The 72,089-nt window shown below is 45.7% G+C and overlaps 2 protein-coding genes across 4 annotated transcripts in view; one reads left to right on the top strand and one right to left on the bottom strand.

Moving 5' to 3' along the window:
- Positions 1 to 19,336: 19,336 nt before the first annotated feature.
- MAP2K1 (mitogen-activated protein kinase kinase 1) lies at positions 19,337 to 51,362 on the top strand. 2 transcript variants are annotated; one of them, XM_085896104.1, is made up of 11 exons: positions 19,337 to 19,648; positions 23,494 to 23,740; positions 23,861 to 24,007; positions 24,303 to 24,380; positions 29,508 to 29,559; positions 30,422 to 30,546; positions 48,266 to 48,476; positions 48,665 to 48,729; positions 48,829 to 48,890; positions 49,043 to 49,088; positions 49,965 to 51,362. In XM_085896104.1, exons 1-11 carry the CDS (start codon positions 19,563 to 19,565, stop codon positions 50,073 to 50,075), a joined length of 1,230 nt encoding a protein of 409 aa, XP_085752230.1. In that variant the 5' UTR covers positions 19,337 to 19,562; the 3' UTR covers positions 50,076 to 51,362. The 2 variants fall into 2 exon arrangements, with proteins under 2 accessions (XP_085752230.1, XP_085752232.1); XM_085896106.1 differs by having other exon boundaries at positions 19,356 to 19,648; positions 23,530 to 23,740.
- An 8,960-nt stretch (positions 51,363 to 60,322) lies between these two features.
- CTIF (cap binding complex dependent translation initiation factor) overlaps positions 60,323 to 72,089 on the bottom strand; it is a 76,544-nt gene continuing 64,777 nt past the window's right edge. For both annotated transcript variants that reach the window (XM_085896102.1, XM_085896103.1), the window contains 2 exons: positions 65,788 to 65,841; positions 60,323 to 62,236 (listed from right to left, as the gene is read on the bottom strand). In XM_085896102.1, the coding sequence (XP_085752228.1) occupies positions 62,021 to 62,236; positions 65,788 to 65,841 (270 nt within the window). In that variant the 3' untranslated portion in view covers positions 60,323 to 62,020. The remainder of the gene's footprint in view (positions 62,237 to 65,787; positions 65,842 to 72,089) is intronic.

Consider the following 72,089-nt stretch of genomic DNA (forward strand, 5'->3'; position numbering starts at 1 on the left):
GACTAGACACCAATAAGGACAACTAGTATAACAACCAGAGATAAAAAAAATTTACTTTTCTTTAACGTACTCTTGAGCCGATACTGGAACCAAAATGAAGAAGAAGAAACTCTAACCCACCGTGTTTCATTCGTTTCTCAGCTTTGCCTATTTCATATTAAAAATAACTTGATGTGCATACATGAAGCAAAAACGTGTGTTCAGCTTATGTGCATATATAATACACCGTGGTTATATACCTGGGATCATTCCAATTGCACTGGTCCATGGACAAACACCCATGCCTGAGGTCTGAGGCCTGCCGATCTGTGCTGCTTCATGTAGTAGTGGCACGTGAGTGGATTTATTGGGGTGGATTCAGGCCAGCTGTCCAGCCAATGGGTGTAAAGCAGTGGGGTGGAGTCATGGCAGCTGAACACTGACTCATGTATCATATGTGATATTTTTGTAAGTCTAAAAAGGGTATAACTCTGTGAAAAATTGACAAAACACCATGAAACGATAACTTTTTCTGTAACTTATCGTAATAAAGCCAATTACCAAGCTTCAGTTGAATATGTTAGAGTATGGTGGAAAAAAGTCGGAAACGCCAAAGGTGGGATGGACAGACGGACGGACAGATGGAGAGCAAATTTACAATCCTCTTTGGTAAAACCGGGAGGGGACTAATAAGAGGAGGAAGAGGCATGTGTTAGTGTTGCTTAGCAACCAGTTTGAGTGTAAGGTCCTTTGTCTTGGGTTATGTGACGCCGTGGGCTTATTGTGGGGACGTGGGGACTCTGCACCGGCCGACTTATTCATGAATATTTTCATTTACGGACATTTTCCGACTTTTATGATTTTTCTTGGGATATTGGCTTTAAGTTTCCAAATTTCAGATCAGTATGCAAAATTTCTGCTTTCTAGCCCACCGAGAAGGTACGAACCATTTATAAAAGATGTTGGAGATCGCTCACTTTCCCTCTTGGTCACTCTCACTCTAGTCCTGCCTTTTGTGTGTACTATTCAGCTTTGTGGTCCCGCACAAAGCTGTTATTATGTTATATATTATTATTATATCATCCACTTATCGTGGTGGCATGATGACATCTTTCCAGGATTCTCGGAGACATAGCATTGACTAAATCAATGCCCCTCAAGCTGGTGTCCTCAATGATGTCTCGCAGGGTGGTGAGGGGGCAACCCCTTCTCTGTGGTTCTTCTAGCCTCCAGGGTAGAACTTTCTTTACAAGTTCTTCATGTCATGTCACATGACCAGCAAGGCAAAGGCAGCGTTCGTTTCCTCACAATAGCAGAGATAGGGGGCAAAGAAACATATAGATCCCTATTGGTGACATGGTCTTGCCAAGAAACGTTCAGAACTTTTTGAAGCATTTGGGTGTCAGTACCATCCAGTGCTTTCTCCAATGTTTGGGTAAAGGTCCAGGATTCACACCCATCGAGAAGGATCGACTCATCTGTAGGTTTGCAGACCCTTAGCTTTCTCCGTCTGCGAATGGGAGATCTCGAAACTTTATGGAGGGTGTGCACTGCTGCTCAAGCCTGAACTTTTCTGCATTCTAAGTCGCGCTGCGTGTTGGTAAAGGAGCCGAGGTATTTAAAGTCATTCACTCTCTCTATCGGACTTCCGACGACAGCAAGTAGAGCACACTCAGCAGAAGGATTGATGTGCATATGCTTCGTCTTTTCAGCATTGAGTATGAGCCCAATAGACTGAGCAGCAGTTTCAACCTTGTGAAGTAGGAGTTCAGCTTCGCTTAACATGTCTGAATGGAACACTATGTCGTCGGCAAAGTCAAGGTCAGAAATGTGCGAGGCTGGACGTCTGCTACCTTGATGCCGGGAGAGAGTTAAACCATCCCAGTCTTCAATCACAGTTCTTAGGGCATAGTCCAAGGCAATAGTAAACAGGTAAGGAGTGAGCAGGTCACCCTGAAGAACTCCATTGTCAATTTGAAAAGTTGCAGTCTCTCCTTCAGGAGTTAATATCACTGCAGAGGTATCTTCACACACAACTTGTATGACCTTCACAATCGACTCAGGGATACCATGTGCATGTAAAATTTGGAAAAAAATGTATTCCTTTCAATGGAGTCGAAGGCTTTCCTGAAGTCTATAAAGATGATAACATCCTCTTTTCGGTGATTGCGGCTGAGAGCAAGAATCTGAGATGTTGATCGAAGGGGGCCTAAAACCATTTTGATTTGGGCGTGTGATCTTTTCTAATTCAGGGTGAATTCTGTTAAGAAGGAAGCGATTGTAAATTTTTTGCTGCTGCTTCAGTTAAACTTATTCCACAGTTTTCAGGAAGCGTTAAATTTCCTTTCTTGGGTATTGGTACAATACCTGCCTTCCCCCATTCTGGAGGGCGCTTTCCTCGGTATGTTTCGTAGCGTAATTTCAACAAGATTTTTTATTAATTTCAGAAGTTGCCAGACTTTTTATTGGAATGCCATCAAGACCAGGAGCTTTTCCAAGTTTCACTTGTTTAATTGCCATGTCAAGTTCTCGTGATGAAAAGATGCTCGCAGTAATGTTGGAGTTGACCTCAAAAATGGGATCCATTGGATTGTTGGGTATGCTGGTATTATCAGAAGAGAGCAGTTTTTGGAAATTCGTTTTCCAGGAATCTAAGCGATTCTCACCTTGGATAAAAGCAGTTTTAGATTTCTTTCCAGAAAGACGTTTCACTCGGTTCCAGGTGTTATGGAGTGTGCTGATTGATTTCCCCCATGTCAAAGCCCCCCCCCCCCAGAATATTGTGAAGCTACTTTTCCTGGGTTTCATCGTACATATCACATAATGCAGCATTTCTGACCTTGTGCTGTGGATACAATCTTTGGTTGTGCGTTGAGTACAGCATCATTCCTTGAACACTAATTTTACAGGTTTTCATGGTGGCAGTATAGTCAAACTAACTTTATTACATTCATCAACAAAATCTTTATATGCGTTGACTGATTTCTTTCTCATATATCCCATTCAGTCACAATTTTGATTTTCAATTTGGGAGGCTATGCAAGGATCGGTAGAGACAATATCCCAATGAAGTCTGGACCTGTATGTGTCGTTGTTTTTTTTGATCGAGTGCGAAGCCTTATCTTTGTACAAACGATTCTGTGATCGGAGCCAATAGGGTCTGGTGAAGAGTGAGCTTCACATACTCATGACCAAGTTTCAATTGAAAATATATACAACACATCTCGGGTGTCGGTAGGATGCTGCATCATAAAGTCTAAAATCCATTCCCTCCATCCATCCTTTGGGACCATACTCTGTGCAGAGCGTTGGTGCTGCCTCAGTAGTCTCCTTGGCTATTTGGCACAATCCTGGACGGGTCGCCACTCCGACACAGGATACCAGCAAGCTGGCACTCATTTTGCCGACCTCGGAAGGATGACAGGCTGAGTCAACCCCACCTGGTATTAATTCAACAGCTAAGGGGGATTTGAACTCAGGATCCTAGGATCCCAAGTCCACCACCTTAACCATTAAGCCAACACCAGGCATACAATCCATTGATTGGGTGTTAAACTTGGTGCCTCGTCTGCTAACATTATTAGTTGGTGGACGTTAAAGATGTCTTTTGCGAAGAGCACGCGAGTTATCTCGAGCACCCTCGACAAATTCCAAACTCCTGCGACCTTCACTCAAACGAGGCCTGCTCAGCCGGTTCATGAAAACTTGGGCCAGAAGTTTTTCCGCAGCTGACCTTGAAGTTAAATAATTTGGGACATTAAATAAACAGTAGTAGATTTATTATGCATGCTCTTGGTTAAAAAAGGGACTGTTTGATAGCAGTAAATCACAAAAAAAAAGTTAAGAAGCTGAAGGTAAAACTATGGTGAAGTGGAAGTGTGGGTTGAAGCAGGTAGAGAACATTGGGGAGTAAGGAAATGGGAGGAAAGGAGGATGAATCTAGGTATATAGAGGTTGGGGGATCTGGAGTGGGGCAGGGTCCAAGAATTCCATCATTTTTTTTTGCACGTCATTAATAAATACAATAACTCAATTTACGAATAATCACATTGTGCAGACTGTCCATGTTTTTCTTCTTTTATTTGTGTTTTTTTTTTTTTGGGAATGCCTCAAGCAGTCATCCTCCTAACATTCCATGCTTTGCATTCTTTACCTCTGGCACAAGTTGGGATTTGTCTGTCAGCAGGGAATTTTCAAATTGTGCTGTTTTGGAACTTTCAAACCTTTTCCACTCCTGAAAATGGAATTTGTGTAGTGTGTTTTGTTTTTGTTTGTAAAAAGTGATTATATCAATGTTTCATGACTGTGTGGATTTTATAAACACACCGAACCTCTTTTGTACATTGACGACACGTGAGCATGAGGAAGGTATGTGATATGAAAACCTGATGGAAAAGTCATCATAATCTGAATTTAGTGTGATATGCGAGGAGATTGCATTGAGATCATAAAACGAAAAAAATGTTCCGAGTACAGATTGTCCACAATGGACGAGATAACATTTTTGGAATGACAAAGTATCCAGATTGCATGACACAATAAATGACTCATCAACGTCGCAAATCTCGGAGTAGTCAGTTGAAACCTTGTGGAAAATTCTGGGAAATAAGCAGAAAGATGAGCAGTGAAATCAAATTATATATTTTATGAAACACACACACACACACACACACACACACACACACACACACACACACACACACACACACACACACACACACACACACACACACACACACACACACACACACACACACACACACACACACACACACTAAAAACGATCGATTCTTCATCATAATTATGTAAAAACAATAAGTCATGGAACTTAAAGATCGAGCTTCACGTATTTGGGTTCCCCTATTCCCAGGGAGACTGGTGGAGCTTGGACTGTGTCTGCACACATGTTGGATGCTCTGTTGGGAATCATTTCAGGACATGTATTTATGATGCACGGTGGGGAGAGGGGCGAAGTTTGGCTTGCACCTCCACGTTTCCTCGTTCGAAGGATAATGCTCGTCAGGAATCCATTCCATCCATTGGGACCAGACTCTGTGCAGAGCATTGGTGCTGCCAAAACAGTCTCCTTGCCTATTGGGCACAATCCTGGACAGGTCGTCACTCCGACACAGGATACCAGCAAGGTGGCACTCGTTTTGCCGACCTCGGAAGGATGACAGGCAGAGTCAACCCCACCTGGTATTAATTCAACAGCCGAGTGGGGTTTGAACTCAGGATCATCGGATCCCAAGCCCACCATCCTAACCATGAAGCCAACACCAGACATATAGGAATCAAATGAATTGCATTTAAATACTGTATCTATTTTCTGTGTGCAGAATTGAAGTTAATTAATATACAAAGGCTTTGCGGGATGACACTGAGTGTACGGAGGGGTCGCACGCTCATGTATGACATTAAACAAGAAAATAAGGATGCTATTTGGCCCATTATTACCGTGTAGGGCAAAGAAGAATTTTGTCTCTCAAGGGACACTGGATACCATTGACCAGAGTCGCAGGGCCAGGCTGAATGGCAGAGCTGAGCTGTTCAGGGAGCTGAGGCGTAAAACTGTACGTGCACTGAGGGTGGACAAGGAGGCCTATGTGCGAGGAATCTGTGAGGGGTAGAGCATCACCTGTGGACAGGTGATTCTCGTCCCACTTACAGGGGAATTCGCGCATTACGTTCATCCAAGCCCATCCCTCGGAGCACTGCAGTGAGAGCATAGAGTGGTAGGCTCTTGACAGAGGAGTCTGAAGTGAAGGCCCGCTGGGCCGGTTACTTTGAGCGGTTGTACCAGGCTGATCCACCAGCTGTCGAGTTGGATGTCAGGGGGTTACCATCCTGATTGCTGACCCTCCAATCAACTGTGGTCCACCTTCGTTTGTGGAAACACGGGCTGCGGTGAACCGGTTGAAACGGGGTAAAGCTCCTGGGATCTGTGGCATCCATGCTGAACTTCTCAAGGCTGGTGGAAATGCTGCACTCGTGTCGTTGCATGCAGTTTTGTGCTCTGCCTGGAACACAGGCATCATCCCAAGTACAGTACAGGTACATGGGATTATTAACCCAGTGCAGGTACAATGGGATTATTAACCTGGTACAGGTACATGGGATTATTAACCTGGTACAGGTACATGGGATTATGAACCCAGTGCAGGTACAATGGGATTATTAACCTGGTATAGGTACATGGGATTATTGACCCAGTGCAGGTACAATGGGATTATTAACCAAGTACAGGTACATGGGATTATCAACCTAGTTCAGGTACATGGGATTATTAACCTAGTACAGGTACATGAGATGATTAACCTAGTACAGGTACAATGGGATAATTAACCTTGTACAGGTACAATGGGATTATTAACTGAGTACAGGTATATGGGATTATTAAACGAGTACAGGTATGTGGGATTATTAACGTAGTACAGGTATGTGGGATTATTAACGTAGTACAGGTACATGGGATTATGAACCAAGTACAGGTATTTGGAATTATTAAACTAGTATAGGTATGTGGGATTATTAACCGAGTACAGGTACAATGGGATTATCAACTGAGTACAGGTACATGGGATTATTAACCTGGTATAGGTACATGGGATTGTTAACCCAGTGCAGGTACAATGGGATTATTAACCAAGTACAGGTGGTATATGGGATTATTCACCGAGTACAGGTATGTGGGATTATTAACCAAGTACAGGTCAGGTATGGGAGCATGTGCCAGAACAGCGCGTTGCTGCATCCACTTTCCACCGGTACTCCAGTGGCCTCCGTCTGGCCATCCCCCAGGCAGATGCCAGGCCCATCCCCATCTCTTTGAGATGATGGTCAACCTGCTGCAACCACGAGGCACGTGGTCGGCCCATTGGCCTCCTCCACTCACGAGACTCCCTCGCTGAGAGAATCTGGTGAGCATGATCAGCGTCAGGAAAACGAGCCACATCTCCATACAGCCGCAGCTGACGCTCACGGACTATGTAGGTAACAAATCTCATCCGAGTCTCTCAGTAACCGCTCGTTGGACACAAAATCTGACCAGCGATAGCCAAGGATTCTCCGAAGAGACATGGTACCAAAGGAATTAATTCTCCATCTCAGATCCTTGGTCAGAATCCAAGTCTCGCATCCATAGAGCAAGACTGGAAGCACCAAGGACCTGAAGACTCGGACTTTCGTCCTCCCGCACAGGTACCGGCAGCGCCACACCCCATGAACCAGTGAATCCGTGACTCCCCAGGCCCGACCCAGACGTCCATTGACCTCTGACTCGCAGCCAGCAGAGACATGAATATCACTGCCAAGGTAAGTTAATCTCTCCACGACCTCAACATCCTCACCACAAACAGACACAGACAGGACAGCAGCATCCAAGATGTCATTGAAAGCCTGGATCGTAGTTTTAACCCAAGAAACCCGTAATCCCAGCGGCTCCGACTCCTCGTTCAGCACCTCAAGGGACCCCAAAAGGATATCTAAAGTCTCCGCAAAGATGACTGTGTCATCTGCGAAATCAAGGTCCGAGATCTTGACATTCCCAAACGATGCACCGCAACTTGATCTCTCCGACATCCTCCCGAGAATCCAGTCCATACAAGTGCTGAAAAGTGTGGGGGCAAGTACACACCCCTGACGAACTCCAGTAACAACGAGAAATAAGTCAGAGATGGGAGCACCACATCTCACAGCACTCTCAGTACCAGAGTAGAGTTCAGACATCAGATCGATCAGTTTTGGTGGCACCCCACGAAGACCAAGAATCCTCCAGAGGACATCCCGATTCACTGAAACGAACGCTTTATAGAGATCAACATAAGCTGCAAGCAGCCCCTGCCGAAACTCTCATCTACGTTCGGTGAGGACACGAAGAGCAAGGATACGGTCAATCGTTGACCTCTTTGGTGTAAAGCCTGACTGCTCTGGACGCTGGTGCTCAAGCAGATGGTGGCGAACTCTGTCAATAATTATTCGAGCAAAGACCTTGCCCGACACTGAGAGCAACGTCACCCCTCGGTAGTTGTTGCAGTCTTGGCGATCACCCTTCCCTTTCCAGAGAGGGACAACAAGACCCCACTTCCAATCAGTTGGGATGATGCATGTGTTCCAGGCAGAGCACAAAACTGCATGCAACGACACGAGTGCAGCATTTCCACCAGCCTTGAGAAGTTCAGCATGGATGCCACAGATCCCTGGAGCTTTACCCTGTTTCAACCGGTTCACCGCAGCCCGTGTTTCCACAAGCGAAGGTGGACCGCAGTTGATTCGAGGGTCAGCAACATGGATTGTAACACCCCTGACGTCCAACTCGACAGCTGGTGGATCAGCCTGGTACAACCGCTCAAATTAACCGGCCCAAAGGACCTTCACTTCAGACTCCTCTGTCAAGAGCCTACCACTCTCTGCTCTAACTGCAGTACACCGAGGGATGGGCTTGGATGAACACAATGCACGAATTCCCCTGCAAGCGGGACGAGAGTCACCTTTCCACAGGTGATGCTCTACCCCCTCACAGATTCCGCGCACATAGGCCTCCTTGTCCACCCTCAGTGCACGTACAGTTTTACGCCTCAGCTCCCTGAACAGCTCAGCTCTGCCATTCAGCCTGGCTCTGCGAAGGGAAGCTGCACAGGAGGTACTCCCACGGAGTGGGTTTTCAGATTTCTTTTGCGTTTTTGTGTTTTGCGGAATGAAGGGTTTTACGGTGGCCGGAGTACAAATCCTGCCACCAACCTCCTAATAAGAAGTAACCCAACTGCAGAAGGACGTCCACAGACAGTTGGGCACTAGATATGGATGGCCGTTGGCTCACAAGGAGCTCCTCCGCCCTTTGACAGGTTTTGTTTTTAATCCTGCTGGGTGTCCATATCCACCCCGGTGTGTACCCCGGTCAGAATGGGTACACCGTATCCCTGCGTGTCGTAAAAGGCGACTAAAAGGGTTGGCGTCAGGAAGGGCATCCGGCCATAAAAACATCGCCTCAAAAGGAAACCATGATGAGTACAACTGATGGGCAGGGTACAGCCCGAAGTACCCCGTGGGGGTCCTCACCCCCTCTCGTTAAAACTCAAGGTGGGGAACCCGATCGAAGCAAGGGAGGAAATTTTTCCATTTATGATGACCAATCGTCTGATGCCCCACGTGGAGATCGGTTTCTGAGGTTTGCTACATGGAATGTAGGGACAATGACAGGGAGATCTGGAGAAGTGGTTGAAACATTGGTCAGAAGAAGAGTGGACATATGTTGTGTGCAGGAGACACGGTGGAAGGGAAGTGTTGTGAGAATGGTGAAGGGAAGGCGGGGACAGAAGTACAAGTTTATGTGGCAAGGGTGCCCGGAAGGCGTGCATGGTGTTGGTGTCATGTTTTCTGAGGAGTTTGTAGACAGTGTAGTGAGTGTGACTAGAGTGAGTGAAAGGTTGATGGTGAGAATTGTGATCGGAAATCTCTTGGTGAACGTCATCTCGGGATATGCCCCAGCAGGTCGGTCGAAGCGATGAAGAGAAGAACATGTTCTGGTGTGCGATGGAGAAGTTGATGGAAAATGTGAAAGATGAGGAAGTTGTTGTGGTTGGAGGAGACTTGAATGGACATGTGGGAAGGAGTCCAGACGGTTTTGAGGGAGTCCATGGGGGTTATGGATATGGTGTGAGAAATGGAGAAGGTAAAAGGATCTTGGAGTTTGCTGATGGAGCCTATTTGTTGTTCTGTAATACTCAATTCCAGAAAGCGAATAATAAGCTTATTACATACACGTCAGGTGGGTTAACGACAACCATTGACTACCTGATGGTGCGTCAGCGAGATAGGGGAAACCTCCGGGACACAAAGGTGATCCCAGGGGAGGAGACTGTTTCACAGCACCACCTGGTTGTCTGCGATATAAGGGTGAAAGGTGCGCGGAGAATTCGGCGGGTGAAGTACCAACCGAGGATGAAGGTGTGGAGGTTGAAAGAGGCGACAGTGAAGGAAGCATTAAGAGAGAGGCTGAGTATGGTTGAAGATGATGTGGTTGAGCTTGAAATTGGTTGGATGTCAATGAAAGATAGTCTATTGGGAGCCGTTGGTGAGGTATGTGGATGGACAAAAGGACCACCGAGGCACTCGGAAACATGGTGGTGGGATGATGAAGTTGGAAAGACGATTGAAGAGAAGAGGAAGAAGTTCAAGGAATGGCAAAAGGCAAAGGATATGGTGGAAGAAGAGGCTGCACATGAAAGTTATAAGGAAGCCAAGAAGGCTGCAAAGAAAGAGGTTGCAAAGGCGCAGGAGCCCCATAGGAAAATGTTTGGAGAACGGTTGGATTCGGAGGAGGGTAAGAGAGCGGTATTCAGGATTGCAAAGCAGATAGCGAGAGAGAGATTTGATGTGACGGGGGTGAGTTGCTTGAAGGATGAAGTGGGACAAATTGTTGTGGATTCAGATGGAATTAAAGGAAGATGGAAGAGATATATGGAAAGGCTGTTGAATGTAGAAAATGAATGGGATAGAAACATCGAGAGTAACCCAGTTTTAGGACCAGCAGAGAAGATAACTGAGAAGGAAGTTGAGGAAGCTATAAGAGCAATGAAGAGTAGACAAGCAGGAGGACCGACGGGAGTTGTGGGAGATATGTTGAAGGCAGCGGGAAGTTGGGGTGTGAAGAGAATGACAGATCTGTAATCTGGTGGTGAGAGAAGGCCGCATTCCAGTGGATTGGGAACTGAGTACCCTCGTCCCTCTGTACAAGGGGAAAGGTGACCCTCTGGACTGTGGCTCCTATAGAGCAATAAAGTTATTGGAGCATGGAATGAAGGTATTGGAAAGGGTGTTGGAGAAGAGGATAAGGAAGAAAGTAAAGATTGACGAAATGCAGTTTGGATTTATGCCAGGAAGAGGAACGACAGATGCAATTTTTATTGTAAGGCAGTTGCAGGAGAAGTACATGGAGAAGAGGAAGAAGTTGTTTTTTGGGTTTGTTGATCTGGAGGAAGCATTTGATAGGGTTCCACGCGAAGTAATGGCATGGGCATTGAGGAAGTTCGGAGTGGAGGAATGGTTGATCAGAGTAGTGATGGCCATGTACGAGAGAGCACGCACAGCTGTAAGGACGAAGGATGGGAACAGTGGTGAGTTTGAGGTGAGGGTAGGAGTGCACCAGGGGTCGGAACTAAGTCCACTTCTATTTGTAGTTGTGATGGAGGTGCTGGCTCGGAGGGTAAAGGAGGGTTTACCGTGGGAGCTGCTGTATGCAGATGATCTGGTGTTGATTGCAGAGAGTCTGGATGGACTGAAGGAGAAGATGAATAAGTGGAAGGAATGTATGGCGGCAAAAGGTTTGAAGGTGAATATCAGAAAGACGAAGGTGATGGCAGGTGGTAAAGCATGTGGTGAGGTGGAAAGGACTGGGAAGTGGCCGTGTGCTGTGTGCAGGAAGGGTGTCGGAGTGAACTCCATTCAGTGTACAATGTGTGCTGAATGGGTTCATCGAAAATGTAGTGGGGTGAGAGGGTCATTAACCAGTGTGGCAGCTACATTCAAGTGTAAGGTGTGCATCGAGGGAGCAGCAGATGAAGGAATTGTTGAGTTGGATCTTGGAGATGGTGTGAAGCTGGAAGGTGTGAAAACATTTTGCTATCTCGGAGACATGCTGAATGGAGAAGGTGGATCAGACTCTTCGACGGTTGCTCGAGTGAGATGTGCATGAAAGAAGTTTCGGGAACTGAGTGGCGTGCTGACGAAGAGGGGAGTGTCGTTGAAGCTGAAGGGAAAGGTGTATGCTACATGTGTGAGGAGTACGATGATTTATGGGAGTGAGACATGGGTACTGAACATGGAGCAGCAACAAAGGCTGGAAAGGGTGGAAATGCGAATGGTTCGGTGGATTTGTGGAGTATCGTTGAGAGAGAGGAAGACAAATGATGACTTGCGGAAGATGATGGGAATAGAGTCTGTGATGGAGGTTGTGAAGAGAAACAGGTTGAGATGGTTGGGTCATGTGTTGAGGAAGGATGAAAGTGACTGGGTGAGAGGAGTGTTGGAAATGAGTGTAGTCAGAAGTAGAGGACGGGGAAGACCGAGAAAAACTTGGCTAAATGTGGTGGAAGAGGAAATGTGGGCAAGGGGATTAAGAAGGGGAGATGCAGAAAACAGGGTAAAGTGGAGAAGATTGTCATGGGGCCCGCAAGGCTAACCCACGCTTTAGCGGGGAAAATGGCCTTTAAATGTGTGTGTGTGTGTGTGTGTGTGTGTGTGTGTGTGTGTGTGTGTGTGTGTGTGTGTGTGTGTGTGTGTGTGTGTGTGTGTGTGTGTGTGTGTGTGTGTGTGTGTGTGTGTGTGTGTGTGTGTGTGTGTGTGTGTGTGTGTGTGTGTGTGTGTGTGTGTTTGTGTGGTGTCCATATCCAAACACCCTCCTCTCCAAAAAACCTGGTGGGGGAGACGGTTTAGTCGCCGACAACCCGGCCATGGAACAAGTTAGTACAGGTACATGGGATTATTAACCTCGTACAGGTTCAGGGGATTATTAAACTAGCATAGGTGCATGTGATTATTAACCTTGTACAGGTTCATGGGATTATGAACCTCGTACAGGTATATGGAATTATTAACCTAGTACAGGTATGTGGGATTATTAACCTAGTACAGGTATGTGGGATTATTAACGTAGTACAGGTATATGGGATTTATTAACCTCGTACAGGTATGTCGGATGATTAACCTCGTACAGGTATGTGGGATTATTAACCTAGTACAGGTACATGGGATTATTAACCTAGTACATGGGATTATTAACCTAGTACAGGTATGTGGGATTATTAACCTAGTACAGGTGCATGGGACCGAGACCGAGACGCACGACACAGAGAGAGCCTGCAGGGAACAAACCGTTCCCACGTTCTCCGTTGATAATAATTATTATCGGCCAAGGTATTGATCGATACTCGTCTCATTGATGAGGGCTGGTTGGCCTGTTCGTGTTCCCACGTCCCTGCAGGCTGCATACAGCAGGTTAATAATCCCATATACCTGGACTAGGTTAATAATCCCATATACCTGTACTAGGTTAATAATCCCACATACCTGTACTAGGTTAATAATCCAACATACCTGTACTTGGTTAATAATCCCACATGCCTGTACTAGGTTAATAATCCCATATACCTGTACTAGGTTAATAATCCCACATACCTGTACTAGGTTAATAATCCCACATACCTGTACTCGGTTAATAATCCCACATACCTGTACTAGGTTAATAATCCCACATAGCTGTACTAGGTTAATAATCCCACGTACCTGTACTAGGTTAATTATCCCACGTACCTGTACTAGGTTAATTATCCCATGTACCTGTACTAGGTTAATAATCCCATATACCTGTACTCAGTTAATAATCCCATGTACTAGGTTAAGAATCCCACGTACCTGTACTCGGTTAATAATCCCACATACCTGTACCCGGTTAATAATCCCACATACCTGTACTAGGTTAATAATCCCACATAGCTGTACTAGGTTAATAATCCCACGTACCTGTACTAGTTTAATTATCCCACGCACCTGTACTAGGATAATAATCCCACATACCTGTACTAGGTTAATAATCCCATATACCTGTACTCTGTTAATAATCCCATGTACTAGGTTAAGAATCCCATGTACCTGTACTCGGTTAATAATCCCACATACCTGTACTAGGTCAATAATCCAACATACCTGTACTTGGTTAATAATCCCACATGCCTGTACTAGGTTAATAATCCCATATACCTGTACTAGGTTAATAATCCAACATACCTGTACTTGGTTAATAATCCCACATGCCTGTACTAGGTTAATAATCCCATATACCTGTACTAGGTTAATAATCCCATATACCTGTACTAGATTAATAATCCCACATACCTGTACTAGGTTAATAATCCCACATACCTGTACTAGGTTAATAATCCCACATAGCTGTACTAGGTTAATAATCCCACGTACCTGTACTAGGTTAATAATCCAACATACCTGTACTTGGTTAATAATCCCACATGCCTGTACTAGGTTAATAATCCCATATACCTGTACTAGGTTAATAATCCCACATACCTGTACTAGGTTAATAATCCCACATACCTGTACTCGGTTAATAATCCAACATACCTGTACTAGGTTAATAATCCCACATAGCTGTACTAGGTTAATAATCCCACGTACCTGTACTAGGTTAATAATCCCACGTACCTGTACTAGGTTAATTATCCCACGTACCTGTACTAGGTTAATAATCCCACATACCTGTACTAGGTTAATAATCCCATATACCTGTACTCAGTTAATAATCCCATGTACTAGGTTAAGAATCCCACGTACCTGTACTCGGTTAATAATCCCACATACCTGTACCCGGTTAATAATCCCACATACCTGTACTAGGTTAATAATCCCACATACCTGTACTAGGTTAATAATCCCACATAGCTGTACTAGGTTAATAATCCAACATACCTGTACTTGGTTAATAATCCCACATGCCTGTACTAGGTTAATAATCCCATATACCTGTACTAGGTTAATAATCCAACATACCTGTACTTGGTTAATAATCCCACATGCCTGTACTAGGTTAATAATCCCATATACCTGTACTAGGTTAATAATCCCACATACCTGTACTAAGTTAATAATCCCACATACCTGTACTCGGTTAATAATCCCACATACCTGTACTAGGTTAATAATCCCACATACCTGTACTAGGTTAATAATCCCACATACCTGTACTAGGTCAATAATCCCACATGCCTGTACTAGGTTAATAATCCCATATACCTGTACTAGGTTAATAATCCCACATACCTGTACTAGGTTAATCATCCCACATAGCTGTACTAGGTTAATAATCCCACGTACCTGTACTAGGTTAATAATCCAACATACCTGTACTTGGTTAATAATCCCACATGCCTGTACTCGGTTAATAATCCCATATACCTGTACTAGGTTAATAATCCCACATACCTGTACAAGGTTAATAATCCCACATACCTGTACTAGGTTAATAATCCCACATACCTGTACTCAGTTAATAATCCAACATACCTGTACTAGGTTAATAATCCCACATAGCTGTACTAGGTTAATAATCCCACGTACCTGTACTAGGTTAATTATCCCACGTACCTGTACTAGGTTAATAATCCCACATACCTGTACTAGGTTAATAATCCCATATACCTGTACTCAGTTAATAATCCCATGTACTAGGTTAAGAATCCCACGTACCTGTACTCGGTTAATAATCCCACATACCTGTACCCGGTTAATAATCCCACATACCTGTACTAGGTTAATAATCCCACATACCTGTACTAGGTTAATAATCCCACATACCTGTACTAGGTCAATAATCCCACATGCCTGTACTAGGTTAATAATCCCATATACCTGTACTAGGTTAATAATCCCACATACCTGTACTAGGTTAATAATCCCACATACCTGTACTAGGTTAATAATCCCACATGCCTGTACTTGGTTAATAATCCCATATACCTGAACTAGGTTAATAATCCCACATACCTGTACTAGGTTAATAATCCAACATACCTGTACTAGGTTAATAATCCCACATACCTGTACTAGGTTAATAATCCCACATACCTGTACTCGGTTAATAATCCCACATACCTGTACTAGGTCAATAATCCCACGTACCTGTACTTATAATAATCAATGATTATAATCAATGTGGAGAAAAAAAATTCTGTGAGCCGCATCACGTGCACAGCGCGCACGTCATCCGTGCATTGATTAAGTTGTCGTATACATATTAGCGTACGAAGTGAGCTTCATACTTAACGCGTGCACGTCAGAGAATAGAAAACAACAAAAACAACACAATACCACTGGCTATTTGGAATCCGTGTCGTTAGCTATGACCTTTTGCTTCCGGTTGTTGTTAAACGCTGTGCGGTGTATAAACACGATTGGGTTTTATTTCTATCTTGTGAATATTACTTAACGCGTGCACATGAGAGAATAGGAAACAACGAAAACAACACAATACCCTGGCAATTGTGAATCCGAGTCGTTGCCTATGACCTTTTTGCTTCGTTTTTTTTTTTTTGCTTCTGGTTTTTTTTTTGTTTCCGGTTTTTGTCATGGGGAATGATGCATGCCGGGAGATAAAGGCATCGTCGGAGACATGAAGACCCAAATAATATCAGACATGGTGTATATTTCCTCCACTGATTTTAATAAAGATATCTCCCGCATCATCAACAAAATTTTTAATCCTGATTTACGTTATTTGATCGCTAATTCCGAAGTAAGCGGAAATTGCGTATACAGTTGTGAACAAGTTGTCGGTAAAGTTGTGGTGTATTGGCATATGTGCGCAAGGCACAATGCGGGGAGCGTTGTGGGGGCGTGGAGGAGTGGTTTTGGTAGTCACGTGTCCGCAAGGCTTATAGGTGTCGGCGAGACGTCTGCCCGCAGGACTCGACACGCACTGAAGACTGTGCGTGCGGCCGCGGGCGCGCGACACTCGCGATGCGCTTCCCTGGGCTCCTCGCCAGGTGGTCGAACTCGAACCGCGCGAGCTGCGCTGATTTCCCCGGCGCTCCGCGCGCCTGACAATCCAATTGCCCCGGCCAAAGACTCCAAGTCAATACCGATGAAACCAGGCACTCTGTACGCGTCGATCCGAAACAGACTCGTCGCCAGTGTAATGTCCGGAGGGCAGTGAGGCACGGAGAGTCGTGAGGGTTGTCGAACTCTGTTCATTGCCCGTCCGAATGCACACTACTGTAGACTACACACACGCCTCAAGCGGCGCAAACACCTATAAGCCTTGCGGACACGTGACTCATCAGAACAGGATCTCATCTGCAAAAATAAATACTACCTCCACATTATCTTCACAACAACAACAACTACACCGCCAAGAACAGGATCTCATCTGCAAAAATAAATATTACCTCAACATTACCTTCACAACAACAACTACACCGCCAAGAACAGGATCTCATCTGCAAAAATAAATATTACCTCCACATTACCTTCACAACAACAACTACACCGCCAAGAACAGGATCTCATCTGCAAAAATAAATATTACCTCAACATTACCTTCACAACAACTACACCGCCTACAACAGGATCTCATCTAAAAAAATCAATATTACCTCAACATTATCTTCACAACAACAACTACACCGCCTAGAACAGGATCTCATATAAAAAAAAATAAACATTACCTCAACATTACCTTCACAACAACAACTTCACCGCCTCAAACAGAATCTCATCTAAAAAAAATTAATATTACCTCAACATTACCTTCACAACAACAACTACACCGCCTCGAACAGAATCTCCTCTAAAAAAATAAATATTACCTCAACATTACCTTCACAACGACTGCACCGCCTTGAACAGGATCTCATCTAAAAAAAAAATATTACCTCCACATTACCTTCACAACAACAACTACACCGCCAAGAACAGGATCTCATCTAAAAAAAAAATATTACCTCCACATTACCTTCACAACAACAACTACACCGCCAAGAACAGGATCTCATCTGCAAAAATAAATATTACCTCAACATTACCTTCACAACAACAACTACACTGCCAAGAACAGGATCTCATCTGAAAAAATAAATATTACCTCAACATTACCTTCACAACAACAACTACACCGCCTAGAACAGGATCTCATCTAAAAAAAAAAATATTACCTCAACATTACCTTCACAACAACAACTACACCGCCTGGAACAGGATCTCATCTGCAAAAATAAATATTACCTCAACATTACCTTCACAACAACAACTACACTGCCAAGAACAGGATCTCATCTGCAAAAATAAATATTACCTCAACATTACCTTCACAACAACTACACCGCCAAGAACAGGATCTCATCTGCAAAAATAAATATTACCTCAACATTACCTTCACAACAACTACACCGCCTAGAACAGGATCTCATCCTGAAAAATATATATTACCTCAACATTATACCTCAACATTACCTTCACAACGACAACAACACCGCCTAGAACAGGATCTCATCTAAAAAAATTAATATTACCTCAACATTACCTTCACAACAACAACTACACCGCCGAGAACAGGATCTCATGTAAGGTAATGGTAATGTTAAGGTAATATTTTTTTTTTAGATGAGATCCTGTTCTAGGCGGTGTAGTTGTAGTTGTGAAGGTAATGTTGAGGTAATATTTATTTTTTTTAGATGAGATCCTGTTCTTGGTGGTGTAGTTGTTGTTGTGAAGGTAATGTTGAGGTAATATTTATTTTTGCAGATGAGATCCTGTTCTTGGCAGTGTAGTTGTTGTTGTGAAGGTAATGTTGAGGTAATATTTATTTTTGCAGATGAAATCCTGTTCTAGGCGGTGTAGTTGTTGTTGTGAAGGTAATGTTGAGGTAATATATTTTTTTTAGATGAGATCCTGTTCAAGGCGGTGTAGTCGTTGTGAAGGTAATGTTGAGGTAATATTAATTTTTTTAGATGAGATTCTGTTCGAGGCGGTGAAGTTGTTGTTGTGAAGGTAATGTTGAGGTAATATTAATTTTTTATATGAGATCCTGTTCTAGGCGGTGTAGTTGTTGTTGTGAATGTAATGTTGAGGTAATATATTTTTTTTTAGATGAGATCCTGTTCTTGGCGGTGTAGTTGTTGTTGTGAAGGTAATGTTGAGGTAATATTTATTTTTGCAGATGAGATCCTGTTCTAGGCGGTGTAGTTGTTGTTGTGAAGGTAATGTTGAGGTAATATATATTTTTTTAGATGAGATCCTGTTCTAGGCGGTGTAGTTGTTGTTGTGAAGGTAATGTTGAGGTAATATATATTTTTCAGGATGAGATCCTGTTCTAGGCGGTGTAGTTGTTGTTGTGAAGATAATGTTTAATATTTACTCTTTCAGATGAGACCCTCTTCTAGGTGGTGTAGTTGTTGTGAAGGTAATGTTAAAGCAATATTTATTTTTTCATTGCAAAAAGACGGTTTAATTTGATATATTTTAGAAGCGAATGTAAGAATTCTCCGTTCGCGTCGAGGCTTTGCCTAGTCCATATTACATACGCACGAAGGGGGCAGGATAAATTGGAAGAAGTAAATTGCAGAAAAGAAGAAGACAGGATTGTTGACAAAAAGGAAGAGTGGAGGAGTGGGAATAGAAAGAGATGGAACGAGATGCGATAGGGAGAAAAAAAAAACTACCGAAATTTGCGCAACCGTTGCGGCGAGAGCTGAAAACAATATTTCATCGGAGGAAGTGAGAATTGAAAATTAAGTGTACGGAATTTATGAAGAAGAAGAACATTGGCCGGTATTTCGGGGTGTTGGCGGAAGTGACGTCTTGAGGCGGGTCAGCCCGTGGTGGAGCGCTCGAGCCCGATATTTCTGGTGTTGGCGGAAGTGACGTTTTGAGGCGGGTCAGCCTGCGCTGGATCGCTCGAGCCCGGTATTTTGTGGGTGTTGGCGGAAGTGACGTTTTGAGGCGGTTCAGCCTGCGGTGGTGCGATCGAGCTTCGTTTATTTTTTCGTCGTTTCCGAAACTTGTCGTCCAAGCTTTCTGCCATGCCAAAACCGAGACCGCAGCCGCTACAAATCAGCAACAACATCGGCGAGTGGGCGCCAGCGGGTTCGGCCGTTCCCTCTAACGAGTGAGTATGAGCGGTTTGCATTGGGACGTGTTTAGATTGGACGTGGGTTTTTATCGACTGAGTCCATGTGATGAGGTACTGACTGGGTGAGTGAGGGGAATGGTTTAACGGGGAAGTGACGTGAGGCTCGACGGCAAACTGGATGATGGGTTGCGGTTCAGGCAAGTGAAGTTTGCTTTATGAGGGAAGGGGAAAGTGAAGTGAGCTGATTGAAGCGGTGTGATTCTCGTGACCTGCATGGGAGGAAAGGGGGGGTGTATTGTCGGAGGGGGATGTATTGTCGGGGGGGGGGTGGACTGCAGGTGGATTGTCGGGGGTGGACTGCAGGTGGATTGTCGGGGGGGGGGTCGACTGCAGGTGGATTGTCGGGGGGGGGGGTCGACTGCAGGTGGATTGTCGGGGGGGGGGTCGACTGCAGGTGGATTGTCGGGGGGTGGACTGCAGGTGGATTGTCGGGGGGGGGTTGGACTGCAGGTGGATTGTCGGGGTGTGGGGTGGACTGCGGGTGGAGCTGATGGAGCCTGCAGGTGTCGCCGGTGGAGCCTGCAGGTGTCGCCGGTGGAGCCTGCAGGTGTCGCCGGTGGAGCCTGCAGGTGTCGCCGGTGGAGCCTGCAGGTGTCGCCGGTGGAGCCTGCAGGTGTCGCCGGTGGAGCTGATGGAGCCTGCAGGTGTCGCCGGTGGAGCTGATGGAGCCTGCAGGTGTCGCCGGTGGAGCTGATGGAGCCTGCAGGTGTCGCCGGTGGAGCTGATGGAGCCTGCAGGTGTCGCCGGTGGAGCTGATGGAGCCTGCAGGTGTCGCCGGTGGAGCTGATGGAGCCCGCAGGTGTCGCCGGTGGAGCTGATGGAGCCCGCAGGTGTCGCCGGTGGAGCTGATGGAGCCTGCAGGTGTCGCCGGTGGAGCTGATGGAGCCTGCAGGTGTCGCCGGTGGAGCTGATGGAGCCTGCAGGTGTCGTGGTCGGAGGTGGGGGGGGGGAGACGGCAGGTGTCGAGGTGGGGGGGGGGGGGAGACGGCAGGTGTCGAGGTGGGGGGGGGAGACGGCAGGTGTCGAGGTGGGGGGGAGACGGCAGGTGTCGTGGTCGGAGGTGGGGGGGGAGACGGCAGGTGTCGTGGTCGGAGGTGGGGGGGAGACGGCAGGTGTCGTGGTCGGAGGTGGGGGGGAGACGGCAGGTGTCGTGGTCGGAGGTGGGGGGGAGACGGCAGGTGTCGTGGTCGGAGGTGGGGGGGAGACGGCAGGTGTCGTGGTCGGAGGTGGGGGGGAGACGGCAGGTGTCGTGGTCGGAGGTGGGGGGGGAGACTGCAGGTGTCGTGGTCGGAGGTGGGGGGGGAGACGGCAGGTGTCGTGGTCGGAGGTGGGGGGGAGACGGCAGGTGTCGTGGTCGGAGGTGGGGGGGGGAGACGGCAGGTGTCGTGGTCGGAGGTGGGGGGGGGGAGACGGCAGGTGTCGTGGTCGGAGGTGGGGGGGGGAGACGGCAGGTGTCGTGGTCGGAGGTGGGGGGGAGACGGCAGGTGTCGTGGTCGGAGGTGGGGGGGGAGACGGCAGGTGTCGTGGTCGGAGGTGGGGGGGGGGAGACGGCAGGTGTCGTGGTCGGAGGTGGGGGGGGGAGACGGCAGGTGTCGTGGTCGGAGGTGGGGGGGGAGACGGCAGGTGTCGTGGTCGGAGGTGGGCGGGGGAGACGGCAGGTGTCGTGGTCGGAGGTGGGGGGGGGAGACGGCAGGTGTCGTGGTCGGAGGTGGGCGGGGGGGGAGACGGCAGGTGTCGTGGTCGGAGGTGGGCGGGGGGAGACGGCAGGTGTCGTGGTCGGAGGTGGGCGGGGGGAGACGGCAGGTGTCGTGGGCGGGCGGGGGAGACGGCAGGTGTCGTGGTCGGAGGTGGGCGGGGGGAGACGGCAGGTGTCGTGGTCGGAGGTGGGCGGGGGGAGACGGCAGGTGTCGTGGGCGGGGGGGGGGGAGACGGCGGGTGTCGTGGGCGGGGGGGAGACGGCGGGTGTCGTGGGCGGGGGGAGACGGCGGGTGTCGTGGGCGGGGGGGGGGAGACGGCGGGTGTCGTGGGCGGGTGGGGAGACGGCGGGTCGGCGGGTGTCGTGGGCGGGGGAGACGGCGGGTGTCGTGGGCGGGGGGAGACGGCGGGTGTCGTGGGCGGGGGGGAGACGGCGGGTGTCGTGGGCGGGGGGGAGACGGCGGGTGTCGTGGTCGGAGGTGGGGGGGAGACGGCGGGTGTCGTGGTCGGAGGTGGGGGGGGGAGACGGCGGGTGTCGTGGTCGGAGGTGGGGGGGAGACGGCGGGTGTCGTGGTCGGAGGTGGGGGGAGACCGCGGGTGTCGTGGTCGGAGGTGGGGGGGAGACCGCGGGTGTCGTGGTCGGAGGTGGGGGGGAGACCGCGGGTGTCGTGGTCGGAGGTGGGGGGTGGAGACCGCGGGTGTCGTGGTCGGAGGTGGGGGGTGGAGACCGCGGGTGTCGTGGTCGGAGGTGGGGGAGACGGCGGGTGTCGTGGTCGGAGGTGGGGGAGACGGCGGGTGTCGTGGTCGGAGGTGGGGGGAGACGGCGGGTGTCGTGGTCGGAGGTGGGGGAGACGGCGGGTGTCGTGGTCGGAGGTGGGGGGAGACGGCGGGTGTCGTGGTCGGAGGTGGGGGAGACGGCGGGTGTCGTGGTCGGAGGTGGGGGGAGACGGCGGGTGTCGTGGTCGGAGGTGGGGGAGACGGCGGGTGTCGTGGTCGGAGGTGGGGGGAGACGGCGGGTGTCGTGGTCGGAGGTGGGGGGAGACGGCGGGTGTCGTGGTCGGAGGTGGGGGAGACGGCGGGTGTCGTGGTCGGAGGTGGGGGGAGACCGCGGGTGTCGTGGTCGGAGGTGGGGGAGACCGCGGGTGTCGTGGTCGGAGGTGGGGGGAGACCGCGGGTGTCGTGGTCGGAGGTGGGGGAGACCGCGGGTGTCGTGGTCGGAGGTGGGGGAGACCGCGGGTGTCGTGGTCGGAGGTGGGGGGAGACCGCGGGTGTCGTGGTCGGAGGTGGGGGGAGACCGCGGGTGTCGTGGTCGGAGGTGGGGGAGACCGCGGGTGTCGTGGTCGGAGGTGGGGGAGACCGCGGGTGTCGTGGTCGGAGGTGGGGGAGACCGCGGGTGTCGTGGTCGGAGGTGGGGGAGACCGCGGGTGTCGTGGTCGGAGGTGGGGGGAGACCGCGGGTGTCGTGGTCGGAGGTGGGGGAGACCGCGGGTGTCGTGGTCGGCGGTGGGGGGAGACCGCGGGTGTCGTGGTCGGCGGTGGGGGGAGACCGCGGGTGTCGTGGTCGGAGGTGGGGGGAGACCGCGGGTGTCGTGGTCGGAGGTGGGGGGAGACCGCGGGTGTCGTGGTCGGAGGTGGGGGGAGACCGCGGGTGTCACCGTGTTCGGATTGGGCAGTGGTGGTGTAGGTGCAAGCATGGCATGGCATCTTGCTTGAGATGACATGAGATAGGAGTGGTGCAGGTGACGTGTGTGGATGGGAGTATGGTGCGAGTTGGGGGTGGGTGATGCAGGCCATGTGTGCTTAGAAAAGGGCTGCAGGTGTCGCATTCGAAAGTGAGGACGACGGACGGAGCTGTGTTTGTGTGTGAATGGTTGTATTTTATTTCGTCATTTTATGTTTTGGGGATGTGTGCTTGCATGCCAGTGAGTGGGATGTGGGGATGGGGGTTATCGTGTGGTGGTGGTATGGGTAATTGAGGTGCACATGATGGTGTCTGGCCAAGTGATACGTTGTCGGTGGTCGAAAGGATTGTTTGTATACAGAGGGAATGAATTTATTTTTGTTGTTCAATCCTTAGAGGATAATATGCTGGTTGGAGAATGTGACCATTGTTGTTTTGGGATGGAGGATTCCTACACCAAAGGGTTTGATACCTGGCTGTAGAGCACGCCTGGAGGCACTTCAGAAAAAGTTGGGAGAGTTGGATTTGGATGAACAGCAACGCAAGCGTCTTGAGGCCTTCCTCACACAGAAGCAGAAGGTTGGCGAGTTGAGAGATGAGGACTTTGTTCGATTGTGTGAGCTCGGAGCTGGTAATGGTGGTGTTGTCACCAAGGTGCTTCATAAGCCATCCAACCTTGTCATGGCTCGCAAGGTAAATGGATAAGCTCTTCAAATCGTGTTTGCCTGTGTATCTTGTTGCCCATAGTTATTACTTTTGTATCTTCCTGCTTTGACCTTTTTTTTTTTTTTCTTCTTTTTTTTCATTGTGCAGCTCATCCATCTGGAGATAAAGCCAGCGATTCGAAACCAAATAATTAGGGAGCTGCAAGTTCTCCACGAGTGTAACTCTCCGTACATCGTTGGTTTCTACGGGGCATTTTACAGTGATGGAGAGATCAGTATCTGCATGGAGCACATGGTAGGGGAGAGAAATTGGGAAGTCAGACTGGATGGGCTGTGGTCAATTTGGGATGTGTATTGGAGGGAGTGAAGTTACATTTATTCAAATTGTTATTATTGTTATTATTGTTATTATTGTTATTCAAATTGTCCAGGACTGAATGGAGATAAACCGTTGCAAGAGTTTATATGATACCTGAGCCTGTTGCAAATACAACAGAGATCAGGTTTTGACTGGGAGGCCATCAAGACTACTGGCTGATGTGTGCAGGCCGAGGTGCCTGGCAACCGAGCTTGCGTGTGCTTGTGTTCAGGATGGTGGTTCTCTGGACCTGGTGCTGAAGAAGGCCAGACGCATTCCGGAAGAGATCCTCGGAAAAGTGAGCATCGCGGTAAGAAAGCCATCCTGTCAACCTTCTTTAATTGTAACTAGTAAGTTGCCCGTACCTGCACGGCGTCAAAAACGGGATAGCGACGGAGGCGGCTAAAAATGCAAATGGCGTCTTCTGTCGCCGAGCCGGCAAACTGGGAGCAACAATTGGCATATATTGCCGCATCTGATACAATTTAAATGCTCGAATGGTGACGAGGTGCTCCATTTTGAAACTGTTTGTTCGATACATGTCGGTCCGTAATAATTTGTATTTATGTCAAGGTCAGTGACCAATTGCAAATGAATAGTAGGATGCTGATGATGCTTGGCGTGAAAATGGGAGCGTTTTGTTGGTTGAAACAGTTTTAAAACTTCTCGCAGATCTAACTAACCAAGTAGCATATAATAGGGCTTCTGCTTCTATGATGTTATTGAGCAAGCACAAGCATGACAGGAGGTATCTTTGACTTCCCTTTTTTTCCATTGTTTGCTTGCTAATATATTTATGTCCCCCCCCACCCCCCACCGACCAGGTTACGGTGGACCAGGTTACGTTTTCATCCCTGTCTGTTTGTCTGTCTGTCTCTTTGAGCCAAATATTTCAAAACGTTGTGGACAGAGTATGACGAAACTTAGTGGACAGGTCAGGTCAGGTATGGGAGCATGTGCCAGAACAGCACGTCGCTGCGTTCACTTTCCGCCGGTACTCCAGGGGCCTCCGTCTGGCCATCCCCCAGGCAGATGCCAGGCCCATCCCCATCTCCTTGAGATGATGGTCAACCTGTTGCAACCATGAGGCACGTGGTCGACCCACTGGCCTCCTCCACTCATGAGACTCCCTCGCTGAGAGAATCTGGTGAGCAGGATCAGAGTCAGGAAAACGAGCCACATGTCCATACAGCCGCAACTGACGCTCACGGACTATGCAGGTAACAAATCTCATCCGAGTCTCTCTCAGCAACCGCTCGTTGGACACAAAATCCGACCAGCGATAGCCAAGGATTCTCCGAAGAGACCTGGTACCAAAGGAATTAAGTCTCCGTCTCAGATCCTTGGTCAGAGTCCAAGTCTCGCACCCATAGAGCAAGACTGGAAGTACCAAGGACCTGAAGACTCGAACTTTCGTCCTCCCGCACAGGTACCGGCAGCGCCACACCCCATGATCCAGTGAATCCATGACTCCCCAGGCCCGACCCAGACGTCTATTGACCTCTGACTCGCAGCCAGCAGAGACATGAATATCACTGCCAAGGTAAGTGAATCTCTCCACGACCTCAACATCCTCACCACAAACAGACACAGACAGGACAGCAGCATCCAAGATGTCACCGAAAGCCTGGATCTTAGTTTTGACCCAAGAAACCCGTAATCCCAACGGCTCCGACTCCTCATTCAGCACCTCGAGGGCCCCCAAAAGGATGTCTAAAGTCTCCGCAAAGATGACTGCATCATCTGCAAAGTCAAGGTCCGAGATCTTGACATTCCCAAATGATGCACCGCAACTTGATCTCTCCGACATCCTCCCTAGAATCCAATCCATACAAGTGCTGAAAAGTGTGGGGGCAAGTACACATCCCTGACGAACTCCAGTAACAACTGGAAATAAGTCAGAGATGGTACCACCACACTTCACAGCACTCTCAGTACCAGAGTAGAGTTCAGACATCAGATCGATCAGTTTTGGTGGCACCCCACGAAGACCAAGAATCCTCCAGAGGACATCCCGATTCACTGAATCGAACGCTTTACAGAGATCAACATAGGCTGCAAGCAACCCCTGCCGAAACTCTCGTCTGCGTTCGGTGAGGACACGAAGTGCAAGGATACGGTCAATCGTTGACCTCTTTGGTGTAAAGCCTGACTGCTCTGGACGCTGGTGCTCAAGCAGATGGTGGCGAACCCTATCGAGAATTATCCGAGCAAAGACCTTGCCCGGCACTGAGAGCAGCGTCACCCCTCGGTAGTTGTTGCAGTCTTGGCGATCACCCTTCCCTTTCCAGAGAGGGACAACAAGGCCCCTCTTCCAGTCAGTTGGGATGATGCCTGTGTTCCAGGCAGAGCACAAAACTGCATGCAACGACACGAGTGCAGCATTTCCACCAGCCTTGAGAAGTTCAGCATGGATGCCACAGATCCCTGGAGCTTTGCCCCGTTTCAACTGGTTCACCGCAGCCCGTGTTTCCACAAGCGTAGGTGGACCACAGTTGATTCGAGGGTCAGCAACAGGGATTGTAACACCCTTGACGTCCAACTCGACAGTTGGGGGATCAGCCTGGTACAACCGCTCAAAGTAACCGGCCCAGCGGGCCTTCACTTCAGACTCCTCTGTCAAGAGCCTACCACTCTCTGCTCGAACTGTAGTGCTCCGAGGGATGGGCTTGGATGAACGTAATGCGCGAATTCCCCTGTAAGCGGGACGATAATCACCTGTCCACAGGTGATGCTCTACCCCCTCACAGATTCCTCGCACATAGGCCTCCTTGTCCACCCTCAGTGCACGTACAGTTTTACGCCTCAGCTCCCTGAACAGCTCAGCTCTGCCATTCAGCCTAGCCCTGCGACTCTGGTCAATGGTATCCAGTGTCCCATGAGAGACAAAATTCTTCTTTGCCCTGCGGTGAGCTCCAAGACATCCACCGGCAACATCAAGGACGGTGGTCTTGAAGGCGCTCCACAACTCTTCAGGACCCCCCAAAGCACCCAGACCCCCCAAGTGTCCACTCAACCTGTTCGCAAACTCCTCAGCTACTCTCTCATCCCTGAGCTTGGCAACATCCAGCCTCGGCTGGGATGGTACCATTCTCCAGGATTTAAGGTGCAGCTTTAGAGTTGCTACAACAAGCCTGTGGTCAGTATTGAGGAACTGAGCACTCCGGTAGACTCTGCAGTTCTGGATCATCCTCCAACGACCGTCAATGAGGACATGGTCAATCTCCTTTGCCACACAGCCAGCGTTGGAATACCAAGTCCAGCGATGAGCTTGTGGGCGCTGAAACCATGAACCAGCCACCCTAAGTCCATGACTTCTTGCAAAGTCAAGGAACTTAGTGCTATTCTCGTTCATAGTTCCTGACCCATGGGGACCAACACATACCTCATAACCATCCCTATCAGTTCCAGTCGATGCATTGAAATCCCCCAAGACTAGAAGAGTATCTCGTCTGGGGCACTGATCAACCATAGACTAGAGCGTGGCGTAGAATGCATCCTTCACGGTGAGATTACTCGCCTCAGTCGGAGCATAAACAGAGACCAGGGAAATGACACCTAAGGAGTGACGAATCCTTAATCTCATAATACGCTCGTTGACCGGTGTTACCTCAATTATCATTGGGGTCAGCTTATTGGACACAGCTACAGCAACTCCTTGGGTATGGTCACCATCAGAGCGACCAGACCAATAGTAGGTGTAACCACCCACCATTATCTCGCCGCAATCCGGTCTCCGAACCTCAGAGAGAGCTGCAATCCCGATGTCCAAACGCTTGAGCTCAGATGATAACAGAGACAGGTGATCATCCTCTCTTAGGGATAGGACATTCCAGGCACCCACCCGAAGGGACCGCCTCAGGTTAACCCAAGGAGACCGCCGTCTGGTGGACAACACCTCAGCACCACTCCGACACACTCTCCCGCAATCTGACCCAGGGATGTTACCCCGTGGTTTCCCTCCGATCAAAGATTGGGGGTCCCGAAGGCTTTGCCCCAATCCCATCATCCGGTGAGCTGCCCTGCGAAGGGAAGCTGCACAGGAGGTACTCCCACGGAGTGGGTTTTCAGATTTTTTTTGCGTTTTTGCGTTTTGCGGAATGAAGGGTTTTACGGTGGCCGGAGTGCAAATCCTGCCACCAACCTCCTAATAAGAAGTGACCCAACTGCAGGAGGACGTCCGCAGACACAGTTGGGCACTAGATATGGATGGCCGTTGGCTCACAAGGAGCTCCTCCGCCCTTTGACGCATCTGATATATTGCCGCATCTGATACAATTTAAATGCTCGAATGGTGACTAGGTGCTCCATTTGAAACTGTTTGTTCGATACATGTCGGTCCGTAATAATTTGTATTTATGTCAAGGTCAGTGACCAATTGCAAATGAATAGTAGGATGCTGATGATGCTTGGCATGAAAATGGGAGCGTTTTGTTATTTGAAACAGTTTTAAAACTTCTCGCAGATCTAACTAACCAAGTAGCATAGGGCTTCTGCTTCTGCTTCTATGATGTTATTGAGCAAGCACAAGCATGACAGGAGGTATCTTTGACTTCCCTTTTTTTCCATTGTTTGCTTGCTAATATATTTGTCCCCCCCCCCCCCCCCACCGACCAGGTTACGGTGGACCATGTTACGTTTTCATCCCTGTCTGTTTGTCTGTCTGTCTCTTTGAGCCCAATATTTCAAAACGTTGTGGACAGAGTATGACGAAACTTAGTGGACAGGTTGGGTGTATTACGAGGACGAATCCATTTGATTTTGATGTAGATCCAAATCCGGATCAAGATACGAGAATTTTTTCAGTGATTCTTTGCACGGAGAGAGGGCGGGCGGCACGGAGAGAGGGCGGGCGGCACGGAGAGAGGGCGGGCGGCACGGAGAGAGGGCGGGCGGCACGGAGAGAGGGCGGGCGACAGGGCGAGGGAGAGGGCGAGAGACAGCGAGACAGATACACACACACACACACACACACACACACACACACACACACACACACACACACACACACACACACACACACACACACACACACACACACACACACACACACACACACACACACACACACACACAGTGAGCGAGACAGACACAGAGACAGAGAGACACAGAAACGATATGTAGCATGATGTCTCAAAAAGTTGTGGATGGATTCAGACGAAACGTGGTGGGATGAGTTGAGTAGGTGACGAGAACAAGCCGATTCGATATTGAAGGTTCGAATCCAGAGTCAGCTTCTCAGTGGCATACAAAATGTAAACGTTTCAGCTTGGCAGAGGTTTGTGCTCTACCAAGTGCTGTTCTCGTTTGTCTTAAATTTGTTTGTTTATGGAATGGAATACTTGATATTATTCCACGTGGCTATCAAATGAATGTGCATGCGTGGCTTTCCTGAGAAATATCTTTTTATTTGACGCCTTTTCATTGTCTCTAATAGATTATCAAGGGGTTGACGTACTTGCGAGAGAAGCATCAAATCATGCACAGGGGTAAGAACTCTATTTGCTGCGGATACCGTGAAAACGTGTGTGCTCTCATGACCTGAGATTCTTGTTGATAAATGCCTAACACTTGCTGATTTGTTTCTTTGACTGGAAGCAAGCCATTCTGTTGACATTCATTTGTCACCAGATATCGAATGCAGTTTTTGGCTGCCACCTAGATTTGCCAAAAATGCATTTCCAAAATTTAAATTGCAAATCTTCCTTGCTTGCAGAAATTATCCTCGAGTTTAGAAGCTTGCATAGCAATGATTTGAGATGTAATGCATTCGAACTGTTGCCCCCAAATTGGCAAGTCTTCTGAAAACAAATCCTTTTGGCTTTGGAGGTTGGGAATGATAAATGTGAACGTTTGTGGGATCCATTGAAAAAAAGGTAGCTGAATTTCCATGGCAACAGCAGCATTTGCACGATAATAGATAGTGTAGGTGGTGCTTTGAGATGCATCTTGCAGTAAACGGGGAAGTACTCAGAGCATCACATCATCGCCATCCAGTTGGAGTGTCGTTAATTATTATTCATTTTCCTTGTTCCAAGTGCCATTGTCTTCACCAATGGGACTTGAGTTGTTGTTCGCATTGTTTGTGTTTTGTTTTTTTTTAAACATCAGTGACAATTAAAGTCACCCTATTACAAGTTAAGTTTGCATGTCAATGCCAAATAATGAGCTTTATAATGGAAGCCAAGAGTCTGCTTTCAATAAAATTCATAGCTTTGTTTTTTTGAGCATTCTTAGAGTAATGCTTTCTAATTGTTAGAACCTGTAAATGTGATGCCAATGATGTCCTTTTTAATTGCTGCACAAACACTCTGCTGGTTGATTTATTAAAATGATTCCGATTGCTTGTAGATGTGAAGCCGTCTAATATCCTGGTGAATTCTCGTGGAGAGATCAAGCTTTGTGATTTTGGAGTCAGTGGGCAGCTCATTGACTCGATGGCCAACTCCTTCGTCGGCACTCGCTCCTACATGTCGGTGGGTTAGCTGTGTTTCAGTTTGCTACCAATAGCCTTTCCTAGTTTTCAAAATTCTCAAACCTTGGTGATCTTTCTCTTGGTGTGTACGCGCACGCACACATACATGCATAGGGTGTCCCATAGATCGACAACCCCCTTTTGCCAAGCTGTAGATAGTGAAACATTAGATGAAAACACATGTTTCTGGCATCGATATTTATTTAGCTTATGGATCAGAATAGGTAGCACTGCTTACCCCATGCATTTGGCCTTTAAAAAAAAGTTATAAATACAATTGTTGAAGATGTGCATCAGCTGATTTTCTGAGCAGAAGAGAAGCATGCCTGGAAATTTGTTCACCCCGCTGGCTCAGTCTTCAATTATTTTACTTTATTGATTTACTTTCTTTAAGTCATAAACGCATGGGGTTGGCAAGTCCATCTCCATTCTGATCCTAAATCTAAATGTTTATCCTAGAAATGTGTGTTTTATGGGGGTTTATCAACTTGTGGGATACCCTGTGTATATCTGACGGCATCTTTAATGTAATTGTACAACTTTCAGCTTCATCACACATCGAATGCTAAGTCTCATACTAACAATAATTACATCATTAACCATTTTGTCGATTTTAAAGCGAAAGAATAGTAAAATACAGAAATCCTGTCCCTGTGCTTGTGAATTGTACAACTTGAAATCTACATTTTACTTTCCTGTCTAAATTCACAAACTTCTGCATATTGTCGAACTAACTTGAAAAACCTTGTCTTGTAATCATGGTTACTTACCCCACATGCGAAGTGAAAAGTGGAGTTAAGCAATCTGTTCACTTTGACTTTTTGTCTGCAGACATCAGTCTATGATCGAGGAACTACTTGATTTCAATTGAATATTATATTATATTTTGAACATGAATCGGAACACAAACCTGCAGTTTAGCAGTACTTTGACTCTGTTCGGAATGTCGTCCCGTGCGAGCATGCGGACAGAGGAGTGAGGTCATTGTTTGAGTCTGTCTATCTGCCTGTCTGCCTGCCTGTCTGCCAGTCAAACAAAACTGAAAATCATTCCATACAGGAAACTTTTTTGGCGTTGTCATAAAGGGCGCAACTAAGTCACGAAGAACATGTGTAATGTGTTCAATAAGGTTGTGTAAAAGACCGTGCATCAATGATGATAAATTTCCGAAATTTTTTTGCAGCCTTTTATACTTTTATATTATTTCAATTGAATTGTATACTTGAACACTGTAGAACATAAATCACCTTCTTAGCACTTTCAAAACCCTCCAGTTTAGCAGTACTTGGACAAAATATTTTGCTATTTTATGCCATCTTGACCAATCAAATGTGCTACTCGTGCTCTGAGAGTCAGGAAATATCGAGATTCAGACAAAATTGCAACTCGTAGGAAATATAGATGTTCCAAGCTGTCTTTCAGGCCAGGGTTTATCTCTGACCTTTACCCATCACACCCAGCCTGGATGACACTTTATATTGCGCTTTTTTTTCTTTCTTTCTTTCTTTTTTTTTGTGTTCACCAAGTTGTGCGACCGTGTGTGTAAATTTTTTTTGTATAATTTGATGTATGCACATTATACCGATTTTGAAAATATGCTTGATCGGCCATCAATCCATGAATTATAGTGCTACATAGCTAAATTTGGTGTCAAAATGGCTGGATTAATGAGGCATATGCTAATAATCAATACATATGTCAATACTGCAGCTGTGGTTGACAGCAAAATACAAAATAGGCCATAATATAGCAAAATCTTGTTTTGGTTTCATGACCAACAGCATACCATGTATCTTCTATATATTACTAAAACTCTCATCGTGTGTGTGTGTGTGTGTGTGTGTGTGTGTGTGTGTGTGTGTGTGTGTGTGTGTGTGTGTGTGTGTGTGTGTGTGTGTGTGTGTGTGTGTGTGTGTGTGTGTGTGTGTGTGTGTGTGTGTGTGTGTGTGTGTGTGTGTGTGTGTGTGTGTGTGTGTGTGTGTGTGTGTGTGTGTGTGTGTATATATATATATATATGTTCCCGAAATACAGCCAAAACGGTACACGATAGCGCAAAAATTTTCGGCCTATTTTACTCAACATTCTCCTGCAGTGTGCAGTATCAGGTTTCGTTCAAATCGGGCAATGAAAAAATGATTTAAAAAATCAATTCCCAATTCAGTCAAGTACTCTTTGGGAGAATTTGATCAAAGCAAACAACCTCAGCGGTATAGTTCGCTGGAGCTATCTTTTTTTTTTTTTTTCTTCAAATGAATTATTTTAAAATCTCAAGCATTTAGTATAGACAAAGAACAATTTATTTTTAAGCATCAAATAAACCGCCATTTTGATCTAATACTTCCTTGTTCATTAATAAATAAAATTGTGTTTAGAAGATTACGCACAACAATTTCTTCGACTTTCTTTTCTCCTGGTTTTTTTTTCACATTGACGCGCAATATCAAGTTTCGTTAAAATCAGGCAACGGAAAAAATTATTTAAAAAATCAATTCCCAATTCAGGCAAGTACTCTTCAGGATTATTTGGTCAATGCAAACAACCTCAGCGGTATAGTTCACTGGAGCTATCTTTTTTTTTTTTTAATGATTTTTGTTAACAGCTGTCACAACGGGAACCCAACGAGTTTACGGGTCGTCTAGTAGTTTATAAAACCTTGTTTTATATATATATATATATATATATATATATATATATATATGTATATGTATGTATATATGTATATGTATGTATATATGTATATGTATGTATATATGTATATGTATGTATATATGTATATGTATGTATATATGTATATGTATGTATATATGTATGTATATATGTATATGTATATATATGTATATATATATATATATATATATATATATATATATATATATATATATATATGATTGACCCCTCCCACACTACTCTAGCCCAAGTAGCTGCAGAAAGCAACCCAAGAAGACGTACACAAGGTAAGTGCGAACACTGTTTCAAACCCTTCCCAAAGTTCCTCAACAACTATAAAGATGTTCACACACAGTACACACATGAGAATCCCAATGCGATTCACCCCCTCAGCTACCGGACCGGTTTCATCACTTATTGGCGAATCATCAGCGATAGCGTAGACAGCAATACATACCGATGAGGCTCCCAAGCATGTACCACATGTAAATGTCAAAAGCAGTCCATATATAAATAAAGACAGACCCACTGTCAGTTAATATATATTTTTTTATATATATATATTATATATATTTTATTTATATATATATATATATATTGTGACGTCCACGGGACTTGAACAGTCCCGCGAACGTAGAATGAGCCGAAACGATGGAGGCGGTTTATTTTTTTATAACCCAAAGATGGCGGTTTTAATCGCTCTACCGCAAACGGGACGAGGAAGGTGACACGAGTCGCTTTTCACTGAGTTAATAATGTTTATTTCTCTAACCAGAAATAATAAGACTCGGCAAGAGGAGGGATCCGGGGCGATTCGACGGGTTGGTGGTGTGGGTTCGGGTGTGGGGAAAACACAAACAATTCCAATGGATATACAAATCTCAAACCCTCTAAGGCGCCAGGTACACACACACACACACACACACACACACACACACACACACACACACACACACACACACACACACACACACACACACACACACACACACACACACACACACACACACACACACACACACACACACACACACACAACGTAGCTGGTCCTGGTGGTCAGGCTGGCCCGTGGTGTAGACGCAACAGTCCCTGGATTGGCGTCGGACGAGCTGGCGTTGCGCTCGTCGGGCAGGAGACACCGTGGTGCTGTCGACCTCCTGGTGTCGGCCCAAGTCCGCTCACAGCCACCAGGGAGCCAGTTCTGGCGCCAAGTTGCGAGCAGGAGAGGGAGGCAGGTCCGCCCGCCGTTCGACCCCGTACTCCGAGCCAGCAGAACCCCAGAGCCAACCGAGACGAGGCACAGCGAGGCCACGAGACACGATCAATCCAGGAACGAACCAGCGCAACAATAGAGCATGCTCCGATCCCAACAGCCTCCACCAAACCGTTTTTCTTTATCGATCTTCTTCTTCCGCCCCTTTTCCCCGAACACAACCTGTTTATCCTCGAGTCCTCGTCACTTCCAATCGAGCCATTTTATTGGCCCTCCGCCGTCGCCTTCCGCCAATCGTGATCACGGGGCAGAGCCATCCGCAGCACTGTCCTGTGACGTCACGGCAAGCCTCCAGGGAATACTAAAAGGGTTTACGCAGACACACTTACCCTAACCCGTCTCCCTATCTAATTACGTGACAATTATCATTTCCCCCTTAAAGAAATGGACATTTACTAGACAACTTATCACCACTGAATTGCTACTTATTACATCGAGATCCTGGTAAACTCGAACAGCATGGCATACCTAATTAAACATCCTAATTACCCTTTGAATGCATACCCCTCCTCTGGTACTGCAGCTCCTGCAAGGTATATCACAGGCACTACCGTACCAGCCTTAACACTTAATGACTCACACCTAATTAACCTAACGAAATAAAGTAGGAGGGGCAATGGGCAGCGAGCCGCAGCTAACTTACCTATCTTGCTTAATGTACTACCCCCTTATGGCCTTATCCTCGCCTAAACAATCATTCATTTTTTTATTTTTATTTTATCACATGAGAGCACTGAGCGAAGTTGCACTCCATCCTCTGGATCATCGCTCTTGCCCAACACTCTTCCAGTGATCTGGGGAGGAGAAACAAAAGGTTCCACAAAAACACAACACTTATACTTTACATTCCTACTCTAAGCCTTAACGACACTATTCATGGGATATTTACACTTGACCACGTCCCCCAGTGGATACTAATAGACCCAACGTTACCTGGGGAGCCAATTTTCAAATTTGCTTGCCCCAAAATTATGCGGCTATCATGCCCTTGCTGCACATGTCAAGTTGTGCGGGATCGAGTGGGACTCGCACATCTTCACAACACTCACACCATGGTCATCATCACATTTCTAGGTCATGGTCCCCATTTTAATGATGCAGGCTGAATCCCGTCATGGCCGTGGGGTGGGTTACCACAAGATGATGGGGGCATCTCAGGTGCAACCATGCCCACAGGTAAGCTTAAGTCCAACCCAGACGTTTCTCCGCCCCACTCCCTTTGATTCCCTCCCCCCTGGTAGCCATCAGCTCTAACCCCGTACAACACACTGGAAGGGGTCTCACTGGCTCCTCTGGCCTTCCTGGGTCGCCAAGGTCCTACCCGCCTTGGTCGCCCAACCAGACCCTCTCCCAGTTGCCTCCAGACACTGTCACCATTAGCCACCAGGGGTGAATCTCCTTGAAGGGGGTCGCAATTCCCGCTCACCGTGAGCTTCAGCAATCCCTGTGGACAAGCACATCATCCCCACCCACAAAACCCACATGACTCCCCCACCCCATCGGCCTTACATGTGACACCTGCATTTCTAACACTTCACCGACCATTACCTTCCCTGTTACCACACCATGTCCAATAAAAAATCAACGTGTGCACCATACATTTCACTTATTAACTTGAAACAACTCACACAGCACTTTTCCTCACCCGATCCACGCACCAGCCATTGGACAGCCACTCGTGCTCGCTTTGTTACCAATTACCCACTGTCCCTATTGTCACTCTAAAACCCAGCAGAACTTACAAACCCATGCCAATTTTCCCACAATTCACTTCTTTTCACCAAAGGAGGTACTTCTCCACAATCTCAGCAGCCGAGCATGGCCCTATATGCTCAGCCCAATCTAGTCTTCCGACCCCCGACAGTGATCTCCGGACTCGACCTAGGTAAGGGCACCTCGGATAGACCTGGCGGTTCAGCAGGAGGATTCATCCTCTCCGGGCTTGAAAGTCTATTGGAGGGTCTCTCCATCGCCGGGTACCGGCAATATCGTTGCATGTATGGTCTTCGCCCGCACCGGAAACAACTCCCCAGAAAAGGCCCCCGTGCGTATCGGTGTAATGTCTCTTCCGGTTCCGGACCCCCTCGGCCATTATCGAATTGCTCTATTGGCTGGGCTGGACCCCGCCACTTTGGCGCACCAACTACCAAATTACCCCTTATCAAACTTGACAGTTTCTGGCAAATTTCCTGAAACATTTGGGTAATGCCAATTTCTCCCAGCCCCCCTCCCTGATCCCGAATCTCCACCTGTCGGATTGTCACCGATGGCCTCTCGGGCACCCGACCCGGCCGACTCCACGAGGCCAGCCTGGCCGCGCACTCGGCCGCTCGGTGCACGGTGGGTGGATCCTGTAGCTCCACTAGCGCTCGGACCTCAGGGTCAGGAAGAGCAGCTAAAAATTTCTCTAGTGCCAGTCTGTCCCATGCCTCCACTGTAAGGTCCCGATACGCAATCCTGACTGATTGGTAAATGTCCTGTGCCAGCTCCTGCACTGTCTCACCCAGCTTTAATCTGCGGTGCTGGAGCTGGGCCCGCACCAGATCACAGTTTGCTGCGAACCCAAACCGACGGCTCAACGCCTCGCAAATGTGGGAGCTGGTCAACATCCCCTCCGCGATCACGTTTAACACATCTGCGGCTGGTCCCCGCAACGTTGCCACCAAATTCCCTGTACGTTCCCACTCATTCCACCGGTTTAGTCAGGAAATGCGCTCAAATTACGTCAGAAAAGCTTCAACGCTCCCTGACCCGTCAAAATTTACCAGGGGGATCACTTTCCCGGTGGCCCACTTCCCAGTTTCTCCCTTGTCCGAATCCAGCCCAGGGATCAAACGCCCTTGTGGCTGCGTATCCAATTTCGGAGCCCACTGTGGCCAAAGATGTTTTGTGGTGAGGGTCTCATGGGTCAATTTTGCCTCATGGACCGATTCACCTCTTCCCGCAGGATCTTCTGGGCCTGCACAACCTCCTCCAAGGCTCCGTCGCGAGTTTGTAGCTGCTCCTCAACCAACCCGGACACTCTACTTACAAAAGACGGCTCTACCAGGCCTTTATCCAAGACTTCATCTTGGCTCATAATTTTATCTTGTTCATCCAAACGACCCTCCAATCCTTTTACCTCCTCCGCCAAATTCATCCCTTGCTTCCTCAGCTCTCCCCACTCTTCTACTTGCAGCTGCATACGAGCATCCACACAGGCACGATGACGTTCCAGGCTTTCATCCACTTTATCAACCCGAATGTTCGTTGCATCAATTTTATCTACCAATTTTTTCCGTATATTTTCCCCCTCCAATGTAATTTCTACCTTTGTTTCCTCCAATCTATCCTCGAATTTACTTTGTATTTCCCCCAATTGAACATCCACACACTCCTGCATCTCAGTTTTCATTTTCTCCATCTTTTCCCCCAATTCATCCCTCATTAAATCAATCCGTGCACCCAATTGTTCCCCCATTACCCCCAATTGATCTGTCATTTCTGCCCTCTGTGTCACGAATTGATTTGCCATTTCTGCCCCCTGTGCCGTCATTTTTGCCATTTGTGCCGTCATTTCTGCCCTCTGTGTCACGAATTGATTTGCCATTTGTGTTGTCATGTCCCCTATGAAACGTTCCAACATTGTCTGGATCGTCATCGCGCCGGTTTCCGGCGCTGCCGGCCCCGTTACGGGCGATGAAGCACGGTCCACGCTCGGAATGGGGGAGGTTCCAATCCTACCCCCGTCTCTCCCTTCTTCCCCCGACTCGCTGCCAGACATGTGGCCTTCCTCCTCAAACATCTGCACATCCGCCATGGTGCAGAAGTCCCGTTTTCCGCCAATTAAATTTAATTTGAAAACTCCCGCCAAAATTTTCCCGCGCTCGCGTGCTTTTCTGTAGTAATTTTATATTCCAATTCGTGGCGAGATTTTAATCCTGGTATATTCTCCCGATACCAAATATAATTTAGAGGGGTTCGAACATCCAACACCCTGACGCCAATGTGACGTCCACGGGACTTGAACAGTCCCGCTAACGTAGAATGAGCTGAAACAATGGAGGCGGTTTATTTTTTTATAACCCAAAGATGGCGGTTTTAATCGCTCTACCGCAAATGGGACGAGGAAGGTGGCACGAGTCGCTTTTCACTGAGTTAATAATGTTTATTTCCCTAACCAGAAATAATAAGACTCGGCAAGAGGAGGGATCCGGGGCGATTCGACGGGATGGTGGTGTGGGTTCGGGCGTGGGGAAAACACAAACAATTCCAATGGATATACAAATCTCAAACCCTCTAAGGCTCCAGGTACACACACACACACACACACACACACACACACACACACACACACACACACACACACACACACACACACACACACACACACACACACACACACACACACACACAGGTCCTGGTGGTCAGGCTGGCCCGTGGTGTCGACGCAACAGTCCCTGGATTGGCGTCGGACGAGCTGGCGTTGCGCTCGTCAGGGGCAGGAGACACCGTGGTGCTGTCAACCTCCTGGTGTCGGCCCAAGTCCGCTCACAGCCGCCAGGGAGCCAGTTCTGGCGCCAAGTTGCGAGCAGGAGAGGGAGGCAGGTCCGCCCGCCGTTCGACCCCGTATTCCGAGCCAGCAGAACCCCAGAGCCAACCAAGGTGAGGCACGAGGCACAGCGAGGCCACGAGACACGATCAATCCAGGAACGAACCAGCACAACAATAGAGCACGCTCCGAGCCCAACAGCCTCCACCAAACCGTTTTTCTTTATCGATCTTCTTCTTCCGCCCCTTTTCCCCGAACAGAACCTTTTTATCCTCGAGTCCTCGTCACTTCCAATCGAGCCGTTTTATTGGCCCTCCGCCGTCGCCTTCCGCCAATCGTGATCACGGGGCGGAGCCATCCGCGGCACTGTCCTGTGACGTCACGGCAAGCCTCCAGGGAATACTAAAAGTGTTTACGCAGACACACTTACCCTAACCCGTCTCCCTATCTAATTAAGTGACAATTATCATTTCCCCCTTTAAGAAATGGACATTTACTAGACAACTTATCACCACTGAATTGCTACTTATTACATCGAGATCCTGGTAAACTCAAACAGCATGGCATACCTAATTAAACATCCGAATTACCCTTTGAATGCATACCCCCCCTCAGACGTAACAATATATTAAATGCTGACGATGTTCATATAAATTTCCAAGTTCCTTTCTGAACAAAAAAGCATCTAGTGTACAACCCTTGCTGATGAGACATCCGACATGTTCAGCTTAACCATAAAGGATGCAGAATATGCACCTTCTGCCAACAAGGATATCGGCACTTCAAGGATCAAAAGAGACAGAGAAGATCATCAAAAGCTGATGGATCAACTTGAACGATTCTCGGTCTTCACTACAAATAGTCAAGACTTGATGTGCCTTGTTACTCAGGACATTACCCCTAAAAACATAAAGACTGCTTTGCTCACAGTGCAAACACACAGTGAAAACAAGATCAGAGAGTTTGTGGAGATCCAGATATGTATAAGGGAAGTGGGGTTCCACACAAAGCTAAAACGATCACAAAGTGTTCGTCTCAAAACAATGTACACTGTTGAGAACAAAAAAGATCTGACACAAAGTGCTCTTTCAGCGGCTTCCGGTGGCCAAAGATGCCGGATGTGAGATACATATCAAAAAGCTTTTATCTCATTGACGATCACTGGTCCCACTCTCCATAGCAGACAGCTGGAAATATACGATTCACAAATGAGGCTGCACTTGGAAAGCTCCTCAAGGAAGATGTGAGCATTGAGACCCTTCGAACTACAGAACTTAAAACTTGCACCATTATTGATGGTCAAGCCTTGGTGCAAGCAATTGGAAAACCAACAGGTCAAATCCATTTGAGGATCTTTCTGATACATTGAGTAATGCAGTATTCAGTCATTTCCATGAAAGATGCTTTAGGGTATATGTATAACACTGGTGTTGGCTTAGTGGTTGGGGTGGCTGGCTTGTGATGTTAGGGTGCTGAGTTTTTCGCCTCTATCAGCCGTTGAATTGCAACAAGGTGAGGTTGACTCAGCCCGTCAGCCTTCCAAGGTCAGCGAAATGAATACCAGTATACTGGCAATCGGGGAATTGCATCAGCAGCACAGCCGCGCCCAAAGCCAATGATGCTACCCCGCAGCCTTGTGCTGCATACGGAGGAGGAGGAAGGAAGGGTAGATGGTGTTTTTGATAGATACAGGAAAGTCAATCAAATCTGGTATTCAAGCAAAACGAGCAGGTCCAAGCAGATCTATATGCCAGAAGATTGATGGCAGTGATGTTCCTTTACCTGTCAGTTGGAAACAATTCATCGACTTTCCAGACAAGAAATTGAATCTGAGTCATTTTGAGTCCTCAAATTCTGATCAAAGCAAAGGATATGTTGCAAAATTGTGAGTTGATCACATCTAGAGGCATTGCTGATGAAAATACTGCAGAATCATCTCATGGATCAAATGTCCATCTTTAATCAACTCAAGAAGAGGCTGATACACACATTATAGTACGATACTACATGCTGAAGCAGCATGTCAAGCAGGGTTCGAACGTCTCATCATCTCGTGTGCACACACGGATGTGTTTGTGCTCTTGGTTCACTTCGCAGCACAACTGAGTGAAGAGATGTGGATGAGAACAAAAACTGCACAACAGCGATGCTTTATTGCCCTCCATTGCCATCCAGTTAACTCAAACTCTCCGAAGGAACATTCTTGCATATCATGCCTTAACAGGATGTGACATTGTTGGGCGACTGAGTGGGAATGGCAGCAATTCCAAGGCATTCTTCGAAGCATGCAGCTCTATTTAACAATCTTGGACGTGGATCTCCTTCTGAGACCACAGAGAAACATATGGAGGACTTAATTTTCGTCAGTCGACTTGCCCCAAACATGAATGCTGCAACAATCAACGATGTGCAAGATGTGTCTGTAGATCCATGTGGTTAAAGTACAGAGGTGCATGCATGTGCAGCAATGACATCTGCCAAAACCTATTCACCATGATGTATGAGAATCTGACTAATTGTCCAGTGCACGTGTCCCCCTTGTGTGGAATAAAATTGTTGTCGGTCACGTGTAGGAATGCCACAGCCGATCTACAAGTAATACGTAATCATTACAGCAATCACACCCCCACCAGACTATGATTTTGAAAGGATGGGCAAGGCATATCCTATTCTATACAGTTAATGGATTGACTGGTGAATATTAATCCAAACATGAGTCATAATATTGTTGAGGCTGTGGAAATTTGCAATACACCAGAAAGGTCCTCAGGTTCGATATATCGATAAGTTCATGTGTAGTTCACCAGACGTCGGTGTCGTCCACCAGACGGCGGTCTCCTTGGGTTAACCTGAGGCGGTCCCTTTGGGTGGGTGCCTGGAATGTCCTATCCCTAAGAGAGGATGATCACCTGTCTCTGTTATCATCTGAGCTCAAGAATTTGGACATCGGGATTGCAGCTCTCTCTGAGGTTTGGAGACCGGATTGCGGCGAGATAATGGTGGGTGGTTACACTTACTATTGGTCTGGTCGCTTTGATGGTTACCATACCCAAGGAGTTGCTGTAGCTGTGTCCAATAAGCTGACCCCAATGATAATTGAGGTAACACCGGTCAACAAGCGTATTATGAGATTAAGGATTCGTCACTCCTTAGGTGTCATTTCCCTGGTCTCTGTTTATGCTCCGACTGAGGCGAGTGATCTCACCGTGAAGGATGCATTCTACGCCACACTCGAGTCTGTGGTTGATCAGTGCCCCAGACGAGATACACTTCTAGTCTTGGGGGATTTCAATGCATCGACTGGAACTGATAGGGATGGTTATGAGGTGTGTGTTGGTCCCCATGGGTCAGGAACTATGAACCAGAATAGCACTAAGTTCCTTGACTTTGCAAGAAGTCATGGACTTAGGGTGGCTGGTTCATGGTTTCAGCACCCACAAGCTCATCGCTGGACTTGGTATTCCAACGCTGGCGGTGTGGCAAAGGAGATTGACCATGTCCTCATTGACGGTCGTTGGAGGATGATCCAGAACTGCAGGGTCGACTGGAGTGCTCAGTTCCTCAATACTGACCACAGGCTTGTTGTAGCAACTCTAAAGCTGCACCTTAAATCCTGGAGAATGGTACCATCCCAGCCTAGGCTGGATGTTGCCAAGCTCAGGGATGAGAGAGTAGCTGAGGAGTTTGCGAACAGGCTGAGTGGACACTTGGGGGGTCTGGGTGCTTTGGGGGGTCCTGAAGAGTTGTGGAGCGCCTTCAAGACCACCGTCCTTGATGTTGCCGGTGGATGTCTTGGAACTCACCGTAGGGCAAAGAAGAATTTTGTCTCTCAAGGGACACTGGATACCATTGACCAGAGTCGCAGGGCCAGGCTGAATGGCAGAGCTGAGCTGTTCAGAGAGCTGAGGCGTAAAACTGTACGTGCACTGAGGGTGGACAAGGAGGCCTATGTGCGAGGAATCTGTGAGGGGGTAGAGCATCACCTGTGGACAGGTGATTCTCGTCCCGCTTACAGGGGAATTCGCGCATTACGTTCATCCAAGCCCATCCCTCGGAGCACTGCAGTTCGAGCAGAGAGTGGTAGGCTCTTGACAGAGGAGTCTGAAGTGAAGGCCCGCTGGGCCGGTTACTTTGAGCGGTTGTACCAGGCTGATCCCCCAGCTGTCGAGTTGAATGTCAAGGGTGTTACAATCCCTGTTGCTGACCCTCGAATCAACTGTGGTCCACCTTCGCTTGTGGAAACACGGGCTGCGGTGAACCAGTTGAAACGGGGCAAAGCTCCAGGGATTTGTGGCATCCGTGCCGAACTTCTCAAGGCTGGTGGAAATGCTGCACTCCTGTCGTTGCATGCAGTTTTGTGCTCTGCCTGGAACACAGGCATCATCCCAACTGACTGGAAGAGGGGCCTTGTTGTCCCTCTCTGGAAAGGGAAGGGTGATCGCCAAGACTGCAACAACTACCGAGGGGTGACGCTGCTCTCAGTGCCGGGCAAGGTCTTTGCTCGGATAATTCTTGATAGGGTTCGCCACCATCTGCTTGAGCACCAGCGTCCAGAGCAGTCAGGCTTTACACCAAAGAGGTCAACGATTGATCGTATCCTTGCCCTTCGTGTCCTCACCGAACGCAGACGAGAGTTTCGGCAGGGGCTGCTTGCAGCCTATGTGGATCTCTGTAAAGCGTTCGATTCAGTGAATCGGGATGTCCTCTGGAGGATTCTTGGTCTTCGTGGGGTGCCACCAAAACTGATCGATCTGATGTCTGAACTCTACTCTGGTTCTGAGAGTGCTATGAAGTGTGGTGATACCACCTCTGACTTATTTCCAGTTGTTATTGGAGTTCGTCAGGGATGTGTACTTTCCCCCACACTTTTCAGCACTTGTATGGACTGGATTTTAGTGAGGATGTCGGAGAGATCAAGCTGCGGTGCATCGTTTGGGAATGTCAAGATCTCGGACCTTGATTTTGCAGACGATGCAGTCATCTTTGCGGAGACTTTAGACATCCTCTTGGGGGCCCTCGAAGTGCTGAATGAGGAGTCGGAGCCGCTGGGATTACGGGTTTCTTGGGTCAAAACTAAGATCCAGGCTTTCGGTGACATCTTGGATGCTGCTGTCCTGTCTGTGTCTATTTGTGGTGAGGATGTTGAGGTCGTGGAGAGATTCACTTACCTTGGCAGTGATATTCATGTCTCTGCTGGCTGCGAGTCAGAGGTCAATAGACGTCTGGATCGGGCCTGGGGAGTCATGGATTCACTGGATCATGGGGTGTGGCGCTGTCGGTACCTGTGCGGGAGGACGAAAGTCCGAGTCTTCAGGTCCTTGGTACTTCCAGTCTTGCTTTATGGGTGCGAGACTTGGAGTCTGACCAAGGATCTGAGACAGAGACTTAATTCCTTTGGTACCAGGTGTCTTCGGAGAATCCTTGGCTATCGCTGGTCGGATTTTGTGTCCGAGCGGTTGCTGAGAGAGACTCGGATGAGATTTGTTACCTGCATAGTCCGTGAGTGTCAGTTGCGGCTGTATGGACATGTGGCTCGTTTTCCTGATGCTGATCCTGCTCACCAGATTCTCTCAGCGAGGGAGTCTCATGAGTGGAGGAGGCCAGTGAGCTGACCACGTGCCTCATGGTTGCAGCAGGTTGACCATCATCTCAAGGAGATGGGGATGGGCCTGGCATCTGCCTGGGGGATGGCCAGACGGAGGCCCCTGGAGTACCGGCGGAAAGTGGACGCAGCGACGCGCTGTTCTGGCACATGCTCCCATACCTGACCTGACGTGTAGTTAGTCCACACCCGTTGTTTAAAGGGAATATGTGTGATTCATCCGGGCTGTGACGCTTTGAGTTAGCCATTTTACTTTATTGTTATTTTGGACCAATAAGCCCGCCAACAACTCAAACACCACCACCTTCGCCTCTTTACCTCCACAACTCCACCCCGCAAACATCGCTTCACTGCCATTATCAAACGACGCCCGCCAACAACCAAACCACCACAGCAAACCCCCCACCACCTTCGCCTTTCTCCTTCCACAACCATCAACCACACCACCTGCCAACACCGAACGTCATGCTGTCCAGGGCCCATTCGGTAATTGTTGCCAAACGCGTCGAGCCGCGAGTACAAATGGATGTCTTTACGGGAGAGGAAATTCGGATCGGGAGAGATCGCGCCCCTTTTTGCCTGACCAATGGCTAAACGTCGGGTGGTGTGGCCCCGCCCCCAAGCGCGATGCATGTGGACTCCTTTTAGGAAGGAATTCGGATCAGGAGAGGCTCACGCCCCTTTTTGCCTGACCAATGGCTGAACGTCGGGTGGCGTGGCCCCACCTCCAAGCGCGTTTTGATCCGCGAATTAGCATACACGCTCTTCCTCCGGTCTATAAAGACGCGAGCACAAGGCGACTCGTGGGTCGTTGAGTTGGAGTGTCGTGCCGAGTGTTGTGTTGGGTTGTGCTGAGCTGTAGGTGCTGTGCTGGTTGGGCTGGTCGAGTCAAGACTATCGTGGAGGTTGTCGTTGCTGGGTCGAGGGACGAGTCGCGGAGTGAAGCAGGAACACGGAAGAGGACTCTGGCGAGAGTTCGCCGGAGTCGGTGCGGTCCCGAGACCCCGCTAGCGGGACGGAGCGTCCGCCATTCCCCTCTCCCGACCCCGAGCATCAACAATTCCCCCCCCCCTCCATCCGTGCTGAGATAGCGCTCACAAACCTGTCTGCCTCCTTACCTGTGAGGGTGGCTTGTATTTTCTTTGCTTTTGGTGTAAATGTGTGTGTGTGGCACCAGTCTATTAAGTAAACCCGTATAAGTGCTTGTACATTGCTTTATTCGGTTGTAGCTCTGCGTTGCTTTTATTGTTTTGACTGTTATATGTGCGTGTGTGTGTGTGTGTGTGTGTGTGTGTGTGTGTGTGTGTGTGTGTGTGTGTGTGTGTGTGTGTGTGTGTGTGTGTGTGTGTGTGTGTGTGTGTGTGTGTGTGTGTGTGTGTGTGTGTGTGTGTGTGTGTGTGTGTGTGTGTGTGTGTGAGAAATAAAAGTGCTTGTCAAATTGTTTCCCATTTCGTTGCGTCCTATCCTCTGGTTGAAAGTTCCATCTTGCATCATGGAAGGGATTGGTAGTGGGTTGAAACACCTGATAAGTAAAACTGAACCGTCGAGGTCGGCAATAACTCCGCTCGGTTATCCCTTTAGCACGGAATGAGCCGCTGAAGCGGTTCGTGTCCGAAGTCGACCTGCGGCGTGGTACAACTCCTCAGTACGCTACCCGCGTGGGTACTTAGGTATATCGGCGATTCACCCTATTTTGCGCGGGTAGAATGCGGACTGGGTTGGGGTGAGGTTAAACCCCCACCCGTGATTGGCTCCTGGCGGTAGTTCCAGGAGGGTCACGACTGAATTGTCCGTTCCGGTGGGCGACGCGTCGCGATTCAAGTTACATGGCCAATCGTACGCCGGGTGGGCGAAATTCGTAACAATATCATTTCCCATTGAAGGATTTTAACATTAGCATTGTTAACCAGGTTGAATGAAAATGTGATTCCAAATGGCAGCAATTGTTCACTTTGTGACAGCCATACAAAAGATGGGGGAAACATGATGTTGTCTTTATTAATAAATGATACATTATTTACCCAACCAGTTGGTATTATTTTGTTAGAAATTGAACTGGGAAAGTTTTTTTTTTATGTAATCATTGTCAGCATTTACCATGTATGTGACAGTTTTAGAAAGTATAGTACACTTTTGGTTGTGAAACCAAAACAAGATTTTGCTATATTTTGGCCTGTTTTGTATTTCCCCCGTCAACCACAGCGACAGTATTTATATATGTAGTGATTATTAACATGTGCCTCATTAATCCAGTGATTTTGATAAATTTAGCGATGTAGCATGACGGTTTATGGATTTATGACTGATCATGCATATTTACTGATCAAATGGTGTACTGGGTGTGCGCTGCCACTCGCCACGTCGCCACAGGGCGAATCCCCCTTACCTGTGGCTAATATTTTAAACCACCCATTAGCCACTGTGGCTAATCCATGTTTTAGTGGGGGGGGTTTTTTTTTTTTTACCAGTTTTAGACGAATTTTGGGCGATTTTAGCACAGAATTCAACCTTCGTTGAGACGGCCGCCATTTTGTATGTTTTGATTACGGGAATCACGCGTGATTTCGTACAAGCTTATATATACTAACTTTAGTAGTTTTAAACTAGTTTCTAGTAAAAAAAAATCGACCGAAATTACGCATGATTTCCATGATTCTCGTCTCAAAATGTTTTTGAAAAAAACATTTTTTTTTTCCGGAATGATTCGGCGCTACATGCTTCGTTGGGTCAGTGGTTGCCAGGTGAGTTTTGACACAATCATTAGTAGTACCTGTAGTGGGACGAGTTTGTTTGGATGAGTGAGTTTGATGGGTGACTTTGGTTGGTTGGATGAGTGAAGTTAATGGGTGAGATTGGTTGGAAGTGTGAGTTTGATGTGTGAGATTGGTTGGATGAGTGAAGTTGTTGGGTGAGATTGGTTGGATGAGTGAGTTTGACTGGCATGAGGTTGGTCCAATCCTGGTCCACAACCACCCCCATCCCCCACTACCACCTACTAAAGGCACAAAGACCATAACACACACACACGCACACACACAAACACACCCCTGTCTCCTGCTGCGTGGGTTAAAAACTGAGGTCGTTGATTTAATTATTAGAGGTATGTTCCCCTGTGAAAGCATTTTCTCCAAAAGTTTGTGGGTTTATTAAGAGACTCTTTTAAAGCTGTTCCTTCATTCTAAACTTATGACCAAATGTGTTCTTGAAGCAAGCAGTCCGAACATTTAAACTTGTCTTGGGTGCAATTGCCGTGTTGAGTTGTTCCTGTGCTGTGGCATTTTAAAATTTCTTCCAATCATGCCTGTCATGGTACACCTGTGACTTGTCATTTGTCTTTCTTAACAGCCTTTTAATCTGTATTTGACATTTTTAAAGTACGTTTACGAGAAGGTCGATTTCCTGAAATTGTTTGGAAATGATGGATGCTGTTTAAAAGCGGATATCGATCCATCGTTTCCAACTCGGTCAGTACTATTTATGTGCTCAAACACCCACTGCCCTCATCCCTGAACAAAATCTCTTCTTAAATGTGTGAATCCTTATTTGCTATCAGGCTTAATGTGCCTTCATCGGCTTCAACAAACTCTCTGACGCAAGTCACCTTTGCTTGATTGTTTGTTGTTGTGTTTTTTCCAAACAAACCCCAGCCAGAGAGATTGCAAGGCACACATTATTCTGTGCAATCGGATATCTGGAGCATGGGTCTCTCGCTGGTGGAAATGGCAGTCGGACGCTATCCCATTCCTCCACCTGATGTCCAAGAGCTCGAGAACATCTTTGGGCATGCTATGTGCGATGCGGTGGAGCCTGGGAACAGCACCTCGCCTCGTCCTCGACCACCAGGCCGGCCGGGGAGCGGTAAGCCTCAAGCTCGCTGGCCTTCTTTCCTCGTTTCTCCCAGAAAGTGCTGTCCCACCCCAACCCCCCAAATCCCAACCACCTAATGAAATGCTTGCTACATTTAGCTTGTTTTGTTTTCAAAATCTTTTTACATCAAGTTTAACAACTACCTTCCATCTTCAGTATGCCTCGTTTCATTCTCACAGCATATGGTGTGGATAGCCGACCACCAATGGCGATTTTTGAGCTGCTAGATTACATCGTCAATGAGGTTTGGCTCCACAACCCATGGTTGGAAAATGTGTTGTTCCAATGAAATTTGTACAATGCGAGTGTATTGTGTTTATTTTCATTCTTCGTTACTTAACAGCCACCACCCAAACTACCCATTGGTGCCTTCACCCAAGACTTCCAGGATTTTGTGAACAAATGGTGGGTTTTGGTGTCTTCTGTATTTCCCCCCCACCTCTTTTTCCTCTACTTTATATTTTACCTCTTTTGTTTTTATTTATTTTTTAAATTTCCTCGGGCACTGTTCTCCCCCTGCCTCTCCTCCACCCTTCTTATCTTTTCTCACCCCACAGTCTCATCAAGATTCCAACAGATAGAGCAGACTTGAAGTATTTAATGGTGAGTTTTTGAAGGATACCTGGCTGTTTTTGTTTTGTTATCCCGCCCCCCCGGAGGAAGGGAACGGGATATTGTAATCGTCCGGTTTGTTTGTCCGTTTGTTTTTTTGTCTGTCTATCTGTTAGAAACTTTACGGCAAAACGGCTTTAGCAAACACTATCAAATTTAATCCACAGGTGGGCAATGAACCTTGGACGACCCCATTAACTTTTGGGTCCAATTGGATCAAAGGTCAAGGTCACGAAAAGATCAAAATTGTTTTTCGCTCATAACTTCGTCAAAAATGATCTGATATACTTCAAACTAAGCTTATAGTGAACCTTATTCTATTTGTCACTTATAATCCTACCCATTCCTATAGTGAAAATGCATGTCTGAAGTTTTGGGGGTCATGGTCATCAGTCAAAATTACAAATTTTCCATTATAAATCAAAAAAGGTGAGGAATATGCGTGTTTACTATGGAAGATATATATATCTATATAGTCCTTTATTGGCTTTCATTTGACACCATGACCTTTGATCTTACGTGGCCTTGAAAGGTCAAAATCATTTTACGGTCATAACTTTGTCAAAAATGTTTTAATTGACTTCAAACTACGACTAAAATATTCCTTATTCTCTTCCTTATAATCAACATTCAGGTTAAGGATGTATCAAATTTAAATTTGATCCCCAAAATAACTTTATGCCTTAAATGGGCAGGATTTGTTGTGCCTGGCACCAGATGTTTTTATTTTTTTCCATTCATTTATCTCAAGTTTTCCCTACCCCATGTCCAATTCGCAAATCGTTCCTCATTTGTTCTTTTTGCCTGGTCAGTACGCCAAGATAACATTCTGAAAATCCTCCACTTTTTGCATCAATTCCATGACAGATCCACTCGTTTATCAAGCGGGCTGAAGCGGAGGAGGTGGACTTCGCGGGTTGGCTCTGCAAGACGATGTGTTTGAACCATCCGAGCACCCCGACACACACCACTGCCTGAACAGCGCTTCCCTTTTCCTGTCCTTTCCTGCGTTGGCCTCACTTCTTGGCCTTGCACCGGTTTTTAAGGCTGTGATTTGTTCTTTGGCACGAACGTTATCAAAGTTGACTTCAACTTCATCCCATAAACCGGCCCAATTAAAATTTCAAGCCCAACCTCTTAAGTATTGGAGGGGCTCCATGTCATTGTGGAAAGTAACGCCGCATTAAATGCACGAGAGAATATATGTAAACTTTCTAGCATTAAACCTTCTCCAAGCAATCATTGCTATCATTGTATACCGCTTGTAAGCTACAGCCAGACATGCTTCTCTTTCACAGCCTACCTCCTTTTATTTTTCATTCGTTCCATTTTTTTTATTTTATTTTTTCTGGCCATTTAAAGAAAAAGTTTATCCGTGACACATTCTCTTATTTGTGCCAAACATCACCGTCGTCGGGCAAGCACTTGTCATTGGCAAGATGAGGCTGCATTTGCCTTTGCAGTTCCAAGTGTAAAACGAGGTGTATATGGAGAAAATTTGTTTTATCGCATTGATTCTGCAATTGGCTTCGTCAGTTCAGCTTTCGGCTTGAAATGGTGTACTGTGTGACACACCAATCAAGCAGCTTCCATTCTTTGCACTGTAGTTTACCGTTTTAGTGATCATGAATATCCTCAATCTGCAAATGGGTTGTGGTGTAGCAGTGGCTTATTGCTTCTTCGGCCGATAAACGCGACTTCAAAATTGCTCGGGTCGTCTGCTCTAGCCAGACGTGAGAACGAGGTTCTTTGTGTGTGTGTGTGTGTGTGTGTGTGTGTGTGTGTGTGTGTGTGTGTGTGTGTGTGTGTGTGTGTGTGTGTGTGTGTGTGTGTGTGTGTGTGTGTGTGTTTTTTTTTTTTGATTAAGAGGTTCCTGTTGGTAGGTTTCCTGCTTTTAACTGTAAATTGTCACGTTGCCCCGGCCTGCATTGGCATTGTGCATGCTAGAATTTCTCCATGGTGACACTCCACACAGGCCTTTGGCGTAAGTTGTAAAGTTGGTGCACATATGATTCAGTTTGAGCACACAGTGTTCATTTCTTATGTTTGTCTTTTGTATGAAAGGGTTTGGGGGGGGGGGTGGTGGTGAGTATGAGTATGCGTGTTAACTTTTTCCATTTTGGTTTATCGGTCTTCGGGTTGTGAACTTGCCTTGCATGTTGCTGTGACCGTGTGATCTTCAAGTCCACCCCTGAGTGATGATGTAAAATGACCCAGTTATGGGTTTATATACATCTTATAGATTCTATTAAAATGTAAAAGTCATTGGTTTGCTTGTTGTTCTACTTTTGCTGGATTTTGGCATAAATGTGATGGCATGTCCAATAGTTCACTAAGTCTCCAGACCACGTGCAAAAACTTCACTTACCTGTGACAAAGGTCCCTGTTGTTGTTTTTTTATTAGTCTTGCCGAAAAGGGGTCACGATACTATGTGTGCGTGTGTGTAGGTTTTCGTCTTTACTTTTGCTAAATTTTTTTTTCCTGCAACCGCTTGTCCAATCAATTTGAAACTTTAAACACAGGAGGAACTCCCCAGGGAGAATATTTTATTGATAACACTGACGTCATATGTCACATGGTATGGCAGTCGTATTGGATTAAATGGAAAAGAAATTGAACATCTTAAACGTCTTTGACTTGCGGCGAGCTCCCGTTAGGGGTCGCCACAGCGGATCAACCGTCTCCATTTCGCTCGATCCTCCACATCTTCCATTGACACTCCAACCACCCGCATGTCCGCCCTCACCGTATCCATGAACCTCTTCTTTGGCCTTCCTCTTCTCCTCCTACCTGGCAGCTCCATCTTCAACATCCTTCTCCCGATATACTCCGCTTCCCTCCTGTGCACATGTCCAAACCATCTCAATCTCGCCTCTCTCACTTTGTCTCCAAACCGTCCTACCTGCGCTTTCCCTCTAATATACTCATTCTTTATCCTGTCCATTCTCGTCACTCCCAACGAGAATCGCAGCATCTTTCACTCTGCCACCTCCAGCTCCGCTTCCTGTCTTTTTGTTACCCAGGTCAAAAAACCAGTAAAGACCAGTAGCTTACTGGTCAACTGGTACCAGTTGAAAACCAGTAGCCAACTGGTACCAGTAAAGCCAGTTGGTTTCTTACTGGTTTTAATATGGAAATTGGAATAGAGTGATATATTACCAGTTGAAATACATGTATTTAACTAACTGGTATCAACTGGGACCAGTACATTGTAACTGGTATCAACTGGGAGACCAGTACATTGCAACTGGTATCAACTGGGACCAGTACATTGCAACTGGTATCAACTGGGACCAGTACATTGCAACTGGTATCAACTGGGACCAGTAAGACTTTAACTGGTACAAATATGAGCTACTGGTTTTTTCAACTGGGAAATTGGAATTCTGACTGAATTTAACTGGTACCAGTTGAAACCAATAGAGACCAGTTAAAGACCAATTAGAACCAATAGAGACCAGTTGAAAATGTGTACTGGTTTTAACTGGTTTTTCGACCTGGGTAGTGTCACCGCCTCCAAACCATACAACATAGCTGGTCTCACTACCGTCTTGTATACTTTCCCCTTCACTCTTGCAGCTACCCTTCTGTCACAAATCACTCCTGCAACTCTTCTCCACCCACTCCATCCTGCCTGCACTCTTTTTCACTTCTCTCCCACACTCTCCGTTACTTTGGACAGTTGATCCCAAGTATTTAAACCCATCCACCTTCCCCACCTCTACTCCTTGCAACTGCACCATACCACCACCCTCCCTCTCATTTACGCACATGTACTCCGTCTTACTACGACTGACTATTATTCCCCTTCTCTCCAGTGCGTACCTCTACCTCTCGAGGCTCGCCTCAGCCTGCTCCCTACTCTCCCTGCAGATCATGATGTCATCCGCGAACATCATAGTCCATGGAGACTCCAGTCTGATCTCGTCCGTCAACCTGTCCATCACCATTGCAAACAGGAAAGGGCTCAGAGTCGATCCTTGGTGCAATCCCACTTTAACCTTAAACCGGTCCGTCATTCCAACCACACACTTCACCACTGTCACACTGTCCTCATACATATCCTGCATGATCCTCATATACTTCTCCACCACTCCCGACTTCCTCATACAATACCACAACTCCTCTCTTGGCACCCTATCATAAGCTTTCTCTAAATCCACAAACACACAATGTAACTCCTTCTGGCCTTCCCTATACTTCTCCATCAACATTCTCAAAGCAAACATCGCATCAGTGGTGCTCTTTCTTGGCATAAACCCATATTGCTGCTCACAGATCGTCACCTCTCCTCTCAACCTAGCTTCCACTACTCTTTCCCACAACTTCATGGTGTGGCTTAACAACTTTATCCCTCTGTAATTTCCACAGCTCTGCACATCACCCTTGTTCTTGAAAATCGGAACCAGTACATTTAATCTCCACTCCTCTGACATCCTCTCACTTTCCAAGACTTTATTAAACAATCTGGTTAACAACCCCACTGCCATCTCTCCTAAGCACTTCCATGTCTCCACTGGTCTACCATCTGGGCCAACCGCCTTTCCACTTTTCATCCTCTTCATCACAGTCCTCACTTCATCCTTACTAATCCACCCCACTTCCAGATTCACTATCTCCACCTCTTCCAGCCTTCTCTCTCTCTCTCTCATTTTCTTCATTCATCAGCTCCTCAAACTACTCCATCCACCTTCTCAACACACTCTCCTTGCTCGTCAGCACATTCCCATTTGCGTCCTTTATCACCCTAACCTGCAGCACATCCTTCCCAGCTCGGTCCCTCTGTCTTGCCAATCGGTATAAATCCTTTTCCCCTTCTTTTGTATCCAACTTCTCATACAGCTCATCATATGCCTTTTCCTTGGCCTTTGCCACCTCTCTTTTTGCCTTTCACTGCCACTCCTTGTACTCCTGCCTACTTTTCTTCATCTCTCTGACTATCCCACTTCCTTTTCGCCAACCCCTTCTTCCTTATACTTTCCTGTACTTCCTCGTTCCACCACCAAGTCTCCTTATCTTCCTTCCTCTGTCCAGATGTCACCCCAAGTATCTCCCTCACCACTTCTGCTGTGGTTGCCCAATCATCCCACCCATCTTTACCACCATCCAACGCCTGTCTCACTTCCTCCCAAAATTTCACGCAACAGTCTTCCTCCTTCAGCTTCCACCATGTGTTCCTTGGTTCAGCCCTCACTCTCTTCCTCAACCTCACCTCCAAAATCATCCTACAGACCACCAATCGATGCTGTCGAGCTACACTCTCCCCTGCCACCACCTTACAGTCACTAATCTCTTTCAGGTTGAATCTCCTGCTTAAGATGTAATCCACCTGTGTGCACTTTCCTCCACTCTTGTACATATTTACCACTGTTCCTCCTTCTTCTTGAAATACGTATTTACCACTGCAATTTCCATTCTTTTTGCAAACTCTACCACCATTTGCCCTTCCACATTTCTCTTGTTGACCCCGTACCTACCCATCACCTCCTCATCCTCTTTATTCCCTTCCCCAACATTCCCATTGAAATCTGCTCCAATCACCACTCTTTCATCCTTGGATACACTCTCCACCACTTCATCTAACTCACTCCAGAAATCTTCTTTATTCTCCATCTCACACCCCATATGTGGGGCATATGAACTGATGACATTCATCACCCCTTCAATTCAACTGTCTTTTGATGAAATCCGTCAACGAAACGATGTCTAGGCACTCTTTGTCTATCACTACATGAAGCATCCGTCCGTGTTTTGTTTGTCACACCATTCCAAAGGGTATCTGCTGTAATAGGAAAATAAAAATAAAAATGGTGCCATGAGAACGCAAATAATCTATTTATTTGGTTGGAAAGCTAATAATTATAATCGACTTACTTCGAACAAAAATTCCAACATTTAATCACAAAAATGCCTGTTTTAAAAGTCTGTCTTTCTGGTAGGGAAGAGGAAGAAACAGGACTTGGAGCTTATAATGTTACGGTTCCAGTGGTACAGCAACCAGAACCCTTTCGGATAAAGTGACGTATACAGAAAGAGCACAAAAATATATATGGAAACAACATATATCTTAAAGCAATGGAAACAAGACAAATTTGAAGACGACTGGTTCACGAGCGGTATTTTCTCTGACCCAGATATGGTATGTATGGTATGGTAAGTTACCAGTGACTGTGGCGTTGGTGCATGGTGCGGTGCCTGAAAAATAGTAAATCATGATCTTATGATTCTGTTTCATTTTTACCTCAACCAATGAAATAAATTGAGCTCTTAAAATGCCTTATATGAAGCGATATTATGGAGAAACATTTCTCCAAGAGATGACACTAGATGAAGTAATAAGAGTTCGGACTCGTGGCTGATTTTTTAATCTGAAAATACAAGGAAATTATGTAAATGTGTCGTCACACCAGAATATGACCATGCATTTCAAAGTTTTCTTCACAAACGCCAATAAATTCATTCCAAACCACCTTTTCAATTCCGATAACTTTGAAAATGTGACCTTTATTTGACAAAATCAAGGACACCGACAATGCAGCGGAGAAAATGATCAACATGTGGTACGAGTGACAGGTTATTCACTGAAAAATGTCGAAAACCCGGTTTCGTTCAACAACTTTCAAAATTTGACCTTTGCATAACCTTTAAAGGTCACAAAACAATGTTGTGGACATTAAAATAAGGAAACAGGATACGTGCTATAGCTTATTGGAGTTAGTTCGTCGAAGAAGGTCGAAAACCCGGTTCGATTCCCACAACTTTGAAAATTTGACCTTTGTGGCCTTTAAAGGTCAAAGGTGAAGGATTATGACCTTTGGTGCAAAACTTCCTCTGGAACATTCCAGGAACAATATAACATCATATAGGGTATATGGCATTTCGCGCTCCTCGGATTATCCATACTTTGATGACATCAGCGTAAAAACAAACTTGAAGGGGGTGCCATGGGCAAGGTGTTTGAGATAGAGAAAAATGGTTTGAAGACTTTTGGTGGGGAATGACCTCAAGATTATGCATAAAAAAAATAGTCATCCCAGCTCTCAAAGTTTGGGTGGTCATATGATTTTTATGTCAAAATTCGAAATTTTCTAAGTTTTTGACTTTGTGACCTTGACCTTGGGACGAAAATGAAAAATCGGACAAAGACAGGGTTTAGATAATTAATTTTGCTATTCAAATACCGAAGAACCCATTCCATTCAGTCAATTCCCGAGGAGATCGATTTTTAATCCGACTACCCCCTAAAAATGGCTATTTTTTTGGGTGTGGCTCCGCCCACAATGGGCGTAGCATGCCCTCATCCAGGAAAACACGAGACATCGATATCGAACACATAACCAAGTTTCATCAAGATCGGATCAAAGTTCACGGAGTTATGCTCTGGACAGAGAGACACAGACATAACGAATATAGTGGTCACTGGCTGGTGCTCGTGAACCAAGAAAGAGCAATCAGATTGCAGGCCCTCACCAGGACTTGTTTTGTGTGGCGTTCGTGTACTGGTGTGTTATGTAATTAATGAGACGTAATTAGAACTGCCACTTTATAAATGCCGGCAGTGAGGACTCGTTCAGCCATTTCAGAGAATAAGATTTTTGAAGGTATTTAAAAATTAAAAAAAACAATGTGACTGCCGAATCACGTGACCGATGACATCAATAAAATAATTTTTGAGGCCCATTTCATCCCGAGATGACTCAAAAATATTCATACTGATTGGATGTAACGTTTTTACATATGGCCTGTCACAGCTAAGTGGGAGCCACTTCGTTCTAAAACTGACCAAAAAATATCAAAAATGAACTTCATGAAATTATCAAATCATTAACTATTCCATAAACTGGAGCATATATGGAACACAAGGCAAAAAACAGTTCATCAATTCAGACAAACAACTTAGGAAAGGAACCAGACTGATAAACATTTAAATATCATGAACACTTACTATGACAATCCGTTCCACTTGTTAGTCCAGGATGTCGCAACACGATAGTATCAAATTTTGGCAAATTTTAATATTTCTCGATGGACATGAATAAAAAATTTAATTTTCTTCCCTCCAAATGGTTGTCATATAAATATTTGAGCATTATTGCTCATAGACTTGTGAAGTCAGTCTGATTCATCTATTTTATCTATTTTAATGTCCAAATACTTAAAACATTCACTCACCTCAATATTTCAGCAATAATTCCAGAATTCCATAATCGTCGCGTAATGGCGGACAAGAAAAAAAATCTCCCTTTAACTGTTGAGGGAGATTGAGGCAAACCTGTATTTTTCCTGCAAATTGGTCATGACAGAAATGTATCATTTGGGGTAAGAGATTTCAAATTCAACGATTCAGGTAAAATTGTATTGTGTATAATATTGATCGTCACATAATGGCGGACAAATTTGAAACGCGGGGTCAGTGAGCGGTATTTAATCAAAATATGTCTATAATGTTTGTAAAATTAGATAATATGATTGTTGGTAAAATGAGCCTCATCTCAGCCACCTTCAGCACACTTCACAGAATAGCACAGGCACTTTTATTTTTTTCATCCTTGAATAGGCATTCAAAGTGAAACTAGGATAAATTTCACTCCATCACATGCCACTCAGCCAATTTTTGATCGATTTCCAAACAGTAACTTTTGTCTGGAAAGGAAAGTTCACTCTTTCTGTTGAAATAAACTTTTCAAAACCAAGTTCCAATGACGAATATCGGATAAATTAAACATCTGAAAATCTAAAAATGAAACTGGAAATATGACTGCTTTTTCAGCTGAAAGCATTTAACTGCATGAATCTTAGGATCCTGACATCTGACGGTCATTAAAGTATACATTTTTTGTTAGATTTTTCAATGCTTTAACTGACTGTGAGGGTTTCAAGAAAGCTAGTTTACTCATATTTGTGTTTATTTAAATACAAGCATTGGAACAGGGTGGCTCCCATTTAACTGTGACAGGCCATATGCAATTATGACATAACAAAGGCACATATGACATCATTAAAAAAAAACATCACTTATTCCCCATTATGAGTACTTGCTGTCTGCCAAGTTTCAATTTTTTCCTTGATATGGTTTCAGATAGAGGTCCAAAATTTTTCTAACATGGCTGCCACACCACGTGACATATGACATCATAATTATCATGAAAACATTCCACATGAATAGTCGCACCAATGGTGAAAATTGTCTCGATCCGATAAGCGGTTGCGGAGAAAAACACAAAAGTTCTGTGCGGACAAACAGACAAACAAACAGACCCAAATGTAAATACCCTCTCCTCCGGCAAGGGTAACTAGGGAGTTCATAGAACATGATACCTCGCGCAGTGTTGAAGTATATACTTCAATTTAATAAAATGATTTTAAGAAATAGTTTTAAAAAAAACACTCCAGAACGTGACAATTGAAGCAGTCTTACACTGTTATTCACCACCGTGTAGAATATAAATATCCACATACTGCCAAACTGGAGGTTCTTGGAAGTATTTAGAAGGTGATCTGTTTGTTATTTTCACTGTTAGATTTGTTTGTTGTGCGATTTGTTTGTTTGTTTTTAGTTCTGGGGAGCTTGTGGGATGGCATGTCTGTCTGTCTGTCTGTCTGTCTCCACAAATACTTGCAACTTCTCTGAAACTACACATACGATTTTGATGAAACAATACCACATCCTTCATCACCCTGTAGGTACCAAAGTTTGCTCAGGGTATTAAAATAAATAAATAAGTCAGGATCTGAGGGGGTTTGCGGAGGGGGTTTACAGGGGTGGAGGTTGCACCCCTTAAAGAGGTATTTACTCCCTTCTCCAAAACTACACAAACAATTTCGATGAAACTTGACCACGACCTTCATCACCAGTGATGTACCAAAGTTTGCTCACGACATTAAAAAAAAAATTGGGGTCTCAGGAGGTGTAAAAGGGGGTTGCACCCCAATATATATATGTATGAATTTTTTTTATGTCAAAGGTGGCTTCATTATGTCATCATAATTGCATATATCAAACACTTTATCTGATCATTTTGAAAAGTTTTGAGAGTCATCTGAGGGTAAATTGTATGGGGGAAAAAAAACTGAGATCGATCACATGGTTCAGCAACTGTATTTTTTTATTCTTTATTTTTAACCATAAAAGTCTTCTAAAAATCTCCTCAGAAAAGGCTAAACAGATTGAGGTGAACCTTTACAGGTACTCATGATCGCCTGTCCATGAGGAACAAAAAGTTCTCAACCAATGATGTCATAGGTCACATGGTTTTAGCAGCTATGATTGTTTTGAAGAATAAACATTTCAAAATCTTCTTCTCCAGAACGGCTTGACAGATCAAAGGGAAACTTCACTCACACGTTCTCCAGGCCTTGGGGATACCAGGGTGTTCAGAAATAATTAATGTTACATGGTCTTGCAGCATTATTGAATTGAACAAAATTCTTAAAAATTATTTCTCGTGAACCACTTCAATTTACGTGAAACATCACAGTAATGATCTAGTCGTCATTGGGAATATATATTTTAAATTTCAACCTGATTGGACGCATGGTCTGACAGCCTGAATTATTTAATATTTTTGAATCGGGGTTCAGAGATTTCAAACAAACTTGGTACAAGTATGTATAATGATGGAATAATGTGGGCACAGGCATCCCAGGCAAAAAATAGCATTCCTTTCCAGTAGCAATTCTCGGCAGACTACTGCAGTAGGACCTGTTACAAACTACAGTATATGAGAGTAGTACTCTCATATACTATAGTTCCAACTGTAGCATTTTTGACTGGGATCGGTCTGTCATGACATCAGAGTGTCCTTCTAGTTTTTCAAGATGACCTTTACAATCTTTTTTATTTAAATTGAATTATGTAGTTGAACACGACAAAACACAAATCACCTTGTTATTGCTTCCAAGAACCTCCATATTTGCAGTACTTCGACATATATATATAGTGGTGTATAAGACTTCAAAGACCCTAAGCTTCTGGATTTATTTTTATTTTTATATACGACCTTTAAAAATCATTTTTATTTCAGTTGAATTGTATACTTGAACACTGCATTGGGTAAGGTGTTCTCTGAACTCGAGCTTTTATTAATGAATCAATTCAAACTTTACATCATTGTGCAGCAAAAGCAACTTGCAGTATAATCAATCATTCAGGAAAACAATTTTCAGAACAAATATAGTTCTGGTTCCGTGTAACATTTAAAAAAAATACACACCCCAAACCAAGTGCCTTCTCCAAATGGTTTATTGAACAGCAGAGCCTGTGAAGGACGAGCTGCAGCGTCTGCACAGGCGGTCACAGCATCATCCGCTGCCGCATCGCAGTCAAACCGAAGGAGGCTAGCAGCTCAAAACAGATTTACAAATCGAGATTAGTGTCACAACAAATGCACAAATATGGCACACAATGATAGCCTTGAGATACAACCACAGGGATGAAGTCATTTTTGATGGGTTAAGAACAGCAGAGAAGGGTGCAGGAGGGGGGGGGGTGGGTGGTCATGTACACAAATTACATTAAAACTTATTTCAATCTTGGTACTGACAGGCTTACCATAGGGGATCAACAACTAGAAGTATTTCAACACCACACCAGTGAAGAAGAGCAGGAGAAAGGGATCCAGTTTAAGACGAACACCTTTTGGTGGTTTACTTTCACTACAGGTAAATTTGCCTTCATTTAATCACTTAAACCGGTATAACTAACCTTTTTAACTTGCTGCCGCATTAGTCTATGAACAACACTTATACATCCAACAATACAATTATCAGTATTCAGATGTGTAGAAGAAAATGCAACAGCCCATGGACCCCTTCATTTTCCACACCATCTGCGATTCAAGAAAGAGCTGCCTTTTGAATCTGAATTTGCATCGACGAGCCCGGGGTTACACACACTCTGGAACCATTTCGAGCATAGAAATCAGTTAACGGGGCTCATCCTTCCAGGACCAATAACAATCCAAACGATTGCGTGAAATATCGATCTCGAGTAAAACCAGCGACGCTTATTGCAACTTCCGTGTAAAGTTAAACTGCTTGCCTTAGAACGATGAATGAAAAGAATAATATTAATAATAATTAATATAATACAAAAAATTAATTAAATAAGAGGATAATAGAGTAAAAAAAAAAAAAAAAAAAAAATCGCAACTTAAATACCCTTGTTTGAAAGCGTTGATTAACGTTTAAATTATTTCTTGAACCAGAAGGCTTGGTAGGCCGCACGGAGGCAGCAGAATTGCCGTTGTTCAGAGGACAGGCAGCAATTATTATAAAATAAAACAAATCACATTGACAGAGAAATGCAACCACTGTTCATGTCTTCATGGCATTATATGCGCCGTGAACAGGTGAGTGTAAAACAACGTGAACGGATAATGAACAACATCTAAGAGAATGACAAGGCACACAGTTGTGTAACGCGTCTGGGCTTGTCTTGTAAAGAAAATACTGCTTGCTTTAAATTTTTATTTTTAAAGCTTCAGCTTTCGATTCCACATCTCCAGCTTGTGATAACTAAAGTGTCACAAAGTCGCTATTGCCACTCTCCCTTTTCGAGATTTAAATTCTTCTTTCCCCACTCAAATCCCAGTTTCCCCACTTTTTCATCCCCAATTCCCTCCCAACCCACCTCCACCCCCCCCCCCCCTCTCATTTTCTTGCACAGGTATATTTAACCTGCATACCCCACACTCATATAATTAAATTGTTTACCTCCCAAGAAATTCTAATTTCATCGTTCCACCTGTTCATAACTCCGAGGACATTTTCCATCGTGAACGTGCCACAGCAGCGGACATGGCTCGGTTGTGCCGAACTCAGCAAGGCGGAGCGGACAGAGCTCGTGGCATAAGCGTATCGCCATCAGTTGTACCATGCTTAGACAAACTGCAAAAAACTGTCCTCGTGGCCAAACGAGTTATCATGCTGCGAGTTTTTGCAATGTACGGTTGTAGTAGGTAGCCGTGGGAGCGGTAAGTGGCAGCCAGCTATTGGCATGGACCTCCACAATCTCGAGAAGCAGAGAGCAGGTGAGCAACGAAGCGTCAGGATCGAGCATTTTATCCCGGACAATGGAAAGCAGGTCCGTCATGCCAGAAGGGGAACAACTTTCAAGCAGACTTCCGATACTCTGCAGCTGAATGAACAGAAGGCAAGGCGCGGGCACAATTTTGAAAAAAAACTTATAACCATTCAAGTTTTACACAAAAATCAAGCTGATCACACAAAAATCAAAAATCAAAAAAGAACAGAAATGGAACAATGCAGTACATTATCAAACAGGATAGGAGGCTTGAAGCTACAGACAACTAAAAAAAACAAAACAAAGAAACCAAGATTTAAAAAAGCAACACCAAGGGTGCTTCGAAGAAACATAAACTCCACCCATGCACAGGAGCGGATCGGATCGGATCTGCTCCCACTCATAGGAGGAAGAGTTTATGCTTCCAAGTGTAAGCATCCTTGCTGCCTCTCCAGATCTGCTTCGGACGGTGTATGGCAGACATACTGTTGGTCAGGGTCCATGCGGCAATCGTATGTGTGGCACATGGTTCCTGGTTCCACAACAGTAGTGGGGCAACTTAGCATAACAATTGTGCATTTTGTGAGGAAAGCACCAAATTTGGCACACTAGTCACCTAACATATTATGAACAGATTTGGATATTGAGCCATCTCAAATTCAGCCACCAGCGGTTACTATAGTTTCACTCTAACATTGGTTTGAACATTTATTAAAAGCTGAATTAAGAAAAACAACCTGCAGCCACCTCAAGTTTAAAGATAGCCGCCATTTTGCAAGATGGCTGCTAATTATTTGTTATACCGGACGACTATCTCACTCATAGAAATTGGTTGTTGAGCATGGTGGCAAACGAATCATGGGCTGCGTCTGATTGATATGAATACCAACATCGCTTATGTAAAGTCAGTGGTTGTTGAGCATGGTGGCAAACGAATCACGGGCTGCGTCTGATTGATATGAATACCAACATCGCTTATGTAAAGTCAGTGGTTGTTGAGCGTGGTGGCAAACGAATCATGGGCTGCGTCTCATTCAAATGAATACCGACATCTCACTCATAGAAATTGATCGAGAGATGTCTGATTTAAATGTTCTGAATCAGTGACACAGTCTGCTCTGTTAATATTCTCTCAATTTTGTGAGCACTCTCCCTCACACACACACACACACACACACACACACACACACACACACACACACACACACACACACACACACACACACACACACACACACACACACACACACACACACACACACACACACACACACACACACACAAAGCTGTGCATTCAAGTGCGGCCTTTTTGCACTTGCACGATACTAGCTCATAGCAGGTGTGGGCTGCTTTGGGTAGCTTCGTCCAGTGTGGCTCGTACACCCCCTCGTCATTCTTGACCCAGCCCCAGCTGGATGGAGGAGGCAGCTCTGGCGTTGGTAGCAGTGTTTGACCCCACACATGGCCTCCTTGGTAGGCCGCCCTCTTCACATGCTCCTCCAGAGCTGCCTTGGTTGGCGGGGTCAGCTGCACGTTGTTCTTCTTCGCGAAGAGTTTCTTCCTGGCCTTGTCAATGTCGTTACACGTGCTGGTTCTGTCATAGAGCAATATGACGAACCTCTCGATGGTGTGCATGACATCGGCTGGTATGCCACTTGGTGCAGAGGATAGCTTCAGCAGTGCGTCTGTAAGTTCTGGCAGAATGGTCCAGATTGTCCAAGCAGTCTTCTTACCATGTCCAGCAAAGCAAGATACAGTGTCACACCCAGTCAGTGCGTGAAACATTGGGAGTGCCTGTGTCTTCTCTGGTCCTAGGCCAGCTGCTATTTCGTGGGCTGCCAGGTACCAAAAACTCTTCCCAGTGCCAAATGCTAGCCACAGTTCATCTTCTGGTTGCAGTCCCTGGGCCACTGACACAGCCAACACCACAACATTGGTGTCAACTGTCTTGATCAGTATCTTGTGGTGACCATGGTTGGCTGCATGGGATGCATGCAACAACATTGGACTGTCAGCTTCTTCATGGCTGCATGGGGCGAGCAAGGCCAGGTCGAGCAGCGGTGGCTTGCTCAGGACTGCCTCTCCATCAGTGATAACCAGCTGCTTGTCATCCTGGTCAAACCACCTGAAGATAGCTTCTGATAGGAACTTGAACAGCTCGGTCTTGTTGGTGTCCACTCAGAGGAAGTTCTGCCAGTTTCCAGGTATAACTGCTGCTCCGACCACGCGTCTACGCACTCCTTTTCCACGCTTTGATCTTGCACTGCCTTTCAGTGAATCAGCAACGTAGCGGTCCCAGACCAGGTCCAGGCGTGACAGTCTGAAGCTTTGTTGACAGGTACGGTATGAAGACATCCTGGGCATAGTCATCAAAGTTCTTGGCTACCGCAGGTTTCAGCATCTGGACAATGACTGCCCCATCAAGAACTAGGCTAGTGGTATCAGGAGCCTCTGATTGGGCATTGGAGAACTCTTCAAAGCATTTGAGGAGAGAGAGATCACTCTTCGTACCTAGACGGAGACTTTCTCCATCGGAGAGAGCTGGAGGACACGCTTGATTCTCCTAGCCCATAGTCATAAATACTATTGCCACTTGTAAAATCTTCTACAGATGCTGGTGACGGCACATAGACAATTCACACCCATCATCTGAGTTACATGGCTTCATTCCCAATACGACCGAATTCATCCATATTTCGGTTACTTCGAGCCGATGTGCTGAGATGTGTTGCGATTGATTGTAGGAGTCACTAAAAACGCAGTTTCAGAAAATTGAAGGGTTACTCAACAAACTGACCAAAACAAATTAGCTTAGCCATGAAAATGGAAACTAGAATGGAAAACTACTTACAAACGGTTTGGCATTGCCGTCAATCGAACGAAGATAACCCGAAAACTAACGAGTCATCATGGTAAAGCTATCTCACCAACACGCCGGTACGAAGAGAGAACTTCCTCACTCAGTAGCAAACTGGAACTGGCGCCGTGAAGGCAGAACGGAAATACATGCAGAACCTCGTAACCCGGTAATCCGTGACTGAGATAATCCTATGACCAAACTGCACCCCGCAAACCAAACTCGACTTGATGAACTACGGTTAACAATGGGATAGCATATAATAGAGAACTCTATGGGCACAGAACAAAATAACAACGAATTGAGTCAACAAGTTTAAGCTGGCAACTCAACCGTGCGCGATTCCGGGGTCAATATGCACGCACACCACTTCTACTACCACGTGCCAAGCCAATAGTGCTATGAATGTTTATCATTGGTTTTCATTCAGAATCTGTCTTAATAAGACTAATTAGTCCACTTTAACTTTTTCTTTCTCAACCAAATCAAATTGTTACTTTCTTTGACCATTATTGAACCTTTATTAGTAAATAAACTTTCACTATCAACCTGCATTCCTCTCCAGTAAAGCAGATATGTGTCATAACAGTAACCACTGGCGGCCATTTTTCAAAACGGCTGCCACAGCCATCAGCGGCTGAATTTGAGATGGCCCAATATCCATTCATAATATGATAGGCTACTAGTGTGCCAAATTTGGTGCTTTCCTCACAAAATGCACAATTATTATGCTATATTCAGCTAAGTTGCCCCACTATAGTGAGCGAGTTTATATAAGTGAGGATTCCTAAAACAGGTACAAACTGACCTCCAAGCAGCAACAGAGCACCGCGTCCTCTCCCTTCTCCTGCGCTTGCAATAGCTGTGCACAAAATAGGGACACCAAATCAGCAATCATGACAACTACAAACTCAAGACCAAGTTAAGGTGGTGGTGACTCAATGTCAAGCTCATATGACAAGTATCAAAAAAAGTTCTGGATTTTTTTTTTTCTTCTTTGCAGCTTATTACCTCCACCACCGAAGGTGGACGGAGGTTATGTATTCACCCTGTTTGTTGGTCTGTGTTTGTGAGCAAAATATCTCAAAAAGTTATGGATGGATTGGTATGAAATTTGGTGTACAGGTTGGGAGTGTGAAAAGTACAAATTGATTAGATATTTTTGGTGAAGACCCAGATCCAGCCTATCAGTAAGATACAAAACGTAAACTGTTCAGCTTGGTGGAGGTACACACTCCACCAAGTGCTGTTCTAGCGTTTGGAAAAATCTGAGGTCCAACTTTCCATTATAAACTATAAAGGGCACTCGGTGGAGCGCATACCTCCACCACGTAATACCCGATCCATGAGAACATATCGGGCCCTATACATTTTTGGGATATCTTACTTGACAGTACTGTATCGTTTTTGGTCCTATCTCTCAAAGGTGAAGAATCACTTAAAGAATTAAATAATTCTCGTATCCAGATCCGGATTCGGATCTTCACCAAAATCTAATCAATTCGTCCTTGTCTCACACACAACGTGTCCGCCAAGTTTCAACTGAATCCGTCCACAACTTTTTGAGATATCGTGCTTTATATCATTTTTGGCCCAATCTCTCAATGGTGAAGAATCACTTTCGCAATTCTAGTAGTCAGATCCGGATTCGGATCTTCACCAAAATCTAATCAGTTTGCCCTTCTCACACACCCAACCTGTCCACAAAATTTCATCCGGATCCGTGCACAACTTTTTTGAGATATCCTGTACACAAAGACAGACAAACAGAGAGGGGTGAAAACATAACCTCCTTCACCTTCAGTGGTGGAGGTAAACATCAAAACAAGAAACACTGAAAATCAAATTCCTGGTTCAAGTGACGAGATGAAATTTTGGCATAACAGTTGGATGGAGAGTCAGTTTCAAACAAAATCGGGCCTATCCATTCATGCAAATAGATAATTTACATATTTCTGCCTAATCAAAACATCAAGCTTGTTGAAATGTACAGATGTCTGCCTGCCAAAGGAATCTATTACGAAAAGGTGTGTGTGTGTGTGTTTGATATCTCCATAATTTAGGTTTCAGAAGGTGGAACAGAGTCCTCCCAGGACTCGAAGTATCCACCTTCGTTTCGGTGAATGATCCTGATTCATGGCCGAAGTTGTGAAGTTGTGTTGTTCTCAGAGTTTCATTCTGAGGGCTTTTTTCAGGATCGTCACTGAGCCCCGAACAGCCTCCCAACTGTAGTTTGTTTGTAGTAATGTTCCCAGGGATGGTTTGTAGGATCTTTGTGAGGGTCTTCTTTATCATTCCCATTATACTCCAATTAATCCTGGTACAATTTTGGGACTCTTCAGCTTCCAGGATCTTTTCACTTCATTCTTGAGGTCTTGATATCTGGTCATTTTCTTGATTTCTGCATTGTTTAGACCACAGTCACTGGGTACTGAAACCTCAATTAGCAATGCCTTCTTTTCCTTTTTGCATCTGAGTACTATGTCCAGTCGCAGTGCTTTGTTTTCTCTGTTCACGCTTGATGAGATCATCAGGTCGTACGTGAGCATTATGTCCTTGTTTTCAATGATTGTTTTTGGTTCATGTTTCCATGAGTTTTGTGGAATTGAGATATTGAAATTTCTGCAGATGTGCCAGTGGATTCCTCTACATACCTTGTAGTGCCTTTGTGTGTACGTACAGTTGTTCTGACATGAGTTTTTTACATCCCGATAGGAGGTGACTCGTGCTTTCTGTTTCTCCCTTGCAGAACCTACACGTCTGATTGACCCAGTCCTGCCATTTTCTTAAACCCATTCGTGTAGTGTCCTTGGTCTCGGGCATTTATAATGATTTATTATCCGTCCCAATTGAGCTGGCCTTTTCTTACCCATTCCAGTGATCCTTCTTTGTCTACCCACAATCGGTCCAACTCTTTTCCTAAAAAAAAAAAAAAATCCTTACTCTTTTGTCGTTCTCCCAGTTGTCACTACATATCTGTTCATATTTCATCTTGCATTTTTCTTTTGTCTTTTTTGCAATTGTTGAGGCTGTATTTGTTGTCGTTTCGCTTTGGTACTTGACATCTTTTCACACCTGTTTTTGTAAGGTGAGTGAGATACCTTTTCTGGTTTGTTGTGTTCATGTTTGTGTACAAATTGTATTCGGTAGTCCGTTGAACTTTTCACGTACTCTGCTAAATCCTACAATCATCGCTCTGTGCACTTCATTGAGCCCCATCAGGCCACCACCTCCTTCTTTCCTCGGCAGGTACATTCTCGGGATGCACTGATTTTTGTAAAACATTTTGTGGAGAGTGAGGAGTTTCCTCGTTTTGAGATCTCGTTTTATGATTTCTGCTTGTGGCCAGTTTACTATTCCACAACTGGATTGGAACACGAGTACTGCTCGTTGGTTTATGGCTTTCATTGTTCCTTGGGAAGAGCTATGTTTTCAGGATCATCCTCGTTCTACGCAGGGATTCTTAGGTAATTGTTTTCACATTTTTTTATGGATATATTTGGTGGCTTTTTCTACTCCAAGGTATTTGTAAGATACTTCGTTGTCTATCTGCATTGTTGTACCTAGGTCGATTTTTATGTTGTCCATTTTTGTCTGTCTACCCTGTACGAATGTGCACTTGGCACAATTATCGAGGCCAAATTTCATTTGGATGTCGTTGGTGTACAGTTTCACTAACTTGAGTTGTTCTGCCAACTTTTCATTGTTCAGTGCACAGTTTTAAATCATCCATGTAAAGTAGATGCGTCACCTTTGTTGTTTCTTTGGATGTTCTTTTATTGGTTGTTAGGGTGTATCCGTGTCCGTACATCCTTCAAGCTGTATTCTAAAGGGTTCCTGCTGTTGCAGAATAATAAAAATGGCACTGTTGGAAAGCCAACGATGATTTGGAACCAAAATTGGTGTGTCCATTTAATCATAAAAATGCCCGTTTTAAAAGCTAGTCTTTCCGGAAGGGAAGAGGAAGAAGCAGAACTTTTAGCTTTCTCGGAATGAGGGGCTTAACTGGTCAAACACTTGGAATGTGTCTTTTTAATCCTGAGAAATCCCACACGCTCACACACACTTTCTGAAAGGACTGTATGGCAAGCCCTTCCCATATACCGTCATACCAACTCTCTTCAGTCATTCAAACTCCTGGATCCCACTCAGCCATGATCTTTCTTGGGCAAACCACATTTCCGAGTTGGCCTCCAAAGCCAGTCGCTGACTGGGCATCCTCCATTGCACAAAGTCCTTCTTTGGTACACCTGAGCTCTTATCTACCAACAAAGCCTTAATTCGCTGCTCAGTTGAGTACTGCTCTCCCCTCTGGGCTGGCTCCCCTGCCTCACATCTTGTTCAGTTTGACACCATGGAAACCAAGGCCTTCCAAGATCATTGGCATCTCCAAGGATGAAGCCGAGTTGATGGGCCTATCCTTTTACAAATCGCCAAATAGGTAGGTGGTATCCATCTTTTTCTACCTCCCTTCTGGTCTTGGACACTCTGCTCTCTCCATTCTTTGCCCCCACCCCCTTATGTATCTGCAGGGCACATACGGTCGGTCTGCCATCAACCACCTTCTGGTGAAACTCCCAAAATCCAGAATCACTTCTTACCTCGACTCATTTATGCCTACTCCTCAACCTTACCTATGCATCCCTTGTTATCTGTGTTTATTTTATCCCTCAGCCCGACTGTTGGCATTTCCCTCTTTCGGCCATGGGCCGAGCACTCAAATTCATACTTTCTGCGGTGTGCGTCAGAGAAGTACTTCATTTTAACTTTTTTTGATTAGATGGAAGATTTCTGAAAACATTTATGAATGTTCACAATCTTTAAAACCTGCACATTTTTTCACAAATATGACAATAAAGATGATAGAATTACCTTCGTAGCAGACTATTTTTTTCTGAAATAATGACGTCTGTACGCCTTTATCGACCAATCATTACGGTTGTAACAGAGGCTCCACAGAAATTAGCCAAATGCAGTCATCGTACAGTGTGCACACATCACAACATGGCGTGCTGCATGCACGTCGTGGACCAATGTGCAGACAATCAAATTTGTCTTTCGGACGGCAAAGTTGGCAAAAATTTCATGAAAGTGTTCATCAGTGGAAAAGCTTGGGTACTTGAGAAAGTACAATTGCCACCGAAGCGAGAGAACGATTAAATTTGGAGCTTGCTTTGGCACCAGATCTTCTCGATATTGTTCCTAACTCTGTTGGACATCACCATGCATCAGTGTGACCACTCCTTGGCTTTTTTTCACAAGATCTTGGCTATTCGTTGTTCACCTTGGCATCCTGGTTTTCTATAGGTTTTCTTGGCGTATCGGTTTTCTATTATCATCGCTTTTCCGAAACCTTGTGAATTCTTGGCTTTTTTCATTGGCTCACCTTGGCATTTATAAAAATGAGGAGTGGTCACACTGCCGTGCATGTGATACGCGTTTCACTGGCAAGATCAAGATTGAGAAAGCCAGGAAGAGGCAAGAACGGGAAAATGAAACCGACGAGTGTGAGCGACGGTGCAAGAAACACGAGCATCATAATTTTACTGTTCATAAATTAAATTATTCATTAAATGTTGAGGTTTTTTTTTTTTTTCCCAGTGCAGTGCACGGCAAGACTTTTGTTTATCACAGTCCCATATATTGTAATTTGTTAGTTCGTAGTACTAGTAGTAACTGAAGGTCTGAACACAAGTTACTTGCAACTATGTTGAACTTGTACATGGCCTGCAACTAATACATCCCTTTCAACTGTGGGCAAAGGATTAATACCACATTAATAGTTGGTCTGAAACTTTTACCATACCATTAATGTAATGAAATTTGTATTTAACTGCAGCACTAAACTTTACTTGAAACACACAAACCAAATCTTCCCGTATTACACACAAGTGCTGTCTGGTCAGATTTAGTGGCCTAATTAAATGGGTAAAAAGGGGTCTATGCCTTGGATGAAAGAACCTAGAATCAATCTCTCTGTGTAGGTTCTGAGATCTTCTTGTAAGGTTTTCTGAGAATTTCATCTTGGACGACCTGGACAATGAGACGTTCCACTTCTGGAGCATATACTGTGTACATTCAGATGGTTGAAGACGAGGCAAGCCAGTTGGAACCTTCACCTGTCCAGCATGTGTTCCACTCTACCTTGGTTCTTACCTGTCCGATGACAGAATCAATTATGCGAGGTATCCAACATCATATTGGCTTGAGATGTGCTACTTGAGAGAGAGAGAGTCACCCTGACATCAATGCAGAGCTTCAAGCTGGGAATTTTGTTGCCAAGAGACAACAGAATCATGGGTTTGCTCTCATGGCTTGTGAACAAGTAATTGAGCAAACTGCAAACCACAACTCCTAGACAAAAGGAGGACTGACAGCATTCACACTGAAGAAGGGTGCAGTGCACAGATGGACATTATCAAATTATGAAAGAGCTGCCATTACGAGAGAGAGTGTCTTGGAGATGGCTGGTCGTGACACGTCATCTAGGGCCCGTGATGACTTTCACGGAACATGAATAGAGCGTGATGAGGACGACGTTCAGAACATCATGGATACAATTTAAAACAACATCAATCCTTTTGATCTTGCACAATAATAAGCAAGCTATATCATATAACATCAGGTCAACTTCCATCAGCACCTGCCGTTGCAGACCTCCGTGAAGCTAAGGAAAAAGGAGAAGCTTCCTTCACAACATACTGCCAGAAGAGACTTCAACTAAATGACATGGGTTTTCATGACACCATGAAGAAGCTGAATCTGAAGACTTTCAAGGATAAGGAAGAGTCCAAAATTGCAAAAGTGAAGGGTAACGAAATCGCCTCGATAGCCGACCGGAATCTGTTCGCAAGACTGATTGTTGTTGGTTCAGTGAGAAAGGATGACCTCAGAGAGATACTGGTTCAATCATTGGGTCTATTGCCTGCACCACTGGCAAAACATGATGGCTCTCTTATCAAAACCAACAAAGCCAAACTCATGCACTTCCAGGAGAGATCAGTTGATCCATCACCCACAGTTGAAGAGATCACATTTTGCTCAACGTGGGTATGGCATTCGATGGCACTCAGTCGTCAAACCACAGCCAACATTTTGGCAGTTGCTGAT

This window comes from Eptatretus burgeri, chromosome 9, assembly GCF_056783735.1.
Source record: "Eptatretus burgeri isolate ZD-2024b chromosome 9, Ebu_testis_v1, whole genome shotgun sequence".
Lineage (NCBI taxonomy): Eukaryota > Metazoa > Chordata > Myxini > Myxiniformes > Myxinidae > Eptatretus > Eptatretus burgeri.

Bases quoted from the DNA above. Each gene is read 5' to 3' on its own strand.
- MAP2K1 (XM_085896104.1), top strand. From the start codon at position 19,563: ATGCCAAAACCGAGACCGCAGCCGCTACAAATCAGCAACAACATCGGC. The intron at 48,477-48,664 runs GTAAGCCTCAAG...TCATTCTCACAG, and splicing joins ACCAGGCCGGCCGGGGAGCG to CATATGGTGTGGATAGCCGA. The intron at 48,891-49,042 runs GTGGGTTTTGGT...CTCACCCCACAG, and splicing joins CAGGATTTTGTGAACAAATG to TCTCATCAAGATTCCAACAG.